This window comes from Pongo abelii, chromosome 1 (genome assembly GCF_028885655.2).
Source record: "Pongo abelii isolate AG06213 chromosome 1, NHGRI_mPonAbe1-v2.0_pri, whole genome shotgun sequence".
Lineage (NCBI taxonomy): Eukaryota > Metazoa > Chordata > Mammalia > Primates > Hominidae > Pongo > Pongo abelii.
This window is the reverse complement of record NC_071985.2, coordinates 104,330,770-104,402,858: the sequence shown is the minus strand read 5'-3', so window position 1 is coordinate 104,402,858 and position 72,089 is coordinate 104,330,770.

Genomic DNA, 72,089 nt, shown 5'->3' with positions numbered 1-72,089 from the left:
GAGCAGTTTTGGGCCGGGTGCGGTGGCTCACGCCTGTAATCCCAGCACTTTGGGAGGCCGAGGCAGGTGGATCATGAGGTCAGGAGATCAAGACCATCCTGGCTAACACGGTGAAACCCTGTCTCTACTAAAAATACAAAAAATTAGCCCGGCGTAGTGGCGGGCGCCTGTAGTCCCAGCTACTCGGGAGGCTGAGGCAGGAGAATGGCGTGAACCCGGGAGGCGGAGCTTGCAGTGAGCCGAGATCGCGCCACTGCACTCCAGCCTGGGCTACAGAGCCAGACTCCGTCTCAAAAAAAAAAAAAAAAAAAAAAAAAAAAAAAAAAAAAAAGAGCAGTTTTGAAACACTCTTTTTGTAGAATCTGCAAGTAGACATTTGGACCGCTTTGAGGCCTATGCTGGGAAATGAAATATCTTCACCTAAAAACAAGAGAGAAGGATTCTCAGAAACTTCTGTGTGATGAGTGCATTGAACTCACAGACTTGAACATTCCTTTCGATAGAGCAGTTTGGAAACACACCTTTTGTAGAATCTGCAAGTGTTTATTTTGAGCACTCTGAGGCCTATGCTGGAAAAGGAAATATCTTCACATAAAAACCAGACAGAAGCATTCTCAGAAACTTCTGTGTGATGAGTTCATTCAACTCACAAACTTGAACGTTCCTTTTGATAGGACAGTTTTGAAACACTCTTTCAGTAGAATCTACAAGTGTTTATTTTGAGCCCTTTGAGGCCAATGATGGAAAAGGAATTGTCTTCAAATAACAACTACACAGAAGCATTCTCAGAAACTTCTTTGTGATGAGTGCATTCAACTCACAGACTTGAACCTTCCTTTTGAAAGAGCAGTTTTGAAACACTCTTTATGTAGAATCTACAAGTAGACATTTGGAGCGCTTTGAGGCCTATGCTGGGAAATGAAATATCTTCACCTAAAAACAAGAGAGAAGCATTCTCAGAAACTTCTGTGTGATGAGTGCATTCAACTCACAGTCTTGAACATTCCTTTCGATAGAGCAGTTTGGAAACACTCCTTTTGTAGAATCCGCAAGTGTTTATTTGGAGTGCTTTGAGGTCTAGGATGGAAAAGGAAATATCTTCACATAAAAACTACACAGAAGAATTCTGAGATACTTCCTGGTGATGAGTGCATTCCACTCACAGACTTGAACCTTCCTTTTGAAAGAGCAGTTTTGAAACACCCTTTTTGTAGAATCCGCAAGTAGTTATTTGGAGTGCTTTGAGGCCTATGCTGGGAAATGAAATATCTTCACCTAAAAACAAGACAGAAGAATTCTCAGAAACTTCTGTGTGATGAGTGCCTTCAACTCACAGACTTGAACATTCCTTTCGATACAGCAGTTTGGAAACACTCCTCTTGTAGAATCTGCAAGTGTTTATTTGGAGCTCTTTGAGGCCTATGCTGGAAAAGAAAATATCTTCACATAAAAACTAGACAGAATCAATCTCAGAAACTTCTGTGTGATGAGTTCATTCAACTCACAGACTTGAACTTTCCTTTTGATAGGACAGTTTTGAAACACTCCTTTAGTTAAATCTGCAAGTGTTTATTTCGAGCCCTTTCAGGCCAATGATGGAAAAGGAAATGACTTCAAATAAAAACTACAGAGAATCATTCTCTGAAACTTCTTTGTGATGAGTGCGTTCAACTCACAGACTTGAACCTTCCTTTTGAAAGAGCAGTTTTGAAACACTCTTTTTGTAGAATCTGCAAGTAGACATTTGAGCGCTTTGAGGCCTATGCTGGGAAATGAAATATCTTCACCTAAAAACAAGGGAGAAGCATTCTTAGAAACTTCTGTGTGATGAGTGCATTCAACTCACAGACTTCAACATTCCTTTTGATAAAGCAGTTTGGAAACACTCCTTTTGTAGAATCTGCAAGTGTTTATTTGGAGCGCTCTGAGGCCTATGATGGAAAAGGAAATATCTTCACATAAAAACTAGACAGAAGCATTCTCAGAAACTTCTGTGTGATGAGTTCATTCAACTCTCAAACTTGAACGTTTCTTTTGATAGGACAGTTTTGAAACACTCTTTTAGTAGAATCTGCAAGTGTTTATTTCGAGCCCTTTGAGGCCAACCATGGAAAAGGAAATGTCTTCAAATAAAAACTACACAGAAGCATTCTCAGAAACTTCTTTGTGATAAGTGCATTCAACTACAGACTTGAACCTTCCTTTTGAAAGAGCAGTTTTGAAACACTCTTTTTGTAGAATCTGCAAGTAGACATTTGGAGCGCTTTGAGCCCTATGCTGGGAAATGAAATATCTTCACCTAAAAACAAGAGAGAAGCATTCTCAGAAACTTCTGTGTGATGAGTGCATTCAACTCACAGACTTGAACATTCCTTTCGATGGAGCAGTTTGGAAACACTCCTTTTGTAGAATCTGCAAGTGTTTATTTGGAGTGCTTTGAGGCCTATGCTGGAAAAGGAAATATCTTCACATAAAAACTACACAGAAGCATTCTGAGATACTTCCTTGTGATGAGTGCATTCAACTCACTGACTTGAACGTTCCTTTAGAAACAGCAGTTTTGAAACACTTTTTGTAGAATCCGCAAGTAGATATTTGGAGCGCTTTGAGGCCTATGCTGGGAAATGAAATATCTTCACCTAAAAACAAGACAGAAGCATTCTCAGAAACTTCTGTGTGATGGGTTCATTCAACTGACAGACTTGAACGTTCCTTTTGATAGGACAGTTTTGAAACATAACTTTAGTAGAATCTGCAAGTGTTTATTTTGAGCGCTTTGAAGCCAATGACGGAAAAGGAAATGTCTTCAAGTAACAACTACAGAGAATCATTCTCAGAGACTTCTTAGTGATGAGTGCATTCAACTCACAGACTTGAACCTTTCTTTTGAAAGAGCAGTTTTGAAACTCTTTTTATAGAATTTGCAAGTAGACATTTGGAGCGATTTGAGGCCTATGCTGGAAAAGGAAATATCTTCATATAAAAACTACACAGAAGCATTCTCAGAAACTTCTGTGTGATGAGCTCATTCAACTCTCAAACTTGAACGTTCCTTTTGATAGGACAGTTTTGAAACACTCTTTTAGTAGAATCTGCAAGTGTTTATTTCGAGCCCTTTGAGGCCAATGATGGAAAAGGAAATGTCTTCAAATAAAAACTACACAGAAGCATTCTCAGAAACTTCTTTGTGATGAGTGCATTCAACTCACACACTTGAACCTTCCTTTTGAAAGAGCAGTTTTGAAACACTCTTTTTGTAGAATCTGCAAGTAGACATTTGGAGCGCTTTGACGCCTAAGCTGGGAAATGAAATATCTTCACGTAAAAACAAGAGAGAAACATTCTCAGAAACTTCCGTGTGATGAGTGCATTCAACTCACAGACTTGAACATTCCTTTCGATAGAGCAGTTTGGAAACACTCCTTTTGTAGGATCTGCAAGTGTTTATTTGGAGTCCTTTGAGGCTTACGCTGGAAAAGGAAATATCTTCACATAAAAACTACACAGAAGCATTCTGAGATACCTCCTGGTGATGAGTGCATTCAACTCACAGACTTGAACCTTCCTTTTGAAAGAGCAGTTTTGAAACACATTTTCTGTAGAATCTGCAAGTAGATATTTGGAGCGCTTTGAGGCCTATGCTGGGAAATGAAATATCTTCACCTAAAAACAAGAGTCAAGCATTCTCAGAAACTTCTGTGTGATGAGTGCATTCAACTCGCAGACTTGAACATTCCTTTCGATAGAGCAGTTTGGATACACTCCTTTTTTAGAATCTGCACGTGTTTATTTGGAGCGCTCTGAGGCCTATGCTGGAAAAGGAAATATCTTCACATAAAAACTAGACAGAAGCATTCTCAGAAACTTCTGTGTGATGAGTTCATTCAACTCACAAACTTGAACGTTCCTTTTGATAGGACAGTTTGGAAACACTCCTTTTGTAGAATCTGCAAGTGTTTATTTCGAGCCCTTTGGGGCCAAAGATGGAAAAGGAAATGTCTTCAAATAACAACTACACAGAAGCATTCTCAAAAACTTCTTTGTGATGAGTGCATTCAACTCCCAGACTTGAACGTTACTTTTGAAAGAGCAGTTCTGAAACCCTCTTTTTGTGGAATCTGCAGGTAGATATTTGGAGGGCTTTGAGGCCTATGCTGGGAAATGAAATATCTTCACCTAAAAATAAGACAGAAGCATTCTCAGAAACTTGTGTGTGATGAGTGCATTCAACTCACAGACTTGAACATTCCTGTCGATAGAGCAGTTTGGAAACACTCCTTTTGTGGAATCTGCAGGTGTTTATTTAGAGCGCTTTGAGGCCGATGCTGGAAAAGGAAATATATTCAAATAAAAACTAGATAGAAGCATTCTGAGTAACTTCTGTGTGATGAGTGCATTCAACTCACAGCCTTGAACGTTCCTTTGGATAGGACTGTTTTGAAAAACTCCTTTTGTAGAATCTGCAAGTCTTTATTTCGAGCGCTTTGAGGCCAACGTTGGAAAAGGAAATGTCTACAAATAACAACTACACGGAAGCATTCTCAAAAACTTCTTTGTGATGAGTGCATTCAACTCACAGACTTGAACATTCCTTTTGATAGAGCAGTTTGGACACACTCCTGTTGTAGAATCTGCAAGTGTTTATTTGGAGCGCTTTGATGCCTATAGTGGAAAAGGAAATAACTTCTCATAAAAACTACACAGAAGCATTGTCAGAAACTTCTGTGTGATGAATGCATTCAACTCAGAGACTTGAACGTTCCTTTTGATAGGACAGTTTGGAAACACTCCTTTAGTAGAATCTGCAAGTGTTTATTTCGAGCGCTTTGAGGCCAACGTTTGAAAAGGAAATGTCTTCAAATAACAACTACACAGAAGCATTCTAAAAAACTTATTTGTGATGAGTGCATTCAACTCACAGACTTGAACGTTCCTTTTGAAACAGCAGTTCTGAAACACTGTTTTTGCAGAGTCCGCAAGTGGATATTTGGAACGCTTTGAAGGGTACGCTGGGAAATGAAATATCTTCACCTAAAAACTAGACAGAGGCATTCTCAGAAACTTCGGTGTGATGAGAGCATTCAACTCACAGACTTGAACACTCCTTTTGTTAGAGCAGTTTGGAAACACTCCTTTTGCAGAATCTGCAAGGGTTTATTTGGAGCGCTTTGAGGCGTATACTGGAAAAGGAAATATCTTCACATAAAAACTAGACAGAAGCATTCTGAGAAACTTCTTTCAGATGAGTGCATTCTACTCACAGAGTTGAACCTTCTTTTTGATAGAAGAGTTTTGAAACTCTCTTTTTGTAGAATATGCAACTGCACATTTTGAGCTCTTTCAGGCCAACGCTGGAAAAGGAAATATCTTCACGTAAAAACCAGACAGAAGCATTCTCAGAAACTTCTTTGTGATGAGTGCATTCAACTCACAGACTTGAACCTTCCTTTTGAAAGAGCAGTTTTGAAACACTCTTTTTGTAGAATCTGCAAATAGACTTTTGGAGCGCCTTGAGGCATATGCTGGGAAATGAAATATCTTCACCTAAAAACAAGAGAGAAGCATTCTCAGAAACTTCTGTGTGATGAGTGCATTCAACTCACAGACTTGAACATTCCTTTCGATAGAGCAGTTTGGAAACACTCCTTTTGTAGAATCTGCACGTGTTTATTTGGAGCGCTCTGAGGCCTATGCTGGAAAAGGAAATATCTTCACATAAAAACTAGACAGAAGCATTCTCAGAAACTTCTGTGTCATGAGTTCATTCAACTCACAAACTTGAACGTTCCTTTTGATAGGACAGTTTGGAAACACTCCTTTAGTAGAATCTGCAAGTGTTTATTTCGAGCCCTTTGAGGCCAATGATGGAAAAGGAAATGTCTTCAAATAACAACTGTAAAGAAGCATTCTCAGAAACTTCTTTGTGATGAGTGCATTCATCTCACAGGCTTGAACCTTCCTTTTAAAAGAGCAGTTTTGAAACACTCTTTTTGTAGAATCTGCAAGTAGACATTTGGACCGCTTTGAGGCCTATGCTGGGAAATGAAATATCTTCACCTAAAAACAAGAGAGAAGGATTCTCAGAAACTTCTGTGTGATGAGTGCATTGAACTCACAGACTTGAACATTCCTTTCGATAGAGCAGTTTGGAAACACACCTTTTGTAGAATCTGCAAGTGTTTATTTTGAGCACTCTGAGGCCTATGCTGGAAAAGGAAATATCTTCACATAAAAACCAGACAGAAGCATTCTCAGAAACTTCTGTGTGATGAGTTCATTCAACTCACAAACTTGAACGTTCCTTTTGATAGGACAGTTTTGAAACACTCCTTCAGTAGAATCTACAAGTGTTTATTTTGAGCCATTTGAGGCCAATGATGGAAAAGGAATTGTCTTCAAATAACAACTACACAGAAGCATTCTCAGAAACTTCTTTGTGATGAGTGCATTCAACTCACAGACTTGAACCTTCCTTTTGAAAGAGCAGTTTTGAAACACTCTTTATGTAGAATCTACAAGTAGACATTTGGAGCGCTTTGAGGCCTATGCTGGGAAATGAAATATCTTCACCTAAAAACAAGAGAGAAGCATTCTCAGAAACTTCTGTGTGATGAGTGCATTCAACTCACAGTCTTGAACATTCCTTTCGATAGAGCAGTTTGGAAACACTCCTTTTGTAGAATCCGCAAGTGTTTATTTGGAGTGCTTTGAGGTCTAGGATGGAAAAGGAAATATCTTCACATAAAAACTACACAGAAGAATTCTGAGATACTTCCTGGTGATGAGTGCATTCCACTCACAGACTTGAACCTTCCTTTTGAAAGAGCAGTTTTGAAACACCCTTTTTGTAGAATCCGCAAGTAGTTATTTGGAGTGCTTTGAGGCCTATGCTGGGAAATGAAATATCTTCACCTAAAAACAAGACAGAAGAATTCTCAGAAACTTCTGTGTGATGAGTGCCTTCAACTCACAGACTTGAACATTCCTTTCGATACAGCAGTTTGGAAACACTCCTCTTGTAGAATCTGCAAGTGTTTATTTGGAGCTCTTTGAGGCCTATGCTGGAAAAGAAAATATCTTCACATAAAAACTAGACAGAATCAATCTCAGAAACTTCTGTGTGATGAGTTCATTCAACTCACAGACTTGAACTTTCCTTTTGATAGGACAGTTTTGAAACACTCCTTTAGTTAAATCTGCAAGTGTTTATTTCGAGCCCTTTGAGGCCAATGATGGAAAAGGAAATGACTTCAAATAACAACTACAGAGAATCATTCTCTGAAACTTCTTTGTGATGAGTGCGTTCAACTCACAGACTTGAACCTTCCTTTTGAAAGAGCAGTTTTGAAACACTCTTTTTGTAGAATCTGCAAGTAGACATTTGAGCGCTTTGAGGCCTATGCTGGGAAATGAAATATCTTCACCTAAAAACAAGGGAGAAGCATTCTTAGAAACTTCTGTGTGATGAGTGCATTCAACTCACAGACTTCAACATTCCTTTTGATAAAGCAGTTTGGAAACACTCCTTTTGTAGAATCTGCAAGTGTTTATTTGGAGCGCTCTGAGGCCTATGATGGAAAAGGAAATATCTTCACATAAAAACTAGACAGAAGCATTCTCAGAAACTTCTGTGTGATGAGTTCATTCAACTCTCAAACTTGAACGTTTCTTTTGATAGGACAGTTTTGAAACACTCTTTTAGTAGAATCTGCAAGTGTTTATTTCGAGCCCTTTGAGGCCAACCATGGAAAAGGAAATGTCTTCAAATAAAAACTACACAGAAGCATTCTCAGAAACTTCTTTGTGATAAGTGCATTCAACTACAGACTTGAACCTTCCTTTTGAAAGAGCAGTTTTGAAACACTCTTTTTGTAGAATCTGCAAGTAGACATTTGGAGCGCTTTGAGCCCTATGCTGGGAAATGAAATATCTTCACCTAAAAACAAGAGAGAAGCATTCTCAGAAACTTCTGTGTGATGAGTGCATTCAACTCACAGACTTGAACATTCCTTTCGATGGAGCAGTTTGGAAACACTCCTTTTGTAGAATCTGCAAGTGTTTATTTGGAGTGCTTTGAGGCCTATGCTGGAAAAGGAAATATCTTCACATAAAAACTACACAGAAGCATTCTGAGATACTTCCTTGTGATGAGTGCATTCAACTCACTGACTTGAACGTTCCTTTAGAAACAGCAGTTTTGAAACACTTTTTGTAGAATCCGCAAGTAGATATTTGGAGCGCTTTGAGGCCTATGCTGGGAAATGAAATATCTTCACCTAAAAACAAGACAGAAGCATTCTCAGAAACTTCTGTGTGATGGGTTCATTCAACTGACAGACTTGAACGTTCCTTTTGATAGGACAGTTTTGAAACATAACTTTAGTAGAATCTGCAAGTGTTTATTTTGAGCGCTTTGAAGCCAATGACGGAAAAGGAAATGTCTTCAAGTAACAACTACAGAGAATCATTCTCAGAGACTTCTTAGTGATGAGTGCATTCAACTCACAGACTTGAACCTTTCTTTTGAAAGAGCAGTTTTGAAACTCTTTTTATAGAATTTGCAAGTAGACATTTGGAGCGATTTGAGGCCTATGCTGGAAAAGGAAATATCTTCATATAAAAACTACACAGAAGCATTCTCAGAAACTTCTGTGTGATGAGCTCATTCAACTCTCAAACTTGAACGTTCCTTTTGATAGGACAGTTTTGAAACACTCTTTTAGTAGAATCTGCAAGTGTTTATTTCGAGCCCTTTGAGGCCAATGATGGAAAAGGAAATGTCTTCAAATAAAAACTACACAGAAGCATTCTCAGAAACTTCTTTGTGATGAGTGCATTCAACTCACACACTTGAACCTTCCTTTTGAAAGAGCAGTTTTGAAACACTCTTTTTGTAGAATCTGCAAGTAGACATTTGGAGCGCTTTGACGCCTAAGCTGGGAAATGAAATATCTTCACGTAAAAACAAGAGAGAAACATTCTCAGAAACTTCCGTGTGATGAGTGCATTCAACTCACAGACTTGAACATTCCTTTCGATAGAGCAGTTTGGAAACACTCCTTTTGTAGGATCTGCAAGTGTTTATTTGGAGTCCTTGGAGGCTTATGCTGGAAAAGGAAATATCTTCACATAAAAACTACACAGAAGCATTCTGAGATACCTCCTGGTGATGAGTGCATTCAACTCACAGACTTGAACCTTCCTTTTGAAAGAGCAGTTTTGAAACACATTTTCTGTAGAATCTGCAAGTAGATATTTGGAGCGCTTTGAGGCCTATGCTGGGAAATGAAATATCTTCACCTAAAAACAAGAGTCAAGCATTCTCAGAAACTTCTGTGTGATGAGTGCATTCAACTCGCAGACTTGAACATTCCTTTCGATAGAGCAGTTTGGATACACTCCTTTTTTAGAATCTGCACGTGTTTATTTGGAGCGCTCTGAGGCCTATGCTGGAAAAGGAAATATCTTCACATAAAAACTAGACAGAAGCATTCTCAGAAACTTCTGTGTGATGAGTTCATTCAACTCACAAACTTGAACGTTCCTTTTGATAGGACAGTTTGGAAACACTCCTTTTGTAGAATCTGCAAGTGTTTATTTCGAGCCCTTTGAGGCCAAAGATGGAAAAGGAAATGTCTTCAAATAACAACTACACAGAAGCATTCTCAAAAACTTCTTTGTGATGAGTGCATTCAACTCCCAGACTTGAACGTTACTTTTGAAAGAGCAGTTCTGAAACCCTCTTTTTGTGGAATCTGCAGGTAGATATTTGGAGGGCTTTGAGGCCTATGCTGGGAAATGAAATATCTTCACCTAAAAACAAGACAGAAGCATTCTCAGAAACTTCTGTGTGATGAGTGCATTCAACTCACAGACTTGAACATTCCTGTCGATAGAGCAGTTTGGAAACACTCCTTTTGTAGAATCTGCAGGTGTTTATTTAGAGCGCTTTGAGGCCGATGCTGGAAAAGGAAATATCTTCAAATAAAAACTAGATAGAAGCATTCTGAGTAACTTCTGTGTGATGAGTGCATTCAACTCACAGCCTTGAACGTTCCTTTGGATAGGACTGTTTTGAAAAACTCCTTTTGTAGAATCTGCAAGTCTTTATTTCGAGCGCTTTGAGGCCAACGTTGGAAAAGGAAATGTCTACAAATAACAACTACACAGAAGCATTCTCAAAAACTTCTTTGTGATGAGTGCATTCAACTCACAGACTTGAACATTCCTTTTGATAGAGCAGTTTGGACACACTCCTTTTGTAGAATCTGCAAGTGTTTATTTGGAGCGCTTTGATGCCTATACTGGAAAAGGAAATAACTTCTCATAAAAACTACACAGAAGCAATGTCAGAAACTTCTGTGTGATGAATGCATTCAACTCAGAGACTTGAACGTTCCTTTTGATAGGACAGTTTGGAAACACTCCTTTAGTAGAATCTGCAAGTGTTTATTTCGAGCGCTTTGAGGCCAACGTTTGAAAAGGAAATGTCTTCACATAAAAACTACACAGAAGCATTCTGAGATACTTCCCGGTAATGAGTTCATTCAACTCACAGACTTGAACCTTCCTTTTGAAAGAACAGTTTTGAAACACCCTTTTTGTAGGATCTGCAAGCAGACATTTGGAGCGCTTTGAGGCCTATGTTGGGAAATGAAATATCTTCACCTAAAAAGAAGACAGAAGCATTCTCAGAAACTTCTGTGTGATGTGCGCATTCAACTCACAGACTTGAACGTTCCTTTTGATAGGACAGTTTTGAAACATTCCTTTAGTAGAATCTGGAAGTGTTTATTTTGAGCCCTTTGAGGCCAATGATGGAAAAGGAAATGTCTTCGAGTAACAACTACAGAGAATCATTCTCAGAAACTTCTTAGTGATGAGTGCATTCAACCCACAGACTTGAACCTTCCTTTTGAAAGAGCAGTTTTGAAACACTCTTTTTGTAGAATCTGCAAGTAGACATTTGGAGCGCTATGAGGCGTATGCTGCGAAATGAAATATCTTCACCTAAAAACAAGAGGGAAGCATTCTCAGAAACTTCTGTGTGATGAGTGCATTCAACTCACAGACTTGAACATTCCTTTCGATAGGGCAGTTTGGAAACACTCCTTTTGTAGAATCTGCAAGTGTTTATTTGGAGCGCTCTGAGGCCTATGCTGGAAAAGGAAATATCTTCAAATAAAAACTAGACAGAAGCATTCTGAGAAACTTCTGTGTGATGAGTGCATTCAACTCACAGCCTTGAACGTTCCTTTGGATAGGACAGTTTTGAAACATTCTTTTTGTAGAATCTGCAAGTGTTTATTTCGATCGCTTTGAAGCCAACGGTGGAAAAGGAAATGTCTTCAAATAACAACTACACAGAAGCATTCTCAAAAGCTTCTTTGTGATGAGTGCATTCAACTCACAGACTTGAACGTTCCCTTTGAAAGAGCTGTTCTGAAACACTCTTTTTGCAGAATCCGAAGTGGATATTTGGAACGCTTTGAAGCGTATGCTGGGAAACGAAATATCTTCACCTAAAAACTAGACAGAGGCATTCTCAGAAACTTCTGTGTGATGAGTGCATTCAACTCACAGACTTGAACATTCCTTTTGATAAAGGAGTTTGGAAACACTCCTTTTGCAGAACCTGCAAGGGTTTATTTGGAGTGCTTTGTGGCGTATGCTGGAAAAGGAAATATCTTCACATAAAAACTAGACAGAAGCATTCTGAGAAACTTCTTTGGGATGAGTGCATTCTAATCACAGAGTTGAACCTTCTTTATGATAGAAGAGTTTTGAAACTCTCTTTTCGTAGAATCTTCAAGTGCACATTTGGAGATATTTCAGGCCAATGCTTTAAAAGGAAACATCTTCACGTAAAAACTAGACAGAAGCATTCTCAGAAACTTGTTTGTGATGAGTGCATTCAACTCACAGACTTGAAACTTTCTTTTGTAGGAGCAGTTTTGAAACACGCTTTATGTAGAATCTCCTAGTGTATACTTGGAGCGCTGTGAGGCCTATCCTGGGAAATGAAATATCTTCACCTAAAAACAAGAGAGAAGCATTATCAGAAACTTCTGTGGGATGAGTGCATTCAACTCACAGACTTGAACATTCCTTTCGATAGAGCAGTTTGGAAACACTCCTTTTGTAGAATCTGCAAGTGTTTATTTGGTGCGCTTTGAGGCCTATGCTGGAAAAGGAAATATCTTCACATAAAAACTAGACAGAAGCATTCTCAGAAACTTCTGTGTGATGAGTGCATTCAACACAGAGACTTGAACGTTCCTTTTGATAGGACAGTTTGGAAACACTCCTTTAGTAGAATCTGCAAGTGTTTATTTCGAGTGCTTTGAGGCCAACGTTGGAAAAGGAAATGTCTTCAAATAACAACTACACAGAAGCATTCTCAAAAACTTCTTTGTGATGAGTGCATTCAACTCCCAGACTTGAACGTTACTTTTGAAAGAGCAGTTCTGAAACCCTCTTTTTTGGAATCTGCAGGTAGATATTTGGAGGGCTTTGAGGCCTATGCTGGGAAATGAAATATCTTCACCTAAAAACAAGACAGAAGCATTCTCAGAAACTTCTGTGTGATGAGTGCATTCAACTCACAGACTTGAACATTCCTGTCGATAGAGCAGTTTGGAAACACTCCTTTTGTAGAATCTGCAGGTGTTTATTTAGAGCGCTTTGAGGCCGATGCTGGAAAAGGAAATATCTTCAAATAAAAACTAGATAGAAGCATTCTGAGTAACTTCTGTGTGATGAGTGCATTCAACTCACAGCCTTGAACGTTCCTTTGGATAGGACTGTTTTGAAAAACTCCTTTTGTAGAATCTGCAAGTCTTTATTTCGAGCGCTTTGAGGCCAACGTTGGAAAAGGAAATGTCTACAAATAACAACTACACAGAAGCATTCTCAAAAACTTCTTTGTGATGAGTGCATTCAACTCACAGACTTGAACATTCCTTTTGATAGAGCAGTTTGGACACACTCCTTTTGTAGAATCTGCAAGTGTTTATTTGGAGTGCTTTGATGCCTATACTGGAAAAGGAAATAACTTCTCATAAAAACTACACAGAAGCATTGTCAGAAACTTCTGTGTGATGAATGCATTCAACTCAGAGACTTGAACGTTCCTTTTGATAGGACAGTTTGGAAACACTCCTTTAGTAGAATCTGCAAGTGTTTATTTCGAGCGCTTTGAGGCCAACGTTTGAAAAGGAAATGTCTTCAAATAACAACTACACAGAAGCATTCTAAAAAACTTATTTGTGATGAGTGCATTCAACTCACAGACTTGAACGTTCCTTTTGAAACAGCAGTTCTGAAACACTGTTTTTGCAGAGTCCGCAAGTGGATATTTGGAACGCTTTGAAGGGTACGCTGGGAAATGAAATATCTTCACCTAAAAACTAGACAGAGGCATTCTCAGAAACTTCGGTGTGATGAGAGCATTCAACTCACAGACTTTAACACTCCTTTTGTTAGAGCAGTTTGGAAACACTCCTTTTGCAGAATCTGCAAGGGTTTATTTGGAGCGCTTTGAGGCGTATACTGGAAAAGGAAATATCTTCACATAAAAACTAGACAGAAGCATTCTGAGAAACTTCTTACAGATGAGTGCATTCTACTCACAGAGTTGAACCTTCTTTTTGATAGAAGAGTTTTGAAACTCTCTTTTTGTAGAATCTGCAACTGCACATTTTGAGCTCTTTCAGGCCAACGCTGGAAAAGGAAATATCTTCACGTAAAAACCAGACAGAAGCATTCTCAGAAACTTCTTTGTGATGAGTGCATTCAACTCACAGACTTGAACCTTCCTTTTGAAAGAGCAGTTTTGAAACACTCTTTTTGTAGAATCTGCAAATAGACTTTTGGAGCGCCTTGAGGCATATGCTGGGAAATGAAATATCTTCACCTAAAAACAAGAGAGAAGCATTCTCAGAAACTTCTGTGTGATGAGTGCATTCAACTCACAGACTTGAACATTCCTTTCGATAGAGCAGTTTGGAAACACTCCTTTTGTAGAATCTGCACGTGTTTATTTGGAGCGCTCTGAGGCCTATGCTGGAAAAGGAAATATCTTCACATAAAAACTAGACAGAAGCATTCTCAGAAACTTCTGTGTCATGAGTTCATTCAACTCACAAACTTGAACGTTCCTTTTGATAGGACAGTTTGGAAACACTCCTTTAGTAGAATCTGCAAGTGTTTATTTCGAGCCCTTTGAGGCCAATGATGGAAAAGGAAATGTCTTCAAATAACAACTATAAAGAAGCATTCTCAGAAACTTCTTTGTGATGAGTGCATTCATCTCACAGACTTGAACCTTCCTTTTAAAAGAGCAGTTTTGAAACACTCTTTTTGTAGAATCTGCAAGTAGACATTTGGAACGCTTTGAGGCCTATGCTGGGAAATGAAATATCTTCACCTAAAAACAAAAGAGAAGGATTCTCAGAAACTTCTGTGTGATGAGTGCATTGAACTCACAGACTTGAACATTCCTTTCGATAGAGCAGTTTGGAAACACACCTTTTGTAGAATCTGCAAGTGTTTATTTGGAGCACTCTGAGGCCTATGCTGGAAAAGGAAATATCTTCACATAAAAACCAGACAGAAGCATTCTCAGAAACTTCTGTGTGATGAGTTCATTCAACTCACAAACTTGAACGTTCCTTTTGATAGGACAGTTTTGAAACACTCCTTCAGTAGAATCTACAAGTGTTTATTTTGAGCCCTTTGAGGCCAATGATGGAAAAGGAATTGTCTTCAAATAACAACTACACAGAAGCATTCTCAGAAACTTCTTTGTGAGGAGTGCATTCAACTCACAGACTTGAACCTTCCTTTTGAAAGAGCAGTTTTGAAACACTCTTTATGTAGAATCTACAAGTAGACATTTGGAGCGCTTTGAGGCCTATGCTGGGAAATGAAATATCTTCACCTAAAAACAAGAGAGAAGCATTCTCAGAAACTTCTGTGTGATGAGTGCATTCAACTCACAGTCTTGAACATTCCTTTCGATAGAGCAGTTTGGAAACACTCCTTTTGTAGAATCTGCAAGTGTTTATTTGGAGTGCTTTGAGGTCTAGGATGGAAAAGGAAATATCTTCACATAAAAACTACACAGAAGAATTCTGAGATACTTCCTGGTGATGAGTGCATTCCACTCACAGACTTGAACCTTCCTTTTGAAAGAGCAGTTTTGAAACACCCTTTTTGTAGAATCCGCAAGTAGTTATTTGGAGTGCTTTGAGGCCTATGCTGGGAAATGAAATATCTTCACCTAAAAACAAGACAGAAGAATTCTCAGAAACTTCTGTGTGATGAGTGCCTTCAACTCACAGACTTGAACATTCCTTTCGATACAGCAGTTTGGAAACACTCCTCTTGTAGAATCTGCAAGTGTTTATTTGGAGCTCTTTGAGGCCTATGCTGGAAAAGAAAATATCTTCACATAAAAACTAGACAGAATCAATCTCAGAAACTTCTGTGTGATGAGTTCATTCAACTCACAGACTTGAACTTTCCTTTTGATAGGACAGTTTTGAAACACTCCTTTAGTTAAATCTGCAAGTGTTTATTTCGAGCCCTTTGAGGCCAATGATGGAAAAGGAAATGACTTCAAATAACAACTACAGAGAATCATTCTCTGAAACTTCTTTGTGATGAGTGCATTCAACTCACAGACTTGAACCTTCCTTTTGAAAGAGCAGTTTTGAAACACTCTTTTTGTAGAATCTGCAAGTAGACATTTGAGCGCTTTGAGGCCTATGCTGGGAAATGAAATATCTTCACCTAAAAACAAGGGAGAAGCATTCTTAGAAACTTCTGTGTGATGAGTGCATTCAACTCACAGACTTCAACATTCCTTTTGATAAAGCAGTTTGGAAACACTCCTTTTGTAGAATCTGCAAGTGTTTATTTGGAGCGCTCTGAGGCCTATGATGGAAAAGGAAATATCTTCACATAAAAACTAGACAGAAGCATTCTCAGAAACTTCTGTGTGATGAGTTCATTCAACTCTCAAACTTGAACGTTTCTTTTGATAGGACAGTTTTGAAACACTCTTTTAGTAGAATCTGCAAGTGTTTATTTCGAGCCCTTTGAGGCCAACCATGGAAAAGGAAATGTCTTCAAATAAAAACTACACAGAAGCATTCTCAGAAACTTCTTTGTGATAAGTGCATTCAACTACAGACTTGAACCTTCCTTTTGAAAGAGCAGTTTTGAAACACTCTTTTTGTAGAATCTGCAAGTAGACATTTGGAGCGCTTTGAGCCCTATGCTGGGAAATGAAATATCTTCACCTAAAAACAAGAGAGAAGCATTCTCAGAAACTTCTGTGTGATGAGTGCATTCAACTCACAGACTTGAACATTCCTTTCGATGGAGCAGTTTGGAAACACTCCTTTTGTAGAATCTGCAAGTGTTTATTTGGAGTGCTTTGAGGCCTATGCTGGAAAAGGAAATATCTTCACATAAAAACTACACAGAAGCATTCTGAGATACTTCCTTGTGATGAGTGCATTCAACTCACTGACTTGAACGTTCCTTTAGAAACAGCAGTTTTGAAACACTTTTTGTAGAATCCGCAAGTAGATATTTGGAGCGCTTTGAGGCCTATGCTGGGAAATGAAATATCTTCACCTAAAAACAAGACAGAAGCATTCTCAGAAACTTCTGTGTGATGGGTTCATTCAACTGACAGACTTGAACGTTCCTTTTGATAGGACAGTTTTGAAACATAACTTTAGTAGAATCTGCAAGTGTTTATTTTGAGCGCTTTGAAGCCAATGACGGAAAAGGAAATGTCTTCAAGTAACAACTACAGAGAATCATTCTCAGAGACTTCTTAGTGATGAGTGCATTCAACTCACAGACTTGAACCTTTCTTTTGAAAGAGCAGTTTTGAAACTCTTTTTATAGAATTTGCAAGTAGACATTTGGAGCGATTTGAGGCCTATGCTGGAAAAGGAAATATCTTCATATAAAAACAACACAGAAGCATTCTCAGAAACTTCTGTGTGATGAGCTCATTCAACTCTCAAACTTGAACGTTCCTTTTGATAGGACAGTTTTGAAACACTCTTTTAGTAGAATCTGCAAGTGTTTTTTTCGAGCCCTTTGAGGCCAATGATGGAAAAGGAAATGTCTTCAAATAAAAACTACACAGAAGCATTCTCAGAAACTTCTTTGTGATGAGTGCATTCAACTCACACACTTGAACCTTCCTTTTGAAAGAGCAGTTTTGAAACACTCTTTTTGTAGAATCTGCAAGTAGACATTTGGAGCGCTTTGACGCCTAAGCTGGGAAATGAAATATCTTCACGTAAAAACAAGAGAGAAACATTCTCAGAAACTTCCGTGTGATGAGTGCATTCAACTCACAGACTTGAACATTCCTTTCGATAGAGCAGTTTGGAAACACTCCTTTTGTAGGATCTGCAAGTGTTTATTTGGAGTCCTTGGAGGCTTATGCTGGAAAAGGAAATATCTTCACATAAAAACTACACAGAAGCATTCTGAGATACCTCCTGGTGATGAGTGCATTCAACTCACAGACTTGAACCTTCCTTTTGAAAGAGCAGTTTTGAAACACATTTTCTGTAGAATCTGCAAGTAGATATTTGGAGCGCTTTGAGGCCTATGCTGGGAAATGAAATATCTTCACCTAAAAACAAGTGTCAAGCATTCTCAGAAACTTCTGTGTGATGAGTGCATTCAACTCGCAGACTTGAACATTCCTTTCGATAGAGCAGTTTGGATACACTCCTTTTTTAGAATCTGCACGTGTTTATTTGGAGCGCTCTGAGGCCTATGCTGGAAAAGGAAATATCTTCACATAAAAACTAGACAGAAGCATTCTCAGAAACTTCTGTGTGATGAGTTCATTCAACTCACAAACTTGAACGTTCCTTTTGATAGGACAGTTTGGAAACACTCCTTTTGTAGAATCTGCAAGTGTTTATTTCGAGCCCTTTGAGGCCAAAGATGGAAAAGGAAATGTCTTCAAATAACAACTACACAGAAGCATTCTCAAAAACTTCTTTGTGATGAGTGCATTCAACTCCCAGACTTGAACGTTACTTTTGAAAGAGCAGTTCTGAAACCCTCTTTTTGTGGAATCTGCAGGTAGATATTTGGAGGGCTTTGAGGCCTATGCTGGGAAATGAAATATCTTCACCTAAAAACAAGACAGAAGCATTCTCAGAAACTTCTGTGTGATGAGTGCATTCAACTCACAGACTTGAACATTCCTGTCGATAGAGCAGTTTGGAAACACTCCTTTTGTAGAATCTGCAGGTGTTTATTTAGAGCGCTTTGAGGCCGATGCTGGAAAAGGAAATATCTTCAAATAAAAACTAGATAGAAGCATTCTGAGTAACTTCTGTGTGATGAGTGCATTCAACTCACAGCCTTGAACGTTCCTTTGGATAGGACTGTTTTGAAAAACTCCTTTTGTAGAATCTGCAAGTCTTTATTTCGAGCGCTTTGAGGCCAACGTTGGAAAAGGAAATGTCTACAAATAACAACTACACAGAAGCATTCTCAAAAACTTCTTTGTGATGAGTGCATTCAACTCACAGACTTGAACATTCCTTTTGATAGAGCAGTTTGGACACACTCCTTTTGTAGAATCTGCAAGTGTTTATTTGGAGCGCTTTGATGCCTATACTGGAAAAGGAAATAACTTCTCATAAAAACTACACAGAAGCAATGTCAGAAACTTCTGTGTGATGAATGCATTCAACTCAGAGACTTGAACGTTCCTTTTGATAGGACAGTTTGGAAACACTCCTTTAGTAGAATCTGCAAGTGTTTATTTCGAGCGCTTTGAGGCCAACGTTTGAAAAGGAAATGTCTTCACATAAAAACTACACAGAAGCATTCTGAGATACTTCCCGGTAATGAGTTCATTCAACTCACAGACTTGAACCTTCCTTTTGAAAGAACAGTTTTGAAACACCCTTTTTGTAGGATCTGCAAGCAGACATTTGGAGCGCTTTGAGGCCTATGTTGGGAAATGAAATATCTTCACCTAAAAAGAAGACAGAAGCATTCTCAGAAACTTCTGTGTGATGTGCGCATTCAACTCACAGACTTGAACGTTCCTTTTGATAGGACAGTTTTGAAACATTCCTTTAGTAGAATCTGGAAGTGTTTATTTTGAGCCCTTTGAGGCCAATGATGGAAAAGGAAATGTCTTCGAGTAACAACTACAGAGAATCATTCTCAGAAACTTCTTAGTGATGAGTGCATTCAACCCACAGACTTGAACCTTCCTTTTGAAAGAGCAGTTTTGAAACACTCTTTTTGTAGAATCTGCAAGTAGACATTTGGAGCGCTATGAGGCGTATGCTGCGAAATGAAATATCTTCACCTAAAAACAAGAGGGAAGCATTCTCAGAAACTTCTGTGTGATGAGTGCATTCAACTCACAGACTTGAACATTCCTTTCGATAGGGCAGTTTGGAAACACTCCTTTTGTAGAATTTGCAAGTGTTTATTTGGAGCGCTCTGAGGCCTATGCTGGAAAAGGAAATATCTTCAAATAAAAACTAGACAGAAGCATTCTGAGAAACTTCTGTGTGATGAGTGCATTCAACTCACAGCCTTGAACGTTCCTTTGGATAGGACAGTTTTGAAACATTCTTTTTGTAGAATCTGCAAGTGTTTATTTCGATCGCTTTGAAGCCAACGGTGGAAAAGGAAATGTCTTCAAATAACAACTACACAGAAGCATTCTCAAAAGCTTCTTTGTGATGAGTGCATTCAACTCACAGACTTGAACGTTCCCTTTGAAAGAGCTGTTCTGAAACACTCTTTTTGCAGAATCCGAAGTGGATATTTGGAACGCTTTGAAGCGTATGCTGGGAAACGAAATATCTTCACCTAAAAACTAGACAGAGGCATTCTCAGAAACTTCTGTGTGATGAGTGCATTCAACTCACAGACTTGAACATTCCTTTTGATAAAGGAGTTTGGAAACACTCCTTTTGCAGAACCTGCAAGGGTTTATTTGGAGTGCTTTGTGGCGTATGCTGGAAAAGGAAATATCTTCACATAAAAACTAGACAGAAGCATTCTGAGAAACTTCTTTGGGATGAGTGCATTCTAATCACAGAGTTGAACCTTCTTTATGATAGAAGAGTTTTGAAACTCTCTTTTCGTAGAATCTTCAAGTGCACATTTGGAGATATTTCAGGCCAATGCTTTAAAAGGAAACATCTTCACGTAAAAACTAGACAGAAGCATTCTCAGAAACTTGTTTGTGATGAGTGCATTCAACTCACAGACTTGAAACTTTCTTTTGTAGGAGCAGTTTTGAAACACGCTTTATGTAGAATCTCCTAGTGTATACTTGGAGCGCTGTGAGGCCTATCCTGGGAAATGAAATATCTTCACCTAAAAACAAGAGAGAAGCATTATCAGAAACTTCTGTGGGATGAGTGCATTCAACTCACAGACTTGAACATTCCTTTCGATAGAGCAGTTTGGAAACACTCCTTTTGTAGAATCTGCAAGTGTTTATTTGGTGCGCTTTGAGGCCTATGCTGGAAAAGGAAATATCTTCACATAAAAACTAGACAGAAGCATTCTCAGAAACTTCTGTGTGATGAGTGCATTCAACACAGAGACTTGAACGTTCCTTTTGATAGGACAGTTTGGAAACACTCCTTTAGTAGAATCTGCAAGTGTTTATTTCGAGTGCTTTGAGGCCAACGTTGGAAAAGGAAATGTCTTCAAATAACAACTACACAGAAGCATTCTCAAAAACTTCTTTGTGATGAGTGCATTCAACTCCCAGACTTGAACGTTACTTTTGAAAGAGCAGTTCTGAAACCCTCTTTTTTGGAATCTGCAGGTAGATATTTGGAGGGCTTTGAGGCCTATGCTGGGAAATGAAATATCTTCACCTAAAAACAAGACAGAAGCATTCTCAGAAACTTCTGTGTGATGAGTGCATTCAACTCACAGACTTGAACATTCCTGTCGATAGAGCAGTTTGGAAACACTCCTTTTGTAGAATCTGCAGGTGTTTATTTAGAGCGCTTTGAGGCCGATGCTGGAAAAGGAAATATCTTCAAATAAAAACTAGATAGAAGCATTCTGAGTAACTTCTGTGTGATGAGTGCATTCAACTCACAGCCTTGAACGTTCCTTTGGATAGGACTGTTTTGAAAAACTCCTTTTGTAGAATCTGCAAGTCTTTATTTCGAGCGCTTTGAGGCCAACGTTGGAAAAGGAAATGTCTACAAATAACAACTACACAGAAGCATTCTCAAAAACTTCTTTGTGATGAGTGCATTCAACTCACAGACTTGAACATTCCTTTTGATAGAGCAGTTTGGACACACTCCTTTTGTAGAATCTGCAAGTGTTTATTTGGAGTGCTTTGATGCCTATACTGGAAAAGGAAATAACTTCTCATAAAAACTACACAGAAGCATTGTCAGAAACTTCTGTGTGATGAATGCATTCAACTCAGAGACTTGAACGTTCCTTTTGATAGGACAGTTTGGAAACACTCCTTTAGTAGAATCTGCAAGTGTTTATTTCGAGCGCTTTGAGGCCAACGTTTGAAAAGGAAATGTCTTCAAATAACAACTACACAGAAGCATTCTAAAAAACTTATTTGTGATGAGTGCATTCAACTCACAGACTTGAACGTTCCTTTTGAAACAGCAGTTCTGAAACACTGTTTTTGCAGAGTCCGCAAGTGGATATTTGGAACGCTTTGAAGGGTACGCTGGGAAATGAAATATCTTCACCTAAAAACTAGACAGAGGCATTCTCAGAAACTTCGGTGTGATGAGAGCATTCAACTCACAGACTTTAACACTCCTTTTGTTAGAGCAGTTTGGAAACACTCCTTTTGCAGAATCTGCAAGGGTTTATTTGGAGCGCTTTGAGGCGTATACTGGAAAAGGAAATATCTTCACATAAAAACTAGACAGAAGCATTCTGAGAAACTTCTTACAGATGAGTGCATTCTACTCACAGAGTTGAACCTTCTTTTTGATAGAAGAGTTTTGAAACTCTCTTTTTGTAAAATCTGCAACTGCACATTTTGAGCTCTTTCAGGCCAACGCTGGAAAAGGAAATATCTTCACGTAAAAACCAGACTGAAGCATTCTCAGAAACTTCTTTGTGATGAGTGCATTCAACTCACAGACTTGAACCTTCCTTTTGAAAGAGCAGTTTTGAAACACTCTTTTTGTAGAATCTGCAAATAGACTTTTGGAGCGCCTTGAGGCATATGCTGGGAAATGAAATATCTTCACCTAAAAACAAGAGAGAAGCATTCTCAGAAACTTCTGTGTGATGAGTGCATTCAACTCACAGACTTGAACATTCCTTTCGATAGAGCAGTTTGGAAACACTCCTTTTGTAGAATCTGCACGTGTTTATTTGGAGCGCTCTGAGGCCTATGCTGGAAAAGGAAATATCTTCACATAAAAACTAGACAGAAGCATTCTCAGAAACTTCTGTGTCATGAGTTCATTCAACTCACAAACTTGAACGTTCCTTTTGATAGGACAGTTTGGAAACACTCCTTTAGTAGAATCTGCAAGTGTTTATTTCGAGCCCTTTGAGGCCAATGATGGAAAAGGAAATGTCTTCAAATAACAACTATAAAGAAGCATTCTCAGAAACTTCTTTGTGATGAGTGCATTCATCTCACAGACTTGAACCTTCCTTTTAAAAGAGCAGTTTTGAAACACTCTTTTTGTAGAATCTGCAAGTAGACATTTGGACCGCTTTGAGGCCTATGCTGGGAAATGAAATATCTTCACCTAAAAACAAGAGAGAAGGATTCTCAGAAACTTCTGTGTGATGAGTGCATTGAACTCACAGACTTGAACATTCCTTTCGATAGAGCAGTTTGGAAACACACCTTTTGTAGAATCTGCAAGTGTTTATTTGGAGCACTCTGAGGCCTATGCTGGAAAAGGAAATATCTTCACATAAAAACCAGACAGAAGCATTCTCAGAAACTTCTGTGTGATGAGTTCATTCAACTCACAAACTTGAACGTTCCTTTTGATAGGACAGTTTTGAAACACTCCTTCAGTAGAATCTACAAGTGTTTATTTTGAGCCCTTTGAGGCCAATGATGGAAAAGGAATTGTCTTCAAATAACAACTACACAGAAGCATTCTCAGAAACTTCTTTGTGATGAGTGCATTCAACTCACAGACTTGAACCTTCCTTTTGAAAGAGCAGTTTTGAAACACTCTTTATGTAGAATCTACAAGTAGACATTTGGAGCGCTTTGAGGCCTATGCTGGGAAATGAAATATCTTCACCTAAAAACAAGAGAGAAGCATTCTCAGAAACTTCTGTGTGATGAGTGCATTCAACTCACAGTCTTGAACATTCCTTTCGATAGAGCAGTTTGGAAACACTCCTTTTGTAGAATCTGCAAGTGTTTATTTGGAGTGCTTTGAGGTCTAGGATGGAAAAGGAAATATCTTCACATAAAAACTACACAGAAGAATTCTGAGATACTTCCTGGTGATGAGTGCATTCCACTCACAGACTTGAACCTTCCTTTTGAAAGAGCAGTTTTGAAACACCCTTTTTGTAGAATCCGCAAGTAGTTATTTGGAGTGCTTTGAGGCCTATCCTGGGAAATGAAATATCTTCGCCTAAAAACAAGACAGAAGAATTCTCAGAAACTTCTGTGTGATGAGTGCCTTCAACTCACAGACTTGAACATTCCTTTCGATACAGCAGTTTGGAAACACTCCTCTTGTAGAATCTGCAAGTGTTTATTTGGAGCTCTTTGAGGCCTATGCTGGAAAAGAAAATATCTTCACATAAAAACTAGACAGAATCAATCTCAGAAACTTCTGTGTGATGAGTTCATTCAACTCACAGACTTGAACTTTCCTTTTGATAGGACAGCTTTGAAACACTCCTTTAGTTAAATCTGCAAGTGTTTATTTCGAGCCCTTTGAGGCCAATGATGGAAAAGGAAATGACTTCAAATAACAAATACAGAGAATCATTATCAGAGACTTCTTTGTGATGAGTGCGTTCAACTCACAGACTTGAACCTTCCTTTTGAAAGAGCAGTTTTGAAACACTCTTTTTGTAGAATCTGCAAGTAGACATTTGAGCGCTTTGAGGCCTATGCTGGGAAATGAAATATCTTCACCTAAAAACAAGGGAGAAGCATTCTTAGAAACTTCTGTGTGATGAGTGCATTCAACTCACAGACTTCAACATTCCTTTTGATAAAGCAGTTTGGAAACACTCCTTTTGTAGAATCTGCAAGTGTTTATTTGGAGCGCTCTGAGGCCTATGATGGAAAAGGAAATATCTTCACATAAAAACTAGACAGAAGCATTCTCAGAAACTTCTGTGTGATGAGTTCATTCAACTCTCAAACTTGAACGTTTCTTTTGATAGGACAGTTTTGAAACACTCTTTTAGTAGAATCTGCAAGTGTTTATTTCGAGCCCTTTGAGGCCAACCATGGAAAAGGAAATGTCTTCAAATAAAAACTACACAGAAGCATTCTCAGAAACTTCTTTGTGATAAGTGCATTCAACTACAGACTTGAACCTTCCTTTTGAAAGAGCAGTTTTGAAACACTCTTTTTGTAGAATCTGCAAGTAGACATTTGGAGCGCTTTGAGCCCTATGCTGGGAAATGAAATATCTTCACCTAAAAACAAGAGAGAAGCATTCTCAGAAACTTCTGTGTGATGAGTGCATTCAACTCACAGACTTGAACATTCCTTTCGATGGAGCAGTTTGGAAACACTCCTTTTGTAGAATCTGCAAGTGTTTATTTGGAGTGCTTTGAGGCCTATGCTGGAAAAGGAAATATCTTCACATAAAAACTACACAGAAGCATTCTGAGATACTTCCTTGTGATGAGTGCATTCAACTCGCTGACTTGAACGTTCCTTTAGAAACAGCAGTTTTGAAACACTTTTTGTAGAATCCGCAAGTAGATATTTGGAGCGCTTTGAGGCCTATGCTGGGAAATGAAATATCTTCACCTAAAAACAAGACAGAAGCATTCTCAGAAACTTCTGTGTGATGGGTTCATTCAACTGACAGACTTGAACGTTCCTTTTGATAGGACAGTTTTGAAACATAACTTTAGTAGAATCTGCAAGTGTTTATTTTGAGCGCTTTGAAGCCAATGACGGAAAAGGAAATGTCTTCAAGTAACAACTACAGAGAATCATTCTCAGAGACTTCTTAGTGATGAGTGCATTCAACTCACAGACTTGAACCTTTCTTTTGAAAGAGCAGTTTTGAACCTCTTTTTATAGAATCTGCAAGTAGACATTTGGAGCGATTTGAGGCCTATGCAGGAAAAGGAAATATCTTCATATAAAAACTACACAGAAGCATTCTCAGAAACTTCTGTGTGATGAGCTCATTCAACTCTCAAACTTGAACGTTCCTTTTGATAGGACAGTTTTGAAACACTCTTTTAGTAGAATCTGCAAGTGTTTATTTCGAGCCCTTTGAGGCCAATGATGGAAAAGGAAATGTCTTCAAATAAAAACTACACAGAAGCATTCTCAGAAACTTCTTTGTGATGAGTGCATTCAACTCACACACTTGAACCTTCCTTTTGAAAGAGCAGTTTTGAAACACTCTTTTTGTAGAATCTGCAAATAGACATTTGGAGCGCTTTGACGCCTAAGCTGGGAAATGAAATATCTTCACGTAAAAACAAGAGACAAGCATTCTCAGAAACTTCTGTGTGATGAGTGCATTCAACTCACAGACTTGAACATTCCTTTCGATAGAGCAGTTTGGAAACACTCCTTTTGTAGAATCTGCACGTGTTTATTTGGAGCGCTCTGAGGCCTATGCTGGAAAACGAAATATCTTCACATAAAAACTACACAGAAGCATTCTGAGATACCTCCTGGTGATGAGTGCATTCAACTCACAGACTTGAACCTTCCTTTTGAAAGAGCAGTTTTGAAACACATTTTCTGTAGAATCTGCAAGTAGATATTTGGAGCGCTTTGAGGCCTATGCTGGGAAATGAAATATCTTCACCTAAAAACAAGAGTCAAGCATTCTCAGAAACTTCTGTGTGATGAGTGCATTCAACTCGCAGACTTGAACATTCCTTTCGATAGAGCAGTTTGGATACACTCCTTTTGTAGAATCTGCACGTGTTTATTTGGAGCGCTCTGAGGCCTATGCTGGAAAAGGAAATATCTTCACATAAAAACTAGACAGAAGCATTCTCAGAAACTTCTGTGTGATGAGTTCATTCAACTCACAAACTTGAACGTTCCTTTTGATAGGACAGTTTGGAAACACTCCTTTTGTAGAATCTGCAAGTGTTTATTTCGAGCCCTTTGAGGCCAAAGATGGAAAAGGAAATGTCTTCAAATAACAACTACACAGAAGCATTCTCAAAAACTTCTTTGTGATGAGTGCATTCAACTCCCAGACTTGAACGTTACTTTTGAAAGAGCAGTTCTGAAACCCTCTTTTTGTGGAATCTGCAGGTAGATATTTGGAGGGCTTTGAGGCCTATGCTGGGAAATGAAATATCTTCACCTAAAAACAAGACAGAAGCATTCTCAGAAACTTCTGTGTGATGAGTGCATTCAACTCACAGACTTGAACATTCCTGTCGATAGAGCAGTTTGGAAACACTCCTTTTGTAGAATCTGCAGGTGTTTATTTAGAGCGCTTTGAGGCCGATGCTGGAAAAGGAAATATCTTCAAATAAAAACTAGATAGAAGCATTCTGAGTAACTTCTGTGTGATGAGTGCATTCAACTCACAGCCTTGAACGTTCCTTTGGATAGGACTGTTTTGAAAAACTCCTTTTGTAGAATCTGCAAGTCTTTATTTCGAGCGCTTTGAGGCCAACGTTGGAAAAGGAAATGTCTACAAATAACAACTACACAGAAGCATTCTCAAAAACTTCTTTGTGATGAGTGCATTCAACTCACAGACTTGAACATTCCTTTTGATAGAGCAGTTTGGACACACTCCTTTTGTAGAATCTGCAAGTGTTTATTTGGAGCGCTTTGATGCCTATACTGGAAAAGGAAATAACTTCTCATAAAAACTACACAGAAGCAATGTCAGAAACTTCTGTGTGATGAATGCATTCAACTCAGAGACTTGAACGTTCCTTTTGATAGGACAGTTTGGAAACACTCCTTTAGTAGAATCTGCAAGTGTTTATTTCGAGCGCTTTGAGGCCAACGTTTGAAAAGGAAATGTCTTCACATAAAAACTACACAGAAGCATTCTGAGATACTTCCCGGTAATGAGTTCATTCAACTCACAGACTTGAACCTTCCTTTTGAAAGAACAGTTTTGAAACACCCTTTTTGTAGGATCTGCAAGCAGACATTTGGAGCGCTTTGAGGCCTATGTTGGGAAATGAAATATCTTCACCTAAAAAGAAGACAGAAGCATTCTCAGAAACTTCTGTGTGATGTGCGCATTCAACTCACAGACTTGAACGTTCCTTTTGATAGGACAGTTTTGAAACATTCCTTTAGTAGAATCTGGAAGTGTTTATTTTGAGCCCTTTGAGGCCAATGATGGAAAAGGAAATGTCTTCGAGTAACAACTACAGAGAATCATTCTCAGAAACTTCTTAGTGATGAGTGCATTCAACCCACAGACTTGAACCTTCCTTTTGAAAGAGCAGTTTTGAAACACTCTTTTTGTAGAATCTGCAAGTAGACATTTGGAGCGCTATGAGGCGTATGCTGCGAAATGAAATATCTTCACCTAAAAACAAGAGGGAAGCATTCTCAGAAACTTCTGTGTGATGAGTGCATTCAACTCACAGACTTGAACATTCCTTTCGATAGGGCAGTTTGGAAACACTCCTTTTGTAGAATCTGCAAGTGTTTATTTGGAGCGCTCTGAGGCCTATGCTGGAAAAGGAAATATCTTCAAATAAAAACTAGACAGAAGCATTCTGAGAAACTTCTGTGTGATGAGTGCATTCAACTCACAGCCTTGAACGTTCCTTTGGATAGGACAGTTTTGAAACATTCTTTTTGTAGAATCTGCAAGTGTTTATTTCGATCGCTTTGAAGCCAACGGTGGAAAAGGAAATGTCTTCAAATAACAACTACACAGAAGCATTCTCAAAAGCTTCTTTGTGATGAGTGCATTCAACTCACAGACTTGAACGTTCCCTTTGAAAGAGCTGTTCTGAAACACTCTTTTTGCAGAATCCGAAGTGGATATTTGGAACGCTTTGAAGCGTATGCTGGGAAACGAAATATCTTCACCTAAAAACTAGACAGAGGCATTCTCAGAAACTTCTGTGTGATGAGTGCATTCAACTCACAGACTTGAACATTCCTTTTGATAAAGGAGTTTGGAAACACTCCTTTTGCAGAACCTGCAAGGGTTTATTTGGAGTGCTTTGTGGCGTATGCTGGAAAAGGAAATATCTTCACATAAAAACTAGACAGAAGCATTCTGAGAAACTTCTTTGGGATGAGTGCATTCTAATCACAGAGTTGAACCTTCTTTATGATAGAAGAGTTTTGAAACTCTCTTTTCGTAGAATCTTCAAGTGCACATTTGGAGATATTTCAGGCCAATGCTTTAAAAGGAAACATCTTCACGTAAAAACTAGACAGAAGCATTCTCAGAAACTTGTTTGTGATGAGTGCATTCAACTCACAGACTTGAAACTTTCTTTTGTAGGAGCAGTTTTGAAACACGCTTTATGTAGAATCTCCTAGTGTATACTTGGAGCGCTGTGAGGCCTATCCTGGGAAATGAAATATCTTCACCTAAAAACAAGAGAGAAGCATTATCAGAAACTTCTGTGGGATGAGTGCATTCAACTCACAGACTTGAACATTCCTTTCGATAGAGCAGTTTGGAAAGAGTCCTTTTGTAGAATCTGCAAGTGTTTATTTGGTGCGCTTTGAGGCCTATGCTGGAAAAGGAAATATCTTCACATAAAAACTAGACAGAAGCATTCTCAGAAACTTCTGTGTGATGAGTGCATTCAACACAGAGACTTGAACGTTCCTTTTGATAGGACAGTTTGGAAACACTCCTTTAGTAGAATCTGCAAGTGTTTATTTCGAGTGCTTTGAGGCCAACGTTGGAAAAGGAAATGTCTTCAAATAACAACTACACAGAAGCATTCTCAAAAAGTTCTTTGTGATGAGTGCATTCAACTCCCAGACTTGAACGTTACTTTTGAAAGAGCAGTTCTGAAACCCTCTTTTTTGGAATCTGCAGGTAGATATTTGGAGGGCTTTGAGGCCTATGCTGGGAAATGAAATATCTTCACCTAAAAACAAGACAGAAGCATTCTCAGAAACTTCTGTGTGATGAGTGCATTCAACTCACAGACTTGAACATTCCTGTCGATAGAGCAGTTTGGAAACACTCCTTTTGTAGAATCTGCAGGTGGTTATTTAGAGCGCTTTGAGGCCGATGCTGGAAAAGGAAATATCTTCAAATAAAAACTAGATAGAAGCATTCTGAGTAACTTCTGTGTGATGAGTGCATTCAACTCACAGCCTTGAACGTTCCTTTGGATAGGACTGTTTTGAAAAACTCCTTTTGTAGAATCTGCAAGTCTTTATTTCGAGCGCTTTGAGGCCAACGTTGGAAAAGGAAATGTCTACAAATAACAACTACACAGAAGCATTCTCAAAAACTTCTTTGTGATGAGTGCATTCAACTCACAGACTTGAACATTCCTTTTGATAGAGCAGTTTGGACACACTCCTTTTGTAGAATCTGCAAGTGTTTATTTGGAGTGCTTTGATGCCTATACTGGAAAAGGAAATAACTTCTCATAAAAACTACACAGAAGCATTGTCAGAAACTTCTGTGTGATGAATGCATTCAACTCAGAGACTTGAACGTTCCTTTTGATAGGACAGTTTGGAAACACTCCTTTAGTAGAATCTGCAAGTGTTTATTTCGAGCGCTTTGAGGCCAACGTTTGAAAAGGAAATGTCTTCAAATAACAACTACACAGAAGCATTCTAAAAAACTTATTTGTGATGAGTGCATTCAACTCACAGACTTGAACGTTCCTTTTGAAACAGCAGTTCTGAAACACTGTTTTTGCAGAGTCCGCAAGTGGATATTTGGAACGCTTTGAAGGGTACGCTGGGAAATGAAATATCTTCACCTAAAAACTAGACAGAGGCATTCTCAGAAACTTCGGTGTGATGAGAGCATTCAACTCACAGACTTGAACACTCCTTTTGTTAGAGCAGTTTGGAAACACTCCTTTTGCAGAATCTGCAAGGGTTTATTTGGAGCGCTTTGAGACGTATACTGGAAAAGGAAATATCTTCACATAAAAACTAGACAGAAGCATTCTGAGAAACTTCTTACAGATGAGTGCATTCTACTCACAGAGTTGAACCTTCTTTTTGATAGAAGAGTTTTGAAACTCTCTTTTTGTAGAATCTGCAACTGCACATTTTGAGCTCTTTCAGGCCAACGCTGGAAAAGGAAATATCTTCACGTAAAAACCAGACTGAAGCATTCTCAGAAACTTCTTTGTGATGAGTGCATTCAACTCACAGACTTGAACCTTCCTTTTGAAAGAGCAGTTTTGAAACACTCTTTTTGTAGAATCTGCAAATAGACTTTTGGAGCGCCTTGAGGCATATGCTGGGAAGTGAAATATCTTCACCTAAAAACAAGAGAGAAGCATTCTCAGAAACTTCTGTGTGATGAGTGCATTCAACTCACAGACTTGAACATTCCTTTCGATAGAGCAGTTTGGAAACACTCCTTTTGTAGAATCTGCACGTGTTTATTTGGAGCGCTCTGAGGCCTATGCTGGAAAAGGAAATATCTTCACATAAAAACTAGACAGAAGCATTCTCAGAAACTTCTGTGTCATGAGTTCATTCAACTCACAAACTTGAACGTTCCTTTTGATAGGACAGTTTGGAAACACTCCTTTAGTAGAATCTGCAAGTGTTTATTTCGAGCCCTTTGAGGCCAATGATGGAAAAGGAAATGTCTTCAAATAACAACTATAAAGAAGCATTCTCAGAAACTTCTTTGTGATGAGTGCATTCATCTCACAGACTTGAACCTTCCTTTTAAAAGAGCAGTTTTGAAACACTCTTTTTGTAGAATCTGCAAGTAGACATTTGGACCGCTTTGAGGCCTATGCTGGGAAATGAAATATCTTCACCTAAAAACAAGAGAGAAGGATTCTCAGAAACTTCTGTGTGATGAGTGCATTGAACTCACAGACTTGAACATTCCTTTCGATAGAGCAGTTTGGAAACACACCTTTTGTAGAATCTGCAAGTGTTTATTTGGAGCACTCTGAGGCCTATACTGGAAAAGGAAATATCTTCACATAAAAACCAGACAGAAGCATTCTCAGAAACTTCTGTCTGATGAGTTCATTCAACTCACAAACTTGAACGTTCCTTTTGATAGGACAGTTTTGAAACACTCCTTCAGTAGAATCTACAAGTGTTTATTTTGAGCCCTTTGAGGCCAATGATGGAAAAGGAATTGTCTTCAAATAACAACTACACAGAAGCATTCTCAGAAACTTCTTTGTGATGAGTGCATTCAACTCACAGACTTGAACCTTCCTTTTGAAAGAGCAGTTTTGAAACACTCTTTATGTAGAATCTACAAGTAGACATTTGGAGCGCTTTGAGGCCTATGCTGGGAAATGAAATATCTTCACCTAAAAACAAGAGAGAAGCATTCTCAGAAACTTCTGTGTGATGAGTGCATTCAACTCACAGTCTTGAACATTCCTTTCGATAGAGCAGTTTGGAAACACTCCTTTTGTAGAATCTGCAAGTGTTTATTTGGAGTGCTTTGAGGTCTAGGATGGAAAAGGAAATATCTTCACATAAAAACTACACAGAAGAATTCTGAGATACTTCCTGGTGATGAGTGCATTCCACTCACAGACTTGAACCTTCCTTTTGAAAGAGCAGTTTTGAAACACCCTTTTTGTAGAATCCGCAAGTAGTTATTTGGAGTGCTTTGAGGCCTATGCTGGGAAATGAAATATCTTCGCCTAAAAACAAGACAGAAGAATTCTCAGAAACTTCTGTGTGATGAGTGCCTTCAACTCACAGACTTGAACATTCCTTTCGATACAGCAGTTTGGAAACACTCCTCTTGTAGAATCTGCAAGTGTTTATTTGGAGCTCTTTGAGGCCTATGCTGGAAAAGAAAATATCTTCACATAAAAACTAGACAGAATCAATCTCAGAAACTTCTGTGTGATGAGTTCATTCAACTCACAGACTTGAACTTTCCTTTTGATAGGACAGCTTTGAAACACTCCTTTAGTTAAATCTGCAAGTGTTTATTTCGAGCCCTTTGAGGCCAATGATGGAAAAGGAAATGACTTCAAATAACAAATACAGAGAATCATTCTCAGAAACTTCTTTGTGATGAGTGCGTTCAACTCACAGACTTGAACCTTCCTTTTGAAAGAGCAGTTTTGAAACACTCTTTTTGTAGAATCTGCAAGTAGACATTTGAGCGCTTTGAGGCCTATGCTGGGAAATGAAATATCTTCACCTAAAAACAAGGAAGAAGCATTCTTAGAAACTTCTGTGTGATGAGTGCATTCAACTCACAGACTTCAACATTCCTTTTGATAAAGCAGTTTGGAAACACTCCTTTTGTAGAATCTGCAAGTGTTTATTTGGAGCGCTCTGAGGCCTATGATGGAAAAGGAAATATCTTCACATAAAAACTAGACAGAAGCATTCTCAGAAACTTCTGTGTGATGAGTTCATTCAACTCTCAAACTTGAACGTTTCTTTTGATAGGACAGTTTTGAAACACTCTTTTAGTAGAATCTGCAAGTGTTTATTTCGAGCCCTTTGAGGCCAACCATGGAAAAGGAAATGTCTTCAAATAAAAACTACACAGAAGCATTCTCAGAAACTTCTTTGTGATAAGTGCATTCAACTACAGACTTGAACCTTCCTTTTGAAAGAGCAGTTTTGAAACACTCTTTTTGTAGAATCTGCAAGTAGACATTTGGAGCGCTTTGAGCCCTATGCTGGGAAATGAAATATCTTCACCTAAAAACAAGAGAGAAGCATTCTCAGAAACTTCTGTGTGATGAGTGCATTCAACTCACAGACTTGAACATTCCTTTCGATGGAGCAGTTTGGAAACACTCCTTTTGTAGAATCTGCAAGTGTTTATTTGGAGTGCTTTGAGGCCTATGCTGGAAAAGGAAATATCTTCACATAAAAACTACACAGAAGCATTCTGAGATACTTCCTTGTGATGAGTGCATTCAACTCGCTGACTTGAACGTTCCTTTAGAAACAGCAGTTTTGAAACACTTTTTGTAGAATCCGCAAGTAGATATTTGGAGCGCTTTGAGGCCTATGCTGGGAAATGAAATATCTTCACCTAAAAACAAGACAGAAGCATTCTCAGAAACTTCTGTGTGATGGGTTCATTCAACTGACAGACTTGAACGTTCCTTTTGATAGGACAGTTTTGAAACATAACTTTAGTAGAATCTGCAAGTGTTTATTTTGAGCGCTTTGAAGCCAATGACGGAAAAGGAAATGTCTTCAAGTAACAACTACAGAGAATCATTCTCAGAGACTTCTTAGTGATGAGTGCATTCAACTCACAGACTTGAACCTTTCTTTTGAAAGAGCAGTTTTGAACCTCTTTTTATAGAATCTGCAAGTAGACATTTGGAGCGATTTGAGGCCTATGCAGGAAAAGGAAATATCTTCATATAAAAAGTACACAGAAGCATTCTCAGAAACTTCTGTGTGATGAGCTCATTCAACTCTCAAACTTGAACGTTCCTTTTGATAGGACAGTTTTGAAACACTCTTTTAGTAGAATCTGCAAGTGTTTATTTCGAGCCCTTTGAGGCCAATGATGGAAAAGGAAATGTCTTCAAATAAAAACTACACAGAAGCATTCTCAGAAACTTCTTTGTGATGAGTGCATTCAACTCACACACTTGAACCTTCCTTTTGAAAGAGCAGTTTTGAAACACTCTTTTTGTAGAATCTGCAAATAGACATTTGGAGCGCTTTGACGCCTAAGCTGGGAAATGAAATATCTTCACGTAAAAACAAGAGACAAGCATTCTCAGAAACTTCTGTGTGATGAGTGCATTCAACTCGCAGACTTGAACATTCCTTTCGATAGAGCAGTTTGGAAACACTCCTTTTGTAGAATCTGCACGTGTTTATTTGGAGCGCTCTGAGGCCTATGCTGGAAAAGGAAATATCTTCACATAAAAACTAGACAGAAGCATTCTCAGAAACTTCTGTGTGATGAGTTCATTCAACTCACAAACTTGAACGTTCCTTTTGATAGGACAGTTTGGAAACACTCCTTTTGTAGAATCTGCAAGTGTTTATTTCGAGCCCTTTGAGGCCAAAGATGGAAAAGGAAATGTCTTCAAATAACAACTACACAGAAGCATTCTCAGAAACTTCTTTATGATGAGTGCATTCAACTCACGGACTTGAACCTTCCTTTTGAAAGAGCAGTTTTAAAACACTCTTTTTGTAGAATCTGCAAGTAGACATTTGGAGCGCTTTGAGGCCTATGTTGGGAAATGAAATATCTTCACCTAAAAACAAGAGAGAAGCATTCTCAGAATCTTCTCTGTGATGAGTGCATTCAACTCACAGTCTTGAACATTCCTTTCGATAGAGCAGTTTGGAAATACTCCTTTTGTAGAATCTGCAAGTGTTTATTTGTAGTGCTTTGAGGCCTATGCTGGAAAAGGAAATATCTTCACATAAAAACTACACAGAAGCATTCTGAGATACTTCCTGGTAATGAGTTCATTCAACTCACAGACTTGAACCTTCCTTTTGAAAGAACAGTTTTGAAACACCCTTTTTGTAGGATCTGCAAGCAGACATTTGGAGCGCTTTGAGGCCTATGTTGGGAAATGAAATATCTTCACCTAAAAAGAAGACAGAAGCATTCTCAGAAACTTCTGTGTGATGTGCGCATTCAACTCACAGACTTGAACGTTCCTTTTGATAGGACAGTTTTGAAACATTCCTTTAGTAGAATCTGGAAGTGTTTATTTTGAGCCCTTTGAGGCCAATGATGGAAAAGGAAATGTCTTCGAGTAACAACTACAGAGAATCATTCTCAGAAACTTCTTAGTGATGAGTGCATTCAACCCACAGACTTGAAACTTCCTTTTGAAAGAGCAGTTTTGAAACACTCTTTTTGTAGAATCTGCAAGTAGACATTTGGAGCGCTATGAGGCGTATGCTGGGAAATGAAATATCTTCACCTAAAAACAAGAGGGAAGCATTCTCAGAAACTTCTGTGTGATGAGTGCATTCAACTCACAGACTTGAACATTCCTTTCGATAGGGCAGTTTGGAAACACTCCTTTTGTAGAATCTGCAAGTGTTTATTTGGAGCGCTCTGAGGCCTATGCTGGAAAAGGAAATATCTTCAAATAAAAACTAGACAGAAGCATTCTGAGAAACTTCTGTGTGATGAGTGCATTCAACTCACAGCCTTGAACGTTCCTTTGGATAGGACAGTTTTGAAACATTCTTTTTGTAGAATCTGCAAGTGTTTATTTCGATCGCTTTGAAGCCAACGGTGGAAAAGGAAATGTCTTCAAATAACAACTACACAGAAGCATTCTCAAAAGCTTCTTTGTGATGAGTGCATTCAACTCACAGACTTGAACGTTCCCTTTGAAAGAGCTGTTCTGAAACACTCTTTTTGCAGAATCCGAAGTGGATATTTGGAACGCTTTGAAGCGTATGCTGGGAAACGAAATATCTTCACCTAAAAACTAGACAGAGGCATTCTCAGAAACTTCTGTGTGATGACTGCATTCAACTCACAGACTTGAACATTCCTTTTGATAAAGGAGTTTGGAAACACTCCTTTTGCAGAACCTGCAAGGGTTTATTTGGAGTGCTTTGTGGCGTATGCTGGAAAAGGAAATATCTTCACATAAAAACTAGACAGAAGCATTCTGAGAAACTTCTTTGGGTTGAGTGCATTCTAATCACAGAGTTGAACCTTCTTTATGATAGAAGAGTTTTGAAACTCTCTTTTCGTAGAATCTTCAAGTGCACATTTGGAGATATTTCAGGCCAATGCTTTAAAAGGAAACATCTTCACGTAAAAACTAGACAGAAGCATTCTCAGAAACTTGTTTGTGATGAGTGCATTCAACTCACAGACTTGAAACTTTCTTTTGTAGGAGCAGTTTTGAAACACGCTTTATGTAGAATCTCCTAGTGTATACTTGGAGCGCTGTGAGGCCTATCCTGGGAAATGAAATATCTTCACCTAAAAACAAGAGAGAAGCATTATCAGAAACTTCTGTGGGATGAGTGCATTCAACTCACAGACTTGAACATTCCTTTCGATAGAGCAGTTTGGAAACACTCCTTTTGTAGAATCTGCAAGTGTTTATTTGGTGCGCTTTGAGGCCTATGCTGGAAAAGGAAATATCTTCACATAAAAACTAGACAGAAGCATTCTCAGAAACTTCTGTGTGATGAGTGCATTCAACTCAGAGACTTGAACGTTCCTTTTGATAGGACAGTTTGGAAACACTCCTTTAGTAGAATCTGCAAGTGTTTATTTCGAGTGCTTTGAGGCCAACGTTGGAAAAGGAAATGTCTTCAAATAACAACTACACAGAAGCATTCTCAAAAACTTCTTTGTGATGAGTGCATTCAGCTCCCAGACTTGAACGTTACTTTTGAAAGAGCAGTTCTGAAACCCTCTTTTTGTGGAATCTGCAGGTAGATATTTGGAGGGCTTTGAGGCCTATGCTGGGAAATGAAATATCTTCACCTAAAAACAAGACAGAAGCATTCTCAGAAACTTCTGTGTGATGAGTGCATTCAACTCACAGACTTGAACATTCCTGTCGATAGAGCAGTTTGGAAACACTCCTTTTGTAGAATCTGCAGGTGTTTATTTAGAGCGCTTTGAGGCCGATGCTGGAAAAGGAAATATCTTCAAATAAAAACTAGATAGAAGCATTCTGAGTAACTTCTGTGTGATGAGTGCATTCAACTCACAGCCTTGAACGTTCCTTTGGATAGGACTGTTTTGAAAAACTCCTTTTGTAGAATCTGCAAGTCTTTATTTCGAGCGCTTTGAGGCCAACGTTGGAAAAGGAAATGTCTACAAATAACAACTACACAGAAGCATTCTCAAAAACTTCTTTGTGATGAGTGCATTCAACTCACAGACTTGAACATTCCTTTTGATAGAGCAGTTTGGACACACTCCTTTTGTAGAATCTGCAAGTGTTTATTTGGAGCGCTTTGATGCCTATACTGGAAAAGGAAATAACTTCTCATAAAAACTACACAGAAGCATTGTCAGAAACTTCTGTGTGATGAATGCATTCAACTCAGAGACTTGAACGTTCCTTTTGATAGGACAGTTTGGAAACACTCCTTTAGTAGAATCTGCAAGTGTTTATTTCGAGCGCTTTGAGGCCAACGTTTGAAAAGGAAATGTCTTCAAATAACAACTACACAGAAGCATTCTAAAAAACTTATTTGTGATGAGTGCATTCAACTCACAGACTTGAACGTTCCTTTTGAAACAGCAGTTCTGAAACACTGTTTTTGCAGAGTCCGCAAGTGGATATTTGGAACGCTTTGAAGGGTACGCTGGGAAATGAAATATCTTCACCTAAAAACTAGACAGAGGCATTCTCAGAAACTTCGGTGTGATGAGAGCATTCAACTCACAGACTTGAACACTCCTTTTGTTGGAGCAGTTTGGAAACACTCCTTTTGGAGAATCTGCAAGGGTTTATTTGGAGCGCTTTGAGGCGTATACTGGAAAAGGAAATATCTTCACATAAAAACTAGACAGAAGCATTCTGAGAAACTTCTTTCAGATGAGTGCATTCTACTCACAGAGTTGAACCTTCTTTTTGATAGAAGAGTTTTGAAACTCTCTTTTTGTAGAATCTGCAACTGCACATTTTGAGCTCTTTCAGGCCAACGCTGGAAAAGGAAATATCTTCACGTAAAAACCAGACAGAAGCATTCTCAGAAACTTCTTTGTGATGAGTGCATTCAACTCACAGACTTGAACCTTCCTTTTGAAAGAGCAGTTTTGAAACACTCTTTTTGTAGAATCTGCAAATAGACTTTTGGAGCGCCTTGAGGCATATGCTGGGAAATGAAATATCTTCACCTAAAAACAAGAGAGAAGCATTCTCAGAAACTTCTGTGTGATGAGTGCATTCAACTCACAGACTTGAACATTCCTTTCGATAGAGCAGTTTGGAAACACTCCTTTTGTAGAATCTGCACGTGTTTATTTGGAGCGCTCTGAGGCCTATGCTGGAAAAGGAAATATCTTCACATAAAAACTAGACAGAAGCATTCTCAGAAACTTCTGTGTCATGAGTTCATTCAACTCACAAACTTGAACGTTCCTTTTGATAGGACAGTTTGGAAACACTCCTTTAGTAGAATCTGCAAGTGTTTATTTCGAGCCCTTTGAGGCCAATGATGGAAAAGGAAATGTCTTCAAATAACAACTATAAAGAAGCATTCTCAGAAACTTCTTTGTGATGAGTGCATTCATCTCACAGACTTGAACCTTCCTTTTAAAAGAGCAGTTTTGAAACACTCTTTTTGTAGAATCTGCAAGTAGACATTTGGACCGCTTTGAGGCCTATGCTGGGAAATGAAATATCTTCACCTAAAAACAAGAGAGAAGGATTCTCAGAAACTTCTGTGTGATGAGTGCATTGAACTCACAGACTTGAACATTCCTTTCGATAGAGCAGTTTGGAAACACACCTTTTGTAGAATCTGCAAGTGTTTATTTGGAGCACTCTGAGGCCTATGCTGGAAAAGGAAATATCTTCACATAAAAACCAGACAGAAGCATTCTCAGAAACTTCTGTGTGATGAGTTCATTCAACTCACAAACTTGAACGTTCCTTTTGATAGGACAGTTTTGAAACACTCCTTCAGTAGAATCTACAAGTGTTTATTTTGAGCCCTTTGAGGCCAATGATGGAGAAGGAATTGTCGTCAAATAACAACTACACAGAAGCATTCTCAGAAACTTCTTTGTGATGAGTGCATTCAACTCACAGACTTGAACCTTCCTTTTGAAAGAGCAGTTTTGAAACACTCTTTATGTAGAATCTACAAGTAGACATTTGGAGCGCTTTGAGGCCTATGCTGGGAAATGAAATATCTTCACCTAAAAACAAGAGAGAAGCATTCTCAGAAACTTCTGTGTGATGAGTGCATTCAACTCACAGTCTTGAACATTCCTTTCGAGAGATCAGTTTGGAAACACTCCTTTTGTAGAATCTGCAAGTGTTTATTTGGAGTGCTTTGAGGTCTAGGATGGAAAAGGAAATATCTTCACATAAAAACTACATAGAAGAATTCTGAGATACTTCCTGGTGATGAGTGCATTCCAGTCACAGACTTGAACCTTCCTTTTGAAAGAGCAGTTTTGAAACACCCTTTTTGTAGAATCCGCAAGTAGTTATTTGGAGTGCTTTGAGGCCTATGCTGGGAAATGAAATATCTTCACCTAAAAACAAGACAGAAGAATTCTCAGAAACTTCTGTGTGATGAGTGCCTTCAACTCACAGACTTGAACATTCCTTTCGATACAGCAGTTTGGAAACACTCCTCTTGTAGAATCTGCAAGTGTTTATTTGGAGCTCTTTGAGGCCTATGCTGGAAAAGAAAATATCTTCACATAAAAACTAGACAGAATCAATCTCAGAAACTTCTGTGTGATGAGTTCATTCAACTCACAGACTTGAACTTTCCTTTTGATAGGACAGTTTTGAAACACTCCTTTAGTTAAATCTGCAAGTGTTTATTTCGAGCCCTTTCAGGCCAATGATGGAAAAGGAAATGATTTCAAATAACAACTACAGAGAATCATTCTCTGAAACTTCTTTGTGATGAGTGCGTTCAACTCACAGACTTGAACCTTCCTTTTGAAAGAGCAGTTTTGAAACACTCTTTTTGTAGAATCTGCAAGTAGACATTTGAGCGCTTTGAGGCCTATGCTGGGAAATGAAATATCTTCACCTAAAAACAAGGGAGAAGCATTCTTAGAAACTTCTGTGTGATGAGTGCATTCAACTCACAGACTTCAACATTCCTTTTGATAAAGCAGTTTGGAAACACTCCTTTTGTAGAATCTGCAAGTGTTTATTTGGAGCGCTCTGAGGCCTATGATGGAAAAGGAAATATCTTCACATAAAAACTAGACAGAAGCATTCTCAGAAACTTCTGTGTGATGAGTTCATTCAACTCTCAAACTTGAACGTTTCTTTTGATAGGACAGTTTTGAAACACTCTTTTAGTAGAATCTGCAAGTGTTTATTTCGAGCCCTTTGAGGCCAACCATGGAAAAGGAAATGTCTTCAAATAAAAACTACACAGAAGCATTCTCAGAAACTTCTTTGTGATAAGTGCATTCAACTACAGACTTGAACCTTCCTTTTGAAAGAGCAGTTTTGAAACACTCTTTTTGTAGAATCTGCAAGTAGACATTTGGAGCGCTTTGAGCCCTATGCTGGGAAATGAAATATCTTCACCTAAAAACAAGAGAGAAGCATTCTCAGAAACTTCTGTGTGATGAGTGCATTCAACTCACAGACTTGAACATTCCTTTCGATGGAGCAGTTTGGAAACACTCCTTTTGTAGAATCTGCAAGTGTTTATTTGGAGTGCTTTGAGGCCTATGCTGGAAAAGGAAATATCTTCACATAAAAACTACACAGAAGCATTCTGAGATACTTCCTTGTGATGAGTGCATTCAACTCACTGACTTGAACGTTCCTTTAGAAACAGCAGTTTTGAAACACTTTTTGTAGAATCCGCAAGTAGATATTTGGAGCGCTTTGAGGCCTATGCTGGGAAATGAAATATCTTCACCTAAAAACAAGACAGAAGCATTCTCAGAAACTTCTGTGTGATGGGTTCATTCAACTGACAGACTTGAACGTTCCTTTTGATAGGACAGTTTTGAAACATAACTTTAGTAGAATCTGCAAGTGTTTATTTTGAGCGCTTTGAAGCCAATGACGGAAAAGGAAATGTCTTCAAGTAACAACTACAGAGAATCATTCTCAGAGACTTCTTAGTGATGAGTGCATTCAACTCACAGACTTGAACCTTTCTTTTGAAAGAGCAGTTTTGAAACTCTTTTTATAGAATTTGCAAGTAGACATTTGGAGCGATTTGAGGCCTATGCTGGAAAAGGAAATATCTTCATATAAAAACTACACAGAAGCATTCTCAGAAACTTCTGTGTGATGAGCTCATTCAACTCTCAAACTTGAACGTTCCTTTTGATAGGACAGTTTTGAAACACTCTTTTAGTAGAATCTGCAAGTGTTTATTTCGAGCCCTTTGAGGCCAATGATGGAAAAGGAAATGTCTTCAAATAAAAACTACACAGAAGCATTCTCAGAAACTTCTTTGTGATGAGTGCATTCAACTCACACACTTGAACCTTCCTTTTGAAAGAGCAGTTTTGAAACACTCTTTTTGTAGAATCTGCAAGTAGACATTTGGAGCGCTTTGACGCCTAAGCTGGGAAATGAAATATCTTCACGTAAAAACAAGAGAGAAACATTCTCAGAAACTTCCGTGTAATGAGTGCATTCAACTCACAGACTTGAACATTCCTTTCGATAGAGCAGTTTGGAAACAGTCCTTTTGTAGGATCTGCAAGTGTTTATTTGGAGTCCTTTGAGGCTTTTGCTGGAAAAGGAAATATCTTCACATAAAAACTACACAGAAGCATTCTGAGATACCTCCTGGTGATGAGTGCATTCAACTCACAGACTTGAACCTTCCTTTTGAAAGAGCAGTTTTGAAACACATTTTCTGTAGAATCTGCAAGTAGATATTTGGAGCGCTTTGAGGCCTATGCTGGGAAATGAAATATCTTCACCTAAAAACAAGAGTCAAGCATTCTCAGAAACTTCTGTGTGATGAGTGCATTCAACTCGCCGACTTGAACATTCCTTTCGATAGAGCAGTTTGGATACACTACTTTTTTAGAATCTGCACGTGTTTATTTGGAGCGCTCTGAGGCCTATGCTGGAAAAGGAAATATCTTCACATAAAAACTAGACAGAAGCATTCTCAGAAACTTCTGTGTGATGAGTTCATTCAACTCACAAACTTGAACGTTCCTTTTGATAGGACAGTTTGGAAACACTCCTTTTGTAGAATCTGCAAGTGTTTATTTCGAGCCCTTTGTGGCCAAAGATGGAAAAGGAAATGTCTTCAAATAACAACTACACAGAAGCATTCTCAAAAACTTCTTTGTGATGAGTGCATTCAACTCCCAGACTTGAACGTTACTTTTGAAAGAGCAGTTCTGAAACCCTCTTTTTGTGGAATCTGCAGGTAGATATTTGGAGGGCTTTGAGGCCTATGCTGGGAAATGAAATATCTTCACCTAAAAACAAGACAGAAGCATTCTCAGAAACTTCTGTGTGATGAGTGCATTCAACTCACAGACTTGAACATTCCTGTCGATAGAGGAGTTTGGAAACACTCCTTTTGTAGAATCTGCAGGTGTTTATTTAGAGCGCTTTGAGGCCGATGCTGGAAAAGGAAATATCTTCAAATAAAAACTAGATAGAAGCATTCTGAGTAACTTCTGTGTGATGAGTGCATTCAACTCACAGCCTTTTTTTTTTTTTTTTTTTTTTTTTTTTTTTTTTTTTTTTTTTTTTTTAATCTTTTTATTATTATTATTATTATTATTATTATACTTTAGGTTTTATGGTACATGTGCGCAATGTGCAGGTAAGTTACATATGTATACATGTCAACTCACAGCCTTGAACGTTCCTTTGGATAGGACTGTTTTGAAAAACTCCTTTTGTAGAATCTGCAAGTCTTTATTTCGAGCGCTTTGAGGCCAACGTTGGAAAAGGAAATGTCTACAAATAACAACTACACAGAAGCATTCTCAAAAACTTCTTTGTGATGAGTGCATTCAACTCACAGACTTGAACATTCCTTTTGATAGAGCAGTTTGGACACACTCCTTTTGTAGAATCTGCAAGTGTTTATTTGGAGCGCTTTGATGCCTATACTGGAAAAGGAAATAACTTCTCATAAAAACTACACAGAAGCATTGTCAGAAACTTCTGTGTGATGAATGCATTCAACTCAGAGACTTGAACGTTCCTTTTGATAGGACAGTTTGGAAACACTCCTTTAGTAGAATCTGCAAGTGTTTATTTCGAGCACTTTGAGGCCAACGTTTGAAAAGGAAATGTCTTCAAATAACAACTACACAGAAGCATTCTAAAAAACTTATTTGTGATGAGTGCATTCAACTCACAGACTTGAACGTTCCTTTTGAAACAGCAGTTCTGAAACACTGTTTTTGCAGAGTCCGCAAGTGGATATTTGGAACGCTTTGAAGGGTACGCTGGGAAATGAAATATCTTCACCTAAAAACTAGACAGAGGCATTCTCAGAAACTTCGGTGTGATGAGAGCATTCAACTCACAGACTTGAACACTCCTTTTGTTAGAGCAGTTTGGAAACACTCCTTCTGCAGAATCTGCAAGGGTTTATTTGGAGCGCTTTGAGGCGTATACTGGAAAAGGAAATATCTTCACATAAAAACTAGACAGAAGCATTCTGAGAAACTTCTTTCAGATGAGTGCATTCTACTCACAGAGTTGAACCTTCTTTTTGATAGAAGAGTTTTGAAACTCTCTTTTTGTAGAATCTGCAACTGCACATTTTGAGCTCTTTCAGGCCAACGCTGGAAAAGGAAATATCTTCACGTAAAAACCAGACAGAAGCATTCTCAGAAACTTCTTTGTGATGAGTGCATTCAACTCACAGACTTGAACCTTCCTTTTGAAAGAGCAGTTTTGAAACACTCTTTTTGTAGAATCTGCAAATAGACATTTGGAGCGCCTTGAGGCATATGCTGGGAAATGAAATATCTTCACCTAAAAACAAGAGAGAAGCATTCTCAGAAACTTCTGTGTGATGAGTGCATTCAACTCACAGACTTGAACATTCCTTTCGATAGAGCAGTTTGGAAACACTCCTTTTGTAGAATCTGCACGTGTTTATTTGGAGCGCTCTGAGGCCTATGCTGGAAAAGGAAATATCTTCACATAAAAACTAGACAGAAGCATTCTCAGAAACTTCTGTGTCATGAGTTCATTCAACTCACAAACTTGAACGTTCCTTTTGATAGGACAGTTTGGAAACACTCCTTTAGTAGAATCTGCAAGTGTTTATTTCGAGCCCTTTGAGGCCAATGATGGAAAAGGAAATGTCTTCAAATAACAACTATAAAGAAGCATTCTCAGAAACTTCTTTATGATGAGTGCATTCATCTCACAGACTTGAACCTTCCTTTTAAAAGAGCAGTTTTGAAACACTCTTTTTGTAGAATCTGCAAGTAGACATTTGGACCGCTTTGAGGCCTACGCTGGGAAATGAAATATCTTCACCTAAAAACAAGAGAGAAGGATTCTCAGAAACTTCTGTGTGATGAGTGCATTGAACTCACAGACTTGAACATTCCTTTCGATAGAGCAGTTTGGAAACACACCTTTTGTAGAATCTGCAAGTGTTTATTTGGAGCACTCTGAGGCCTATGCTGGAAAAGGAAATATCTTCACATAAAAACCAGACAGAAGCATTCTCAGAAACTTCTGTGTGATGAGTTCATTCAACTCACAAACTTGAACGTTCCTTTTGATAGGACAGTTTTGAAACACTCCTTCAGTAGAATCTACAAGTGTTTATTTTGAGCCCTTTGAGGCCAATGATGGAAAAGGAATTGTCTTCAAATAACAACTACACAGAAGCATTCTCAGAAACTTCTTTGTGATGAGTGCATTCAACTCACAGACTTGAACCTTCCTTTTGAAAGAGCAGTTTTGAAACACTCCTCTTGTAGAATCTGCAAGTGTTTATTTGGAGCTCTTTGAGGCCTATGCTGGAAAAGAAAATATGTTCACATAAAAACTAGACAGAATCAATCTCAGAAACTTCTGTGTGATGAGTTCATTCAACTCACAGACTTGAACTTTCCTTTTGATAGGACAGTTTTGAAACACTCCTTTAGTTAAATCTGCAAGTGTTTATTTCGAGCCCTTTCAGGCCAATGATGGAAAAGGAAATGACTTCAAATAACAACTACAGAGAATCATTCTCTGAAACTTCTTTGTGATGAGTGCGTTCAACTCACAGACTTGAACCTTCCTTTTGAAAGAGCAGTTTTGAAACACTCTTTTTGTAGAATCTGCAAGTAGACATTTGAGCGCTTTGAGGCCTATGCTGGGAAATGAAATATCTTCACCTAAAAACAAGGGAGAAGCATTCTTAGAAACTTCTGTGTGATGAGTGCATTCAACTCACAGACTTCAACATTCCTTTTGATAAAGCAGTTTGGAAACACTCCTTTTGTAGAATCTGCAAGTGTTTATTTGGAGCGCTCTGAGGCCTATGATGGAAAAGGAAATATCTTCACATAAAAACTAGACAGAAGCATTCTCAGAAACTTCTGTGTGATGAGTTCATTCAACTCTCAAACTTGAACGTTTCTTTTGATAGGACAGTTTTGAAACACTCTTTTAGTAGAATCTGCAAGTGTTTATTTCGAGCCCTTTGAGGCCAACCATGGAAAAGGAAATGTCTTCAAATAAAAACTACACAGAAGCATTCTCAGAAACTTCTTTGTGATAAGTGCATTCAACTACAGACTTGAACCTTCCTTTTGAAAGAGCAGTTTTGAAACACTCTTTTTGTAGAATCTGCAAGTAGACATTTGGAGCGCTTTGAGCCCTATGCTGGGAAATGAAATATCTTCACCTAAAAACAAGAGAGAAGCATTCTCAGAAACTTCTGTGTGATGAGTGCATTCAACTCACAGACTTGAACATTCCTTTCGATGGAGCAGTTTGGAAACACTCCTTTTGTAGAATCTGCAAGTGTTTATTTGGAGTGCTTTGAGGCCTATGCTGGAAAAGGAAATATCTTCACATAAAAACTACACAGAAGCATTCTGAGATACTTCCTTGTGATGAGTGCATTCAACTCACTGACTTGAACGTTCCTTTAGAAACAGCAGTTTTGAAACACTTTTTGTAGAATCCGCAAGTAGATATTTGGAGCGCTTTGAGGCCTATGCTGGGAAATGAAATATCTTCACCTAAAAACAAGACAGAAGCATTCTCAGAAACTTCTGTGTGATGGGTTCATTCAACTGACAGACTTGAACGTTCCTTTTGATAGGACAGTTTTGAAACATAACTTTAGTAGAATCTGCAAATGTTTATTTTGAGCGCTTTGAAGCCAATGACGGAAAAGGAAATGTCTTCAAGTAACAACTACAGAGAATCATTCTCAGAGACTTCTTAGTGATGAGTGCATTCAACTCACAGACTTGAACCTTTCTTTTGAAAGAGCAGTTTTGAAACTCTTTTTATAGAATCTGCAAGTAGACATTTGGAGCGATTTGAGGCCTATGCAGGAAAAGGAAATGTCTTCATATAAAAACTACACAGAAGCATTCTCAGAAACTTCTGTGTGATGAGCTCATTCAACTCTCAAACTTGAACGTTCCTTTTGATAGGACAGTTTTGAAACACTCTTTTAGTAGAATCTGCAAGTGTTTATTTCGAGCCCTTTGAGGCCAATGATGGAAAAGGAAATGTCTTCAAATAAAAACTACACAGAAGCATTCTCAGAAACTTCTTTGTGATGAGTGCATTCAACTCACACACTTGAACCTTCCTTTTGAAAGAGCAGTTTTGAAACACTCTTTTTGTAGAATCTGCAAATAGACATTTGGAGCGCTTTGACGCCTAAGCTGGGAAATGAAATATCTTCACGTAAAAACAAGAGACAAGCATTCTCAGAAACTTCTGTGTGATGAGTGCATTCAACTCGCAGACTTGAACATTCCTTTCGATAGAGCAGTTTGGAAACACTCCTTTTGTAGAATCTGCACGTGTTTATTTGGAGCGCTCTGAGGCCTATGCTGGAAAAGGAAATATCTTCACATAAAAACTAGACAGAAGCATTCTCAGAAACTTCTGTGTGATGTGTTCATTCAACTCACAAACTTGAACGTTCCTTTTGATAGGACAGTTTGGAAACACTCCTTTTGTAGAATCTGCAAGTGTTTATTTCGAGCCCTTTGAGGCCAAAGATGGAAAAGGAAATGTCTTCAAATAACAACTACACAGAAGCATTCTCAGAAACTTCTTTGTGATGAGTGCATTCAACTCACGGACTTGAACCTTCCTTTTGAAAGAGCAGTTTTAAAACACTCTTTTTGTAGAATCTGCAAGTAGACATTTGGAGCGCTTTGAGGCCTATGTTGGGAAATGAAATATCTTCACCTAAAAACAAGAGAGAAGCATTCTCAGAATCTTCTCTTGTGATGAGTGCATTCAACTCACAGTCTTGAACATTCCTTTCGATAGAGCAGTTTGGAAATACTCCTTTTGTAGAATCTGCAAGTGTTTATTTGTAGTGCTTTGAGGCCTATGCTGGAAAAGGAAATATCTTCACATAAAAACTACACAGAAGCATTCTGAGATACTTCCTGGTAATGAGTTCATTCAACTCACAGACTTGAACCTTCCTTTTGAAAGAACAGTTTTGAAACACCCTTTTTGTAGGATCTGCAAGCAGACATTTGGAGCGCTTTGAGGCCTATGTTGGGAAATGAAATATCTTCACCTAAAAAGAAGACAGAAGCATTCTCAGAAACTTCTGTGTGATGTGCGCATTCAACTCACAGACTTGAACGTTCCTTTTGATAGGACAGTTTTGAAACATTCCTTTAGTAGAATCTGGAAGTGTTTATTTTGAGCCCTTTGAGGCCAATGATGGAAAAGGAAATGTCTTCGAGTAACAACTACAGAGAATCATTCTCAGAAACTTCTTAGTGATGAGTGCATTCAACCCACAGACTTGAACCTTCCTTTTGAAAGAGCAGTTTTGAAACACTCTTTTTGTAGAATCTGCAAGTAGACATTTGGAGCGCTATGAGGCGTATGCTGGGAAATGAAATATCTTCACCTAAAAACAAGAGGGAAGCATTCTCAGAAACTTCTGTGTGATGAGTGCATTCAACTCACAGACTTGAACATTCCTTTTGATAGGACAGTTTGGAAACACTCCTTTTGTAGAATCTGCAAGTGTTTATTTGGAGCGCTCTGAGGCCTATGCTGGAAAAGGAAATATCTTCAAATAAAAACTAGACAGAAGCATTCTGAGAAACTTCTGTGTGATGAGTGCATTCAACTCACAGCCTTGAACGTTCCTTTGGATAGGACAGTTTTGAAACATTCTTTTTGTAGAATCTGCAAGTGTTTATTTCGATCGCTTTGAAGCCAACGGTGGAAAAGGAAATGTCTTCAAATAACAACTACACAGAAGCATTCTCAAAAGCTTCTTTGTGATGAGTGCATTCAACTCACAGACTTGAACGTTCCCTTTGAAAGAGCTGTTCTGAAACACTCTTTTTGCAGAATCCGAAGTGGATATTTGGAACGCTTTGAAGCGTATGCTGGGAAACGAAATATCTTCACCTAAAAACTAGACAGAGGCATTCTCAGAAACTTCTGTGTGATGACTGCATTCAACTCACAGACTTGAACATTCCTTTTGATAAAGGAGTTTGGAAACACTCCTTTTGCAGAACCTGCAAGGGTTTATTTGGAGTGCTTTGTGGCGTATGCTGGAAAAGGAAATATCTTCACATAAAAACTAGACAGAAGCATTCTGAGAAACTTCTTTGGGATGAGTGCATTCTAATCACAGAGTTGAACCTTCTTTATGATAGAAGAGTTTTGAAACTCTCTTTTCGTAGAATCTTCAAGTGCACATTTGGAGATATTTCAGGCCAATGCTTTAAAAGGAAACATCTTCACGTAAAAACTAGACAGAAGCATTCTCAGAAACATGTTTGTGATGAGTGCATTCAACTCACAGACTTGAAACTTTCTTTTGTAGGAGCAGTTTTGAAACACGCTTTATGTAGAATCTCCTAGTGTATACTTGGAGCGCTGTGAGGCCTATCCTGGGAAATGAAATATCTTCACCTAAAAACAAGAGAGAAGCATTCTCAGAAACTTCTGTGGGATGAGTGCATTCAACTCACAGACTTGAACATTCCTTTCGATAGAGCAGTTTGGAAACACTCCTTTTGTAGAATCTGCAAGTGTTTATTTGGTGCGCTTTGAGGCCTATGCTGGAAAAGGAAATATCTTCACATAAAAACTAGACAGAAGCATTCTCAGAAACTTCTGTGTGATGAGTGCATTCAACTCAGAGACTTGAACGTTCCTTTTGATAGGACAGTTTTGAAACACTCCTTTAGTAGAATCTGCAAGTGTTTATTTCGAGTGCTTTGAGGCCAACGTTGGAAAAGGAAATGTCTTCAAATAACAACTACACAGAAGCATTCTCAAAAACTTCTTTGTGATGAGTGCATTCAACTCCCAGACTTGAACGTTACATTTGAAAGAGCAGTTCTGAAACCCTCTTTTTGTGGAATCTGCAGGTAGATATTTGGAGGGCTTTGAGGCCTATGCTGGGAAATGAAATATCTTCACCTAAAAACAAGACAGAAGCATTCTCAGAAACTTCTGTGTGATGAGTGCATTCAACTCACAGACTTGAACATTCCTGTCGATAGAGCAGTTTGGAAACACTCCTTTTGTAGAATCTGCAGGTGTTTATTTAGAGCGCTTTGAGGCCGATGCTGGAAAAGGAAATATCTTCAAATTAAAACTAGATAGAAGCATTCTGAGTAACTTCTGTGTGATGAGTGCATTCAACTCACAGCCTTGAACGTTCCTTTGGATAGGACTGTTTTGAAAAACTCCTTTTGTAGAATCTGCAAGTCTTTATTTCGAGCGCTTTGGGGCCAACGTTGGAAAAGGAAATGTCTACAAATAACAACTACACAGAAGCATTCTCAAAAACTTCTTTGTGATGAGTGCATTCAACTCACAGACTTGAACATTCCTTTTGATAGAGCAGTTTGGACACACTCCTTTTGTAGAATCTGCAAGTGTTTATTTGGAGCGCTTTGATGCCTATACTGGAAAAGGAAATAACTTCTCATAAAAACTACACAGAAGCATTGTCAGAAACTTCTGTGTGATGAATGCATTCAACTCAGAGACTTGAACGTTCCTTTTGATAGGACAGTTTGGAAACACTCCTTTAGTAGAATCTGCAAGTGTTTATTTCGAGCGCTTTGAGGCCAACGTTTGAAAAGGAAATGTCTTCAAATAACAACTACACAGAAGCATTCTAAAAAACTTATTTGTGATGAGTGCATTCAACTCACAGACTTGAACGTTCCTTTTGAAACAGCAGTTCTGAAACACTGTTTTTGCAGAGTCCGCAAGTGGATATTTGGAACGCTTTGAAGGGTACGCTGGGAAATGAAATATCTTCACCTAAAAACTAGACAGAGGCATTCTCAGAAACTTCGGTGTGATGAGAGCATTCAACTCACAGACTTGAACACTCCTTTTGTTAGAGCAGTTTGGAAACACTCCTTTTGCAGAATCTGCAAGGGTTTATTTGGAGCGCTTTGAGGCGTATACTGGAAAAGGAAATATCTTCACATAAAAACTAGACAGAAGCATTCTGAGAAACTTCTTTCAGATGAGTGCATTCTACTCACAGAGTTGAACCTTCTTTTTGATAGAAGAGTTTTGAAACTCTCTTTTTGTAGAATCTGCAACTGCACATTTTGAGCTCTTTCAGGCCAACGCTGGAAAAGGAAATATCTTCACGTAAAAACCAGACAGAAGCATTCTCAGAAACTTCTTTGTGATGAGTGCATTCAACTCACAGACTTGAACCTTCCTTTTGAAAGAGCAGTTTTGAAACACTCTTTTTGTCGAATCTGCAAATAGACTTTTGGAGCGCCTTGAGGCATATGCTGGGAAATGAAATATCTTCACCTAAAAACAAGAGAGAAGCATTCTCAGAAACTTCTGTGTGATGAGTGCATTCAACTCACAGACTTGAACATTCCTTTCGATAGAGCAGTTTGGAAACACTCCTTTTGTAGAATCTGCACGTGTTTATTTGGAGCGCTCTGAGGCCTATGCTGGAAAAGGAAATATCTTCACATAAAAACTAGACAGAAGCATTCTCAGAAACTTCTGTGTCATGAGTTCATTCAACTCACAAACTTGAACGTTCCTTTTGATGGGACAGTTTGGAAACACTCCTTTAGTAGAATCTGCAAGTGTTTATTTCGAGCCCTTTGAGGCCAATGATGGAAAAGGAAATGTCTTCAAATAACAACTATAAAGAAGCATTCTCAGAAACTTCTTTGTGATGAGTGCATTCATCTCACAGACTTGAACCTTCCTTTTAAAAGAGCAGTTTTGAAACACTCTTTTTGTAGAATCTGCAAGTAGACATTTGGACCGCTTTGAGGCCTATGCTGGGAAATGAAATATCTTCACCTAAAAACAAGAGAGAAGGATTCTCAGAAACTTCTGTGTGATGAGTGCATTGAACTCACAGACTTGAACATTCCTTTCGATAGAGCAGTTTGGAAACACACCTTTTGTAGAATCTGCAAGTGTTTATTTTGAGCCCTCTGAGGCCTATGCTGGAAAAGGAAATATCTTCACATAAAAACCAGACAGAAGCATTCTCAGAAACTTCTGTGTGATGAGTTCATTCAACTCACAAACTTGAACGTTCCTTTTGATAGGACAGTTTTGAAACACTCCTTCAGTAGAATCTACAAGTGTTTATTTTGAGCCCTTTGAGGCCAATGATGGAAAAGGAATTGTCTTCAAATAACAACTACACAGAAGCATTCTCAGAAACTTCTTTGTGATGAGTGCATTCAACCCACAGACTTGAACCTTCCTTTTGAAAGAGCAGTTTTGAAACACTCTTTTTGTAGAATCTGCAAGTAGACATTTGGAGCGCTATGAGGCCCATGCTGGGAAATGAAATATCTTCACCTAAAAACAAGAGAGAAGCATTCTCAGAAACTTCTGTGTGATGAGTGCATTCAACTCACAGTCTTGAACATTCCTTTCGATAGAGCAGTTTGGAAACACTCCTTTTGTAGAATCTGCAAGTGTTTATTTGGAGTGCTTTGAGGTCTAGGATGGAAAAGGAAATATCTTCACATAAAAACTACACAGAAGCATTCTGAGATACTTCCTGGTGATGAGTGCATTCCACTCACAGACTTGAACCTTCCTTTTGAAAGAGCAGTTTTGAAGCACCCTTTTTGTAGAATCCGCAAGTAGTTATTTGGAGTGCTTTGAGGCCTATGCTGGGAAATGAAATATCTTCACCTAAAAACAAGACAGAAGAATTCTCAGAAACTTCTGTGTGATGAGTGCCCTCAACTCACAGACTTGAACATTCCTTTCGATACAGCAGTTTGGAAACACTCCTCTTGTAGAATCTGCAAGTGTTTATTTAGAGCTCTTTGAGGCCTATGCTGGAAAAGAAAATATCTTCACATAAAAACTAGACAGAATCAATCTCAGAAACTTCTGTGTGATGAGTTCATTCAACTCACAGACTTGAACTTTCCTTTTGATAGGACAGTTTTGAAACACTCCTTTAGTTAAATCTGCAAGTGTTTATTTCGAGCCCTTTGAGGCCAATGATGGAAAAGGAAATGACTTCAAATAACAACTACAGAGAATCATTCTCAGAAACTTCTTTGTGATGAGTGCGTTCAACTCACAGACTTGAACCTTCCTTTTGAAAGAGCAGTTTTGAAACACTCTTTTTGTAGAATCTGCAAGTAGACATTTGGAGCGCTTTGAGGCCTATGCTGGGAAATGAAATATCTTCACCTAAAAACAAGGGAGAAGCATTCTCAGAAACTTCTGTGTGATGAGTGCATTCAACTCACAGACTTCAACATTCCTTTTGATAAAGCAGTTTGGAAACACTCCTTTTGTAGAATCTGCAAGTGTTTATTTGGAGCGCTCTGAGGCCTATGATGGAAAAGGAAATATCTTCACATAAAAACTAGACAGAAGCATTCTCAGAAACTTCTGTGTGATGAGTTCATTCAACTCTCAAACTTGAACGTTTCTTTTGATAGGACAGTTTTGAAACACTCTTTTAGTAGAATCTGCAAGTGTTTATTTCGAGCCCTTTGAGGCCAACCATGGAAAAGGAAATGTCTTCAAATAAAAACTACACAGAAGCATTCTCAGAAACTTCTTTGTGATAAGTGCATTCAACTACAGACTTGAACCTTCCTTTTGAAAGAGCAGTTTTGAAACACTCTTTTTGTAGAATCTGCAAGTAGACATTTGGAGCGCTTTGAGCCCTATGCTGGGAAATGAAATATCTTCACCTAAAAACAAGAGAGAAGCATTCTCAGAAACTTCTGTGTGATGAGTGCATTCAACTCACAGACTTGAACATTCCTTTCGATGGAGCAGTTTGGAAACACTCCTTTTGTAGAATCTGCAAGTGTTTACTTGGAGTGCTTTGAGGCCTATGCTGGAAAAGGAAATATCTTCACATAAAAACTACACAGAAGCATTCTGAGATACTTCCTTGTGATGAGTGCATTCAACTCACTGACTTGAACGTTCCTTTAGAAACAGCAGTTTTGAAACACTTTTTGTAGAATCCGCAAGTAGATATTTGGAGCGCTTTGAGGCCTATGCTGGGAAATGAAATATCTTCACCTAAAAACAAGACAGAAGCATTCTCAGAAACTTCTGTGTGATGGGTTCATTCAACTGACAGACTTGAACGTTCCTTTTGATAGGACAGTTTTGAAACATAACTTTAGTAGAATCTGCAAGTGTTTATTTTGAGCGCTTTGAAGCCAATGACGGAAAAGGAAATGTCTTCAAGTAACAACTACAGAGAATCATTCTCAGAGACTTTTAGTGATGAGTGCATTCAACTCACAGACTTGAACCTTTCTTTTGAAAGAGCAGTTTTGAAACTCTTTTTATAGAATCTGCAAGTAGACATTTGGAGCGATTTGAGGCCTATGCAGGAAAAGGAAATATCTTCATATAAAAACTACACAGAAGCATTCTCAGAAACTTCTTTGTGATGAGCTCATTCAACTCTCAAACTTGAACGTTCCTTTTGATAGGACAGTTTTGAAACACTCTTTTAGTAGAATCTGCAAGTGTTTATTTCGAGCCCTTTGAGGCCAATGATGGAAAAGGAAATGTCTTCAAATAAAAACTACACAGAAGCATTCTCAGAAACTTCTTTGTGATGAGTGCATTCAACTCACACACTTGAACCTTCCTTTTGAAAGAGCAGTTTTGAAACACTCTTTTTGTAGAATCTGCAAGTAGACATTTGGAGCGCTTTGACGCCTAAGCTGGGAAATGAAATATCTTCACGTAAAAACAAGAGAGAAACATTCTCAGAAACTTCCGTGTGATGAGTGCATTCAACTCACAAACTTGAACATTCCTTTCGATAGAGCAGTTTGGAAACACTCCTTTTGTAGGATCTGCAAGTGTTTATTTGGAGTCCTTTGAGGCCTATGCTGGAAAAGGAAATATCTTCACATAAAAACTACACAGAAGCATTCTGAGATACCTCCTGGTGATGAGTGCATTCAACTCACAGACTTGAACCTTCCTTTTGAAAGAGCAGTTTTGAAACACACTTTCTGTAGAATCTGCAAGTAGATATTTGGAGCGCTTTGAGGCCTATGCTGGGAAATGAAATATCTTCACCTAAAAACAAGAGTCAAGCATTCTCAGAAACTTCTGTGTGATGAGTGCATTCAACTCGCAGACTTGAACATTCCTTTCGATAGAGCAGTTTGGATACACTCCTTTTGTAGAATCTGGACGTGTTTATTTGGAGCGCTCTGAGGCCTATGCTGGAAAAGGAAATATCTTCACATGAAAACTAGACAGAAGCATTCTCAGAAACTTCTGTGTGATGAGTTCATTCAACTCACAAACTTGAACGTTCCTTTTGATAGGACAGTTTGGAAACACTCCTTTTGTAGAATCTGCAAGTGTTTATTTCGAGCCCTTTGAGGCCAAAGATGGAAAAGGAAATGTCTTCAAATAACAACTACACAGAAGCATTCTCAGAAACTTCTTTGTGATGAGTGCATTCAACTCACGGACTTGAACCTTCCTTTTGAAAGAGCAGTTTTAAAACACTCTTTTTGTAGAATCTTCAAGTAGACATTAGGAGCGCTTTGAGGCCTATGTTGGGAAATGAAATATCTTCACCTAAAAACAAGAGAGAAGCATTCTCAGAATCTTCTCTGTGATGAGTGCATTCAACTCACAGTCTTGAACATTCCTTTCGATAGAGCAGTTTGGAAATACTCCTTTTGTAGAATCTGCAAGTGTTTAATTGTGGTGCTTTGAGGCCTATGCTGGAAAAGGAAATATCTTCACATAAAAACTACACAGAAGCATTCTGAGATACTTCCTGGTAATGAGTTCATTCAACTCACAGACTTGAACCTTCCTTTTGAAAGAACAGTTTTGAAACACCCTTTTTGTAGGATCTGCAAGCAGACATTTGGAGCGCTTTGAGGCCTATGTTGGGAAATGAAATATCTTCACCTAAAAAGAAGACAGAAGCATTCTCAGAAACTTCTGTGTGATGTGTGCATTCAACTCACAGACTTGAACGTTCCTTTTGATAGGACAGTTTTGAAACATTCCTTTAGTAGAATCTGGAAGTGTTTATTTTGAGCCCTTTGAGGCCAATGATGGAAAAGGAAATGTCTTCAAGTAACAACTACAGAGAATCATTCTCAGAAACTTCTTAGTGATGAGTGCATTCAACCCACAGACTTGAACCTTCCTTTTGAAAGAGCAGTTTTGAAACACTCTTTTTGTAGAATCTGCAAGTAGACATTTTGAGCGCTATGAGGCCTATGCTGGGAAATGAAATATCTTCACCTAAAAACAAGAGAGAAGCATTCTCAGAAACTTCTGTGTGATGAGTGCATTCAACTCACAGTCTTGAACATTCCTTTCGATAGAGCAGTTTGGAAACACTCCTTTTGTAGAATCTGCAAGTGTTTATTTGGAGTGCTTTGAGGTCTAGGATGGAAAAGGAAATATCTTCACATAAAAACTACACAGAAGAATTCTGAGATACTTCCTGGTGATGAGTGCATTCAACTCACAGACTTGAACCTTCCTTTTGAAAGAGCAGTTTTGAAACACCCTTTTTGTAGAATCTGCAAGTAGTTATTTGGAGTGCTTTGAGGCCTATGCTGGGAAATGAAATATCTTCACCTAAAAACAAGACAGAAGAATTCTCAGAAACTTCTGTGTGATGAGTGCCTTCAACTCACAGACTTGAACATTCCTTTCGATACAGCAGTTTGGAAACACTCCTCTTGTAGAATCTGCTAGTGTTTATTTGGAGCTCTTTGAGGCCTATGCTGGAAAAGAAAATATCTTCACATAAAAACTAGACAGAATCAATCTCAGAAACTTCTGTGTGATGAGTTCATTCAACTCACAGACTTGAACTTTCCTTTTGATAGGACAGTTTTGTAACACTCCTTTAGTTAAATCTGCAAGTGTTTATTTCGAGCCCTTTGAGGCCAATGATGGAAAAGGAAATGACTTCAAATAACAACTACAGAGAATCATTCTCAGAAACTTCTTTGTGATGAGTGCGTTCAACTCACAGACTTGAACCTTCCTTTTGAAAGAGCAGTTTTGAAACACTCTTTTTGTAGAATCTGCAAGTAGACATTTGGAGCGCTTTGAGGCCTATGCTGGGAAATGAAATATCTTCACCTAAAAACAAGGGAGAAGCATTCTCAGAAACTACTGTGTGATGAGTGCATTCAACTCACAGACTTCAACATTCCTTTTGATAAAGCAGTTTGGAAACACTCCTTTTGTAGAATCTGCAAGTGTTTATTTGGAGCGCTCTGAGGCCTATGATGGAAAAGGAAATATCTTCACATAAAAACTAGACAGAAGCATTCTCAGAAACTTCTGTGTGATGAGTTCATTCAACTCTCAAACTTGAACGTTTCTTTTGATAGGACAGTTTTGAAACACTCTTTTAGTAGAATCTGCAAGTGTTTATTTCGAGCCCTGTGAGGCCAACCATGGAAAAGGAAATGTCTTCAAATAAAAACTACACAGAAGCATTCTCAGAAACTTCTTTGTGATAAGTGCATTCAACTACAGACTTGAACCTTCCTTTTGAAAGAGCAGTTTTGAAACACTCTTTTTGTAGAATCTGCAAGTAGACATTTGGAGCGCTTTGAGCCCTATGCTGGGAAATGAAATATCTTCACCTAAAAACAAGAGAGAAGCATTCTCAGAAACTTCTGTGTGATGAGTGCATTCAACTCACAGACTTGAACATTCCTTTCGATGGAGCAGTTTGGAAACACTCCTTTTGTAGAATCTGCAAGTGTTTATTTGGAGTGCTTTGAGGCCTATGCTGGAAAAGGAAATATCTTCACATAAAAACTACACAGAAGCATTCTGAGATACTTCCTTGTGATGAGTGCATTCAACTCACTGACTTGAACGTTCCTTTAGAAACAGCAGTTTTGAAACACTTTTTGTAGAATCCGCAAGTATATATTTGGAGCGCTTTGAGGCCTATGCTGGAAAATGAAATATCTTCACCTAAAAACAAGACAGAAGCATTCTCAGAAACTTCTGTGTGATGGGTTCATTCAACTGACAGACTTGAACGTTCCTTTTGATAGGACAGTTTTGAAACATAACTTTAGTAGAATCTGCAAGTGTTTATTTTGAGCACTTTGAAGCCAATGACGGAAAAGGAAATGTCTTCAAGTAACAACTACAGAGAATCATTCTCAGAGGCTTCTTAGTGATGAGTGCATTCAACTCACAGACTTGAACCTTTCTTTTGAAAGAGCAGTTGTGAAACTCTTTTTATAGAATCTGCAAGTAGACATTTGGAGCGATTTGAGGCCTATGGTGGAAAAGGAAATATCTTCATATAAAAACTACACAGAAGCATTCTCAGAAACTTCTGTGTGATGAGCTCATTCAACTCTCAAACTTGAACGTTCCTTTTGATAGGACAGTTTTGAAACACTCTTTTAGTAGAATCTGCAAGTGTTTATTTCGAGCCCTTTGAGGCCAATGATGGAAAAGGAAATGTCTTCAAATAAAAACTACACAGAAGCATTCTCAGAAACTTCTTTGTGATGAGTGCATTCAACTCACAGACTTGAACCTTCCTTTTGAAAGAGCAGTTTTGAAACACTCTTTTTGTAGAATCTGCAAGTAGACATTTGGAGCGCTTTGACGCCTAAGCTGGGAAATGAAATATCTTCACGTAAAAACAAGAGAGAAACATTCTCAGAAACTTCCGTGTGATGAGTGCATTCAACTCACAGACTTGAACATTCCTTTCGATAGAGCAGTTTGGAAACACTCCTTTTGTAGGATCTGCAAGTGTTTATTTGGAGTCCTTTGAGGCCTATGCTGGAAAAGGAAATATCTTCACATAAAAACTACACAGAAGCATTCTGAGATACCTCCTGGTGATGAGTGCATTCAACTCACAGACTTGAACCTTCCTTTTGAAAGAGCAGTTTTGAAACACACTTTCTGTAGAATCTGCAAGTAGATATTTGGAGCGCTTTGAGGCCTATGCTGGGAAATGAAATATCTTCACCTAAAAACAAGAGTCAAGCATTCTCAGAAACTTCTGTGTGATGAGTGCATTCAACTCGCAGACTTGAACATTCCTTTCGATAGAGCAGTTTGGATACACTCCTTTTGTAGAATCTGCACGTGTTTATTTGGAGCGCTCTGAGGCCTATGCTGGAAAAGGAAATATCTTCACATAAAAACTAGACAGAAGCATTCTCAGAAACTTCTGTGTGATGAGTTCATTCAACTCACAAACTTGAACGTTCCTTTTGATAGGACAGTTTGGAAACACTCCTTTAGTAGAATCTGCAAGTGTTTATTTCGAGCCCTTTGAGGCCAAAGATGGAAAAGGAAATGTCTTCAAATAACAACTACACAGAAGCATTCTCAGAAACTTCTTTGTGATGAGTGCATTCAACTCACGGACTTGAACCTTCCTTTTGAAAGAGCAGTTTTAAAACACTCTTTTTGTAGAATCTGCAAGTAGACATTTGGAGCGCTTTGAGGCCTATGTTGGGAAATGAAATATCTTCACCTAAAAACAAGAGAGAAGCATTCTCAGAATCTTCTCTGTGATGAGTGCATTCAACTCACAGTCTTGAACATTCCTTTCGATAGAGCAGTTTGGAAATACTCCTTTTGTAGAATCTGCAAGTGTTTATTTGTAGTGCTTTGAGGCCTATGCTGGAAAAGGAAATATCTTCACATAAAAACTACACAGAAGCATTCTGAGATACTTCCTGGTAATGAGTTCATTCAACTCACAGACTTGAACCTTCCTTTTGAAAGAACAGTTTTGAAACACCCTTTTTGTAGGATCTGCAATCAGACATTTGGAGCGCTTTGAGGCCTATGTTGGGAAATGAAATATCTTCACCTAAAAAGAAGACAGAAGCATTCTCAGAAACTTCTGTGTGATGTGCGCATTCAACTCACAGACTTGAACGTTCCTTTTGATAGGACAGTTTTGAAACATTCCTTTAGTAGAATCTGGAAGTGTTTATTTTGAGCCCTTTGAGGCCAATGTTGGAAAAGGAAATGTCTTCGAGTAACAACTACAGAGAATCATTCTCAGAAACTTCTTAGTGATGAGTGCATTCAACCCACAGACTTGAACCTTCCTTTTGAAAGAGCAGTTTTGAAACACTCTTTTTGTAGAATCTGCAAGTAGACATTTGGAGCGCTATGAGGCGTATGCTGGGAAATGAAATATCTTCACCTAAAAACAAGAGGGAAGCATTCTCAGAAACTTCTGTGTGATGAGTGCATTCAACTCACAGACTTGAACATTCCTTTCGATAGGGCAGTTTGGAAACACTCCTTTTGTAGAATCTGCAAGTGTTTATTTGGAGCGCTCTGAGGCCTATGCTGGAAAAGGAAATATCTTCAAATAAAAACTAGACAGAAGCATTCTGAGAAACTTCTGTGTGATGAGTGCATTCAACTCACAGCCTTGAACGTTCCTTTGGATAGGACAGTTTTGAAACATTCTTTTTGTAGAATCTGCAAGTGTTTATTTCGATCGCTTTGAAGCCAACGGTGGAAAAGGAAATGTCTTCAAATAACAACTTCACAGAAGCATTCTCAAAAGCTTCTTTGTGATGATTGCATTCAACTCACAGACTTGAACGTTCCCTTTGAAAGAGCTGTTCTGAAACACTCTTTTTGCAGAATCCGAAGTGGATATTTGGAACGCTTTGAAGCGTATGCTGGGAAACGAAATATCTTCACCTAAAAACTAGACAGAGGCATTCTCAGAAACTTCTGTGTGCTGACTGCATTCAACTCACAGACTTGAACATTCCTTTTGATAAAGGAGTTTGGAAACACTCCTTTTGCAGAACCTGCAAGGGTTTATTTGGAGTGCTTTGTGGCGTATGCTGGAAAAGGAAATATCTTCACATAAAAACTAGACAGAAGCATTGTGAGAAACTTCTTTGGGATGAGCGCATTCTAATCACAGAGTTGAACCTTCTTTATGATAGAAGAGTTTTGAAACTCTCTTTTCGTAGAATCTTCAAGTGCACATTTGGAGATATTTCAGGCCAATGCTTTAAAAGGAAACATCTTCACGTAAAAACTAGACAGAAGCATTCTCAGAAACATGTTTGTGATGAGTGCATTCAACTCACAGACTTGAAACTTTCTTTTGTAGGAGCAGTTTTGAAACACGCTTTATGTAGAATCTCCTAGTGTATACTTGGAGCGCTGTGAGGCCTATCCTGGGAAATGAAATATCTTCACCTAAAAACAAGAGAGAAGCATTATCAGAAACTTCTGTGGGATGAGTGCATTCAACTCACAGACTTGAACATTCCTTTCGATAGAGCAGTTTGGAAACACTCCTTTTGTAGAATCTGCAAGTGTTTATTTGGTGCGCTTTGAGGCCTATGCTGGAAAAGGAAATATCTTCACATAAAAACTAGACAGAAGCATTCTCAGAAACTTCTGTGTGATGAGTGCATTCAACTCAGAGACTTGAACGTTCCTTTTGATAGGACAGTTTTGAAACACTCCTTTAGTAGAATTTGCAAGTGTTTATTTCGAGTGCTTTGAGGCCAACGTTGGAAAAGGAAATGTCTTCAAATAACAACTACACAGAAGCATTCTCAAAAAGTTCTTTGTGATGAGTGCATTCAACTCCCAGACTTGAACGTTACTTTTGAAAGAGCAGTTCTGAAACCCTCTTTTTGTGGAATCTGCAGGTAGATATTTGGAGGGCTTTGAGGCCTATGCTGGGAAATGAAATATCTTCACCTAAAAACAAGACAGAAGCATTCTCAGAAACTTCTGTGTGATGAGTGCATTCAACTCACAGACTTGAACATTCCTGTCGATAGAGCAGTTTGGAAACACTCCTTTTGTAGAATCTGCAGGTGTTTATTTAGAGCGCTTTGAGGCCGATGCTGGAAAAGGAAATATCTTCAAATAAAAACTAGATAGAAGCATTCTGAGTAACTTCTGTGTGATGAGTGCATTCAACTCACAGCCTTGAACGTTCCTTTGGATAGGACTGTTTTGAAAAACTCCTTTTGTAGAATCTGCAAGTCTTTATTTCGAGCGCTTTGAGGCCAACGTTGGAAAAGGAAATGTCTACAAATAACAACTACACAGAAGCATTCTCAAAAACTTCTTTGTGATGAGTGCATTCAACTCACAGACTTGAACATTCCTTTTGATAGAGCAGTTTGGACACACTCCTTTTGTAGAATCTGCAAGTGTTTATTTGGAGCGCTTTGATGCCTATACTGGAAAAGGAAATAACTTCTCATAAAAACTACACAGAAGCATTGTCAGAAACTTCTGTGTGATGAATGCATTCAACTCAGAGACTTGAACGTTCCTTTTGATAGGACAGTTTGGAAACACTCCTTTAGTAGAATCTGCAAGTGTTTATTTCGAGCGCTTTGAGGCCAACGTTTGAAAAGGAAATGTCTTCAAATAACAACTACACAGAAGCATTCTAAAAAACTTATTTGTGATGAGTGCATTCAACTCACAGACTTGAACGTTCCTTTTGAAACAGCAGTTCTGAAACACTGTTTTTGCAGAGTCCGCAAGTGGATATTTGGAACACATTGAAGGGTACGCTGGGAAATGAAATATCTTCACCTAAAAACTAGACAGAGGCATTCTCAGAAACTTCGGTGTGATGAGAGCATTCAACTCACAGACTTGAACACTCCTTTTGTTAGAGCAGTTTGGAAACACTCCTTTTGCAGAATCTGCAAGGGTTTATTTGGAGCGCTTTGAGGCGTATACTGGAAAAGGAAATATCTTCACATAAAAACTAGACAGAAGCATTCTGAGAAACTTCTTTCAGATGAGTGCATTCTACTCACAGAGTTGAACCTTCTTTTTGATAGAAGAGTTTTGAAACTCTCTTTTTGTAGAATCTGCAACTGCACATTTTGAGCTCTTTCAGGCCAACGCTGGAAAAGGAAATATCTTCACGTAAAAACCAGACTGAAGCATTCTCAGAAACTTCTTTGTGATGAGTGCATTCAACTCACAGACTTGAACCTTCCTTTTGAAAGAGCAGTTTTGAAACACTCTTTTTGTAGAATCTGCAAATAGAATTTTGGAGCACCTTGAGGCATATGCTGGGAAATGAAATATCTTCACCTAAAAACAAGAGAGAAGCATTCTCAGAAACTTCTGTGTGATGAGTGCATTCAACTCACAGACTTGAACATTCCTTTCGATAGAGCAGTTTGGAAACACTCCTTTTGTAGAATCTGCACGTGTTTATTTGGAGCGCTCTGAGGCCTATGCTGGAAAAGGAAATATCTTCACATAAAAACTAGACAGAAGCATTCTCAGAAACTTCTGTGTCATGAGTTCATTCAACTCACAAACTTGAACGTTCCTCTTGATAGGACAGTTTGGAAACACTCCTTTAGTAGAATCTGCAAGTGTTTATTTCGAGCCCTTTGAGGCCAATGATGGAAAAGGAAATGTCTTCAAATAACAACTATAAAGAAGCATTCTCAGAAACTTCTTTGTGATGAGTGCATTCATCTCACAGACTTGAACCTTCCTTTTAAAAGAGCAGTTTTGAAACACTCTTTTTGTAGAATCTGCAAGTAGACATTTGGACCGCTTTGAGGCCTATGCTGGGAAATGAAATATCTTCACCTAAAAACAAGAGAGAAGGATTCTCAGAAACTTCTGTGTGATGAGTGCATTGAACTCACAGACTTGAACATTCCTTTCGATAGAGCAGTTTGGAAACACACCTTTTGTAGAATCTGCAAGTGTTTATTTGGAGCACTCTGAGGCCTATGCTGGAAAAGGAAATATCTTCACATAAAAACCAGACAGAAGCATTCTCAGAAACTTCTGTGTGATGAGTTCATTCAACTCACAAACTTGAACGTTCCTTTTGATAGGACAGTTTTGAAACACTCCTTCAGTAGAATCTACAAGTGTTTATTTTGAGCCCTTTGAGGCCAATGATGGAAAAGGAATTGTCTTCAAATAACAACTACACAGAAGCATTCTCAGAAACTTCTTTGTGATGAGTGCATTCAACCCACAGACTTGAACCTTCCTTTTGAAAGAGCAGTTTTGAAACACTCTTTTTGTAGAATCTGCAAGTAGACATTTGGAGCGCTATGAGGCCCATGCTGGGAAATGAAATATCTTCACCTAAAAACAAGAGAGAAGCATTCTCAGAAACTTCTGTGTGATGAGTGCATTCAACTCACAGTCTTGAACATTCCTTTCGATAGAGCAGTTTGGAAACACTCCTTTTGTAGAATCTGCAAGTGTTTATTTGGAGTGCTTTGAGGTCTAGGATGGAAAAGGAAATATCTTCACATAAAAACTACACAGAAGAATTCTGAGATACTTCCTGGTGATGAGTGCATTCCACTCACAGACTTGAACCTTCCTTTTGAAAGAGCAGTTTTGAAACACCCTTTTTGTAGAATCCGCAAGTAGTTATTTGGAGTGCTTTGAGGCCTATGCTGGGAAATGAAATATCTTCACCTAAGAACAAGACAGAAGAATTCTCAGAAACTTCTGTGTGATGAGTGCCCTCAACTCACAGACTTGAACATTCCTTTCGATACAGCAGTTTGGAAACACTCCTCTTGTAGAATCTGCAAGTGTTTATTTGGAGCTCTTTGAGGCCTATGCTGGAAAAGAAAATATCTTCACATAAAAACTAGACAGAATCAATCTCAGAAACTTCTGTGTGATGAGTTCATTCAACTCACAGACTTGAACTTTCCTTTTGATAGGACAGTTTTGAAACGCTCCTTTAGTTAAATCTGCAAGTGTTTATTTCGAGCCCTTTGAGGCCAACCATGGAAAAGGAAATGTCTTCAAATAAAAACTACACAGAAGCATTCTCAGAAACTTCTTTGTGATAAGTGCATTCAACTACAGACTTGAACCTTCCTTTTGAAAGAGCAGTTTTGAAACACTCTTTTTGTAGAATCTGCAAGTAGACATTTGGAGCGCTTTGAGCCCTATGCTGGGAAATGAAATATCTTCACCTAAAAACAAGAGAGAAGCATTCTCAGAAACTTCTGTGTGATGAGTGCATTCAACTCACAGACTTGAACATTCCTTTCGATGGAGCAGTTTGGAAACACTCCTTTTGTAGAATCTGCAAGTGTTTATTTGGAGTGCTTTGAGGCCTATGCTGGAAAAGGAAATATCTTCACATAAAAACTACACAGAAGCATTCTGAGATACTTCCTTGTGATGAGTGCATTCAACTCACTGACTTGAACGTTCCTTTAGAAACAGCAGTTTTGAAACACTTTTTGTAGAATCCGCAAGTAGATATTTGGAGCGCTTTGAGGCCTATGCTGGGAAATGAAATATCTTCACCTAAAAACAAGACAGAAGCATTCTCAGAAACTTCTGTGTGATGGGTTCATTCAACTGACAGACTTGAACGTTCCTTTTGATAGGACAGTTTTGAAACATAACTTTAGTAGAATCTGCAAGTGTTTATTTTGAGCACTTTGAAGCCAATGACAGAAAAGGAAATGTCTTCAAGTAACAACTACAGAGAATCATTCTCTGAAACTTCTTTGTGATGAGTGCGTTCAACTCACAGACTTGAACCTTCCTTTTGAAAGAGCAGTTTTGAAACACTCTTTTTGTAGAATCTGCAAGTAGACATTTGAGCGCTTTGAGGCCTATGCTGGGAAATGAAATATCTTCACCTAAAAACAAGGGAGAAGCATTCTTAGAAACTTCTGTGTGATGAGTGCATTCAACTCACAGACTTCAACATTCCTTTTGATAAAGCAGTTTGGAAACACTCCTTTTGTAGAATCTGCAAGTGTTTATTTGGAGCGCTCTGAGGCCTATGATGGAAAAGGAAATATCTTCACATAAAAACTAGACAGAAGCATTCTCAGAAACTTCTGTGTGATGAGTTCATTCAACTCTCAAACTTGAACGTTTCTTTTGATAGGACAGTTTTGAAACACTCTTTTAGTAGAATCTGCAAGTGTTTATTTCGAGCCCTTTGAGGCCAACCGTGGAAAAGGAAATGTCTTCAAATAAAAACTACACAGAAGCATTCTCAGAAACTTCTTTGTGATAAGTGCATTCAACTACAGACTTGAACCTTCCTTTTGAAAGAGCAGTTTTGAAACACTCTTTTTGTAGAATCTGCAAGTAGACATTTGGAGCGCTTTGAGCCCTATGCTGGGAAATGAAATATCTTCACCTAAAAACAAGAGAGAAGCATTCTCAGAAACTTCTGTGTGATGAGTGCATTCAACTCACAGACTTGAACATTCCTTTCGATGGAGCAGTTTGGAAACACTCCTTTTGTAGAATCTGCAAGTGTTTATTTGGAGTGCTTTGAGGCCTATGCTGGAAAAGGAAATATCTTCACATAAAAACTACACAGAAGCATTCTGAGATACTTCCTTGTGATGAGTGCATTCAACTCACTGACTTGAACGTTCCTTTAGAAACAGCAGTTTTGAAACACTTTTTGTAGAATCCGCAAGTAGATATTTGGAGCGCTTTGAGGCCTATGCTGGGAAATGAAATATCTTCACCTAAAAACAAGACAGAAGCATTCTCAGAAACTTCTGTGTGATGGGTTCATTCAACTGACAGACTTGAACGTTCCTTTTGATAGGACAGTTTTGAAACATAACTTTAGTAGAATCTGCAAGTGTTTATTTTGAGCGCTTTGAAGCCAATGACGGAAAAGGAAATGTCTTCAAGTAACAACTACAGAGAATCATTCTCAGAGACTTCTTAGTGATGAGTGCATTCAACTCACAGACTTGAACCTTTCTTTTGAAAGAGCAGTTTTGAAACTCTTTTTATAGAATTTGCAAGTAGACATTTGGAGCGATTTGAGGCCTATGCTGGAAAAGGAAATATCTTCATATAAAAACTACACAGAAGCATTCTCAGAAACTTCTGTGTGATGAGCTCATTCAACTCTCAAACTTGAACGTTCCTTTTGATAGGACAGTTTTGAAACACTCTTTTAGTAGAATCTGCAAGTGTTTATTTCGAGCCCTTTGAGGCCAATGATGGAAAAGGAAATGTCTTCAAATAAAAACTACACAGAAGCATTCTCAGAAACTTCTTTGTGATGAGTGCATTCAACTCACACACTTGAACCTTCCTTTTGAAAGAGCAGTTTTGAAACACTCTTTTTGTAGAATCTGCAAGTAGACATTTGGAGCGCTTTGACGCCTAAGCTGGGAAATGAAATATCTTCACGTAAAAACAAGAGAGAAACATTCTCAGAAACTTCCGTGTGATGAGTGCATTCAACTCACAGACTTGAACATTCCTTTCGATAGGGCAGTTTGGAAACACTCCTTTTGTAGGATCTGCAAGTGTTTATTTGGAGTCCTTTGAGGCTTATGCTGGAAAAGGAAATATCTTCACATAAAAACTACACAGAAGCATTCTGAGATACCTCCTGGTGATGAGTGCATTCAACTCACAGACTTGAACCTTCCTTTTGAAAGAGCAGTTTTGAAACACATTTTCTGTAGAATCTGCAAGTAGATATTTGGAGCGCTTTGAGGCCTATGCTGGGAAATGAAATATCTTCACCTAAAAACAAGAGTCAAGCATTCTCAGAAACTTCTGTGTGATGAGTGCATTCAACTCGCAGACTTGAACATTCCTTTCGATAGAGCAGTTTGGATACACTCCTTTTTTAGAATCTGCACGTGTTTATTTGGAGCGCTCTGAGGCCTATGCTGGAAAAGGAAATATCTTCACATAAAAACTAGACAGAAGCATTCTCAGAAACTTCTGTGTGATGAGTTCATTCAACTCACAAACTTGAACGTTCCTTTTGATAGGACAGTTTGGAAACACTCCTTTTGTAGAATCTGCAAGTGTTTATTTCGAGCCCTTTGAGGCCAAAGATGGAAAAGGAAATGTCTTCAAATAACAACTACACAGAAGCATTCTCAGAAACTTCTTTGTGATGAGTGCATTCAACTCACGGACTTGAACCTTCCTTTTGAAAGAGCAGTTTTAAAACACTCTTTTTGTAGAATCTACAAGTAGACATTTGGAGCGCTTTGAGGCCTATGTTGGGAAATGAAATATCTTCACCTAAAAACAAGAGAGAAGCATTCTCAGAATCTTCTCTGTGATGAGTGCATTCAACTCACAGTCTTGAACATTCCTTTCGATAGAGCAGTTTGGAAATACTCCTTTTGTAGAATCTGCAAGTGTTTATTTGTAGTGCTTTGAGGCCTATGCTGGAAAAGGAAATATCTTCACATAAAAACTACACAGAAGCATTCTGAGATACTTCCTGGTAATGAGTTCATTCAACTCACAGACTTGAACCTTCCTTTTGAAAGAACAGTTTTGAAACACCCTTTTTGTAGGATCTGCAAGCAGACATTTGGAGCGCTTTGAGGCCTATGTTGGGAAATGACATATCTTCACCTAAAAAGAAGACAGAAGCATTCTCAGAAACTTCTGTGTGATGTGCGCATTCAACTCACAGACTTGAACGTTCCTTTTGATAGGACAGTTTTGAAACATTCCTTTAGTAGAATCTGGAAGTGTTTATTTTGAGCCCTTTGAGGCCAATGATGGAAAAGGAAATGTCTTCGAGTAACAACTACAGAGAATCATTCTCAGAAACTTCTTAGTGATGAGTGCATTCAACCCACAGACTTGAACCTTCCTTTTGAAAGAGCAGTTTTGAAACACTCTTTTTGTAGAATCTGCAAGTAGACATTTGGAGCGCTATGAGGCGTATGCTGGGAAATGAAATATCTTCACCTAAAAACAAGAGGGAAGCATTCTCAGAAACTTCTGTGTGATGAGTGCATTCAACTCACAGACTTGAACATTCCTTTCGATAGGGCAGTTTGGAAACACTCCTTTTGTAGAATCTGCAAGTGTTTATTTGGAGCGCTCTGAGGCCTATGCTGGAAAAGGAAATATCTTCAAATAAAAACTAGACAGAAGCATTCTGAGAAACTTCTGTGTGATGAGTGCATTCAACTCACAGCCTTGAACGTTCCTTTGGATAGGACAGTTTTGAAACATTCTTTTTGTAGAATCTGCAAGTGTTTATTTCGATCGCTTTGAAGCCAACGGTGGAAAAGGAAATGTCTTCAAATAACAACTACACAGAAGCATTCTCAAAAGCTTCTTTGTGATGAGTGCATTCAACTCACAGACTTGAACGTTCCCTTTGAAAGAGCTGTTCTGAAACACTCTTTTTGCAGAATCCGAAGTGGATATTTGGAACGCTTTGAAGCGTATGCTGGGAAACGAAATATCTTCACCTAAAAACTAGACAGAGGCATTCTCAGAAACTTCTGTGTGATGACTGCATTCAACTCACAGACTTGAACATTCCTTTTGATAAAGGAGTTTGGAAACACTCCTTTTGCAGAACCTGCAAGGGTTTATTTGGAGTGCTTTGTGGCGTATGCTGGAAAAGGAAATATCTTCACATAAAAACTAGACAGAAGCATTCTGAGAAACTTCTTTGGGTTGAGTGCATTCTAATCACAGAGTTGAACCTTCTTTATGATAGAAGAGTTTTGAAACTCTCTTTTCGTAGAATCTTCAAGTGCACATTTGGAGATATTTCAGGCCAATGCTTTAAAAGGAAACATCTTCACGTAAAAACTAGACAGAAGCATTCTCAGAAACTTGTTTGTGATGAGTGCATTCAACTCACAGACTTGAAACTTTCTTTTGTAGGAGCAGTTTTGAAACACGCTTTATGTAGAATCTCCTAGTGTATACTTGGAGCGCTGTGAGGCCTATCCTGGGAAATGAAATATCTTCACCTAAAAACAAGAGAGAAGCATTATCAGAAACTTCTGTGGGATGAGTGCATTCAACTCACAGACTTGAACATTCCTTTCGATAGAGCAGTTTGGAAACACTCCTTTTGTAGAATCTGCAAGTGTTTATTTGGTGCGCTTTGAGGCCTATGCTGGAAAAGGAAATATCCTCACATAAAAACTAGACAGAAGCATTCTCAGAAACTTCTGTGTGATGAGTGCATTCAACTCAGAGACTTGAACGTTCCTTTTGATAGGACAGTTTTGAAACACTCCTTTAGTAGAATCTGCAAGTGTTTATTTCGAGTGCTTTGAGGCCAACGTTGGAAAAGGAAATGTCTTCAAATAACAACTACACAGAAGCATTCTCAAAAACTTCTTTGTGATGAGTGCATTCAGCTCCCAGACTTGAACGTTACTTTTGAAAGAGCAGTTCTGAAACCCTCTTTTTGTGGAATCTGCAGGTAGATATTTGGAGGGCTTTGAGGCCTATGCTGGGAAATGAAATATCTTCACCTAAAAACAAGACAGAAGCATTCTCAGAAACTTCTGTGTGATGAGTGCATTCAACTCACAGACTTGAACATTCCTGTCGATAGAGCAGTTTGGAAACACTCCTTTTGTAGAATCTGCAGGTGTTTATTTAGAGCGCTTTGAGGCCGATGCTGGAAAAGGAAATATCTTCAAATAAAAACTAGATAGAAGCATTCTGAGTAACTTCTGTGTGATGAGTGCATTCAACTCACAGCCTTGAACGTTCCTTTGGATAGGACTGTTTTGAAAAACTCCTTTTGTAGAATCTGCAAGTCTTTATTTCGAGCGCTTTGAGGCCAACGTTGGAAAAGGAAATGTCTACAAATAACAACTACACAGAAGCATTCTCAAAAACTTCTTTGTGATGAGTGCATTCAACTCACAGACTTGAACATTCCTTTTGATAGAGCAGTTTGGACACACTCCTTTTGTAGAATCTGCAAGTGTTTATTTGGAGCGCTTTGATGCCTATACTGGAAAAGGAAATAACTTCTCATAAAAACTACACAGAAGCATTGTCAGAAACTTCTGTGTGATGAATGCATTCAACTCAGAGACTTGAACGTTCCTTTTGATAGGACAGTTTGGAAACACTCCTTTAGTAGAATCTGCAAGTGTTTATTTCGAGGGCTTTGAGGCCAACGTTTGAAAAGGAAATGTCTTCAAATAACAACTACACAGAAGCATTCTAAAAAACTTATTTGTGATGAGTGCATTCAACTCACAGACTTGAACGTTCCTTTTGAAACAGCAGTTCTGAAACACTGTTTTTGCAGAGTCCGCAAGTGGATATTTGGAACGCTTTGAATGGTACGCTGGGAAATGAAATATCTTCACCTAAAAACTAGACAGAGGCATTCTCAGAAACTTCGGTGTGATGAGAGCATTCAACTCACAGACTTGAACACTCCTTTTGTTAGAGCAGTTTGGAAACACTCCTTTTGCAGAATCTGCAAGGGTTTATTTGGAGCGCTTTGAGGCGTATACTGGAAAAGGAAATATCTTCACATAAAAACTAGACAGAAGCATTCTGAGAAACTTCTTTCAGATGAGTGCATTCTACTCACAGAGTTGAACCTTCTTTTTGATAGAAGAGTTTTGAAACTCTCTTTTTGTAGAATCTGCAACTGCACATTTTGAGCTCTTTCAGGCCAACGCTGGAAAAGGAAATATCTTCACGTAAAAACCAGACAGAAGCATTCTCAGAAACTTCTTTGTGATGAGTGCATTCAACTCACAGACTTGAACCTTCCTTTTGAAAGAGCAGTTTTGAAACACTCTTTTTGTAGAATCTGCAAATAGACTTTTGGAGCGCCTTGAGGCATATGCTGGGAAATGAAATATCTTCACCTAAAAACAAGAGAGAAGCATTCTCAGAAACTTCTGTGTGATGAGTGCATTCAACTCACAGACTTGAACATTCCTTTCGATAGAGCAGTTTGGAAACACTCCTTTTGTAGAATCTGCACGTGTTTATTTGGAGCGCTCTGAGGCCTATGCTGGAAAAGGAAATATCTTCACATAAAAACTAGACAGAAGCATTCTCAGAAACTTCTGTGTCATGAGTTCATTCAACTCACAAACTTGAACGTTCCTTTTGATAGGACAGTTTGGAAACACTCCTTTAGTAGAATCTGCAAGTGTTTATTTCGAGCCCTTTGAGGCCAATGATGGAAAAGGAAATGTCTTCAAATAACAACTATAAAGAAGCATTCTCAGAAACTTCTTTGTGATGAGTGCATTCACCTCACAGACTTGAACCTTCCTTTTAAAAGAGCAGTTTTGAAACACTCTTTTTGTAGAATCTGCAAGTAGACATTTGGACCGCTTTGAGGCCTATGCTGGGAAATGAAATATCTTCACCTAAAAACAAGAGAGAAGGATTCTCAGAAACTTCTGTGTGATGAGTGCATTGAACTCACAGACTTGAACATTCCTTTCGATAGAGCAGTTTGGAAACACACCTTTTGTAGAATCTGCAAGTGTTTATTTGGAGCACTCTGAGGCCTATGCTGGAAAAGGAAATATCTTCACATAAAAACCAGACAGAAGCATTCTCAGAAACTTCTGTGTGATGAGTTCATTCAACTCACAAACTTGAACGTTCCTTTTGATAGGACAGTTTTGAAACACTCCTTCAGT